This window comes from Astatotilapia calliptera, chromosome 14, assembly GCF_964374335.1.
Source record: "Astatotilapia calliptera chromosome 14, fAstCal68.1, whole genome shotgun sequence".
Lineage (NCBI taxonomy): Eukaryota > Metazoa > Chordata > Actinopteri > Cichliformes > Cichlidae > Astatotilapia > Astatotilapia calliptera.
The window spans coordinates 40181319-40253407 of NC_137435.1; the positions used below are offsets into that span (position 1 = coordinate 40181319).

General features: G+C 42.2%; 2 protein-coding genes across 4 annotated transcripts in view; both read right to left on the reverse strand.

Annotated features, from left to right (window-relative positions):
* LOC113036004 (carotenoid-cleaving dioxygenase, mitochondrial-like) overlaps nucleotides 1-15156 on the reverse strand; it is a 19976-nt gene extending 4820 nt beyond the window's left edge. Inside the window, exons 1-7 of one of the 2 annotated variants that reach the window (XM_080288395.1) lie at nucleotides 15015-15156; nucleotides 14726-14924; nucleotides 14427-14638; nucleotides 14236-14348; nucleotides 14008-14110; nucleotides 13804-13932; nucleotides 13437-13597 (exon numbers count right to left, since the gene is read on the reverse strand). In XM_080288395.1, coding sequence (XP_080144521.1) covers nucleotides 13437-13597; nucleotides 13804-13932; nucleotides 14008-14110; nucleotides 14236-14348; nucleotides 14427-14638; nucleotides 14726-14924; nucleotides 15015-15051 — 954 coding nt within the window. In that variant the 5' untranslated portion in view covers nucleotides 15052-15156. The remainder of the gene's footprint in view (nucleotides 1-13436; nucleotides 13598-13803; nucleotides 13933-14007; nucleotides 14111-14235; nucleotides 14349-14426; nucleotides 14639-14725; nucleotides 14925-15014) is intronic. The other variant, XM_026191975.2, reaches the window with a different exon arrangement.
* Nucleotides 15157-31111: 15955 nt separating this feature from the next.
* LOC113036003 (carotenoid-cleaving dioxygenase, mitochondrial-like) lies at nucleotides 31112-37226 on the reverse strand. Of its 2 annotated transcripts, XM_026191973.2 has the most exons (12): nucleotides 37086-37226; nucleotides 36797-36995; nucleotides 36498-36709; nucleotides 36307-36419; nucleotides 36079-36181; nucleotides 35875-36003; nucleotides 35506-35666; nucleotides 34694-34861; nucleotides 34432-34569; nucleotides 32181-32363; nucleotides 31564-31674; nucleotides 31112-31399 (listed from the first exon to the last, which is right to left on the reverse strand). In XM_026191973.2, the coding sequence occupies exons 1-12, from the start codon at nucleotides 37120-37122 to the stop codon at nucleotides 31283-31285; spliced, it is 1671 nt and encodes a 556-aa protein (XP_026047758.2). In that variant the 5' UTR covers nucleotides 37123-37226; the 3' UTR covers nucleotides 31112-31282. The 2 variants fall into 2 exon arrangements, with proteins under 2 accessions (XP_026047758.2, XP_080144525.1); XM_080288399.1 differs by lacking the exon at nucleotides 34432-34569.
* Nucleotides 37227-72089: the final 34863 nt, after the last annotated feature.

Below are 72089 nucleotides of genomic sequence, written 5' to 3' on the forward strand. Positions count from 1 at the left end.
ACTAAATGTTCAAATGGAAATCGTCACTTGAAACTTTAGCATTTGCAACATTTATGGAAAGCAGATATCATCTCTAATAGTCATAACGAGAGGTTTCACATCACAGGTCTTCACACAAGTTTCCAACCCACTACACCCATGGTGTCACAGCTCTCACAACCAAAGAAAGCAACGGATACACTTAACCAAAGCTGAACTACTTAACTCTAAACACAGTGAAACACAGGAAAAAACAACATAGCTAACATTTTATCTAACATTCACAAGCGTAGCTACTGTAAAGGTCAATCAGGAACTAATATTACAGGCTAGAGCAGAGCACCAGGTGTCAGGTGGAAATTGGCATTCCTTTTGCAAGTTTCACTCATACTACAATGTAGGGCTGGACAACTATGGCCAAAACTAGTATCACAATTATTATGATCAGTATTCAGATCTCAGTCATTAGTTACGATTATTCATTGATTTTTAATGACAAAAACAATAAAGTTGTGTTTTTACGTCTTCACATTTCTACGAATCTTTGTGTCCAAAGATATCTTTATTTTTAGTATATCTCTTGAAGAAAAATTATGACACTAATCACCTTTACATTGTGCTACATTACTGCAAATTATTCTTTATGAATGAACCTTTATGGAAAAATGTGTTTATTCACTTGGCCTTAGTGCGTCTCCTAAAAGCTAAGTATAAAGTCTTTCACTAAATTCCTCAGCTGTGACATTTTCCCTGCGATATGTTGCAGTTTTTTCACTTCAGAAAAATATATGTAGTAGGTAGGGGGTGACATTTTTTTGTCCAGTGTGTTGTTTGGTGTTTTCAGTACGTCTTTGTGAGCTGGATGAATCTGCTTGCATGATTTCGGAAGATTGACACTAGCAACCACTGCATTGTCTTTCTTGGGGTTAATGCATTAATTGCACCATCCCATTGCACTCACACCCATCGCGAAGAAGTGCTTCGAGAGGCTCGTCATGAGGCACATTAAGAGCCGGCTGCTACCCACACTGGACCCACAGCAGTTCCCCTATCGCCCCAACTGGTCAACAGATGACGCCATCGCCACCACCCTACGTCTTGCCCTCACCCACCTGGACAATAAAGACATGTATGTACGAATGCTGTTCATAGATTTCAGTTTAGCATTTAACACACTCATTCCTTAGCAACTGATTGTTAAACTGAGCCTGCTGGGCCAGAACACCTTCCTCCGTGGCTGGATCCTGGACTTTCTGACGGAGAGACCTCAGACAGTCCGGATCGGTAACAGCACTTCTAACACAACCACACTGAGCACTGGAGTCCCTCAGGGCTGTGAGCTCAGCCCACTGCTGTTCACTCTGCTGACTTATGACTGTGCAGCGATGCACAGTTTGAACCACATCATCAAGTTCACTGATGACATGACTATGGTGGGTTTCATGCGCAAGAACGACGAGTCAATGTACAGAGAGGTGGTACAAGAACTAACAGACTGGTGTAGAGTCAACAACTTGTCTCTGAACGTAGACAAAACAAAGGATATGATTGTTGACTTCAGGAGATCACTGTCCACTTAACATCAATGGATCCTCTGTGGAGGTCATCAAGAGCACCAAATTCCTTGGTGTCCACCTGGCAGAGAGCCTCTCTTGGTCCCTCAACACCAGCTCCATAACTAAGAAGGCCCAACAGCCTCTCTACTTCCTGCGGAAGTTGAGAAAAGCCCATCTCCCACCAGCCATTCTCACCACCACCTACAGGAGGACTATTGGGAGCATCCTGAGGAGCTGCATCACTGTCTGGTATGGTAACTGCACCCTATGGATCACAGTACCTTACAACGGATAGTGAGAACAGCTAAGAAGATCATCGAAGCCTCCTCTTCCCTCCATCACAGACACTTGTTGCACCCACCAGCATTGTGGATGACCCCACACAACCCTCTCACACACTCTTCACCTCTGGCAAGAGGTACCGGAGCATTTTGGTAACAGAGCATAACAGAGCATAAAACACAGGAAAAACACAAAGGAGATTTTCCTGGCCTGTGTTTTTATAGCAGATAACCACCTTAAAAAATTTCTGCAGTAGAACGAAAACAGAAGAAAACCATGAATCAACATATAAACATTAGCTGATGCTGCTGAAGTGAAGCAGAGCAAAGTTAGAGGTTTTATTAGAGACACAGCCAAGTGTTTTGCAGTTTTGCATAATTTAAAAAAGTTAAAATTTCTTCAGTATTGAACAGCAGAAATTAGACTTTGTTCTCGGAAGTCAGTTAAATTAAAAACAAAAACAAAGACACAGCGGCCAACAGCGCTGTACATAACGGTAGATTGGTGTGTGGTAAAGCAAGCGAATAATGCAGAAAAGAGGGTTTTTATTCTCGAAGTACAGAGAGAGACAGAGAGCTCTGCAGGAAGTGATTTTACTGTGGTGGAAGCAAAACAGCAAAAGTCAGAGAGAATTCATGACGATGTTTATGTGAAGCGAAATGTGAGGCTTAGTTTGGATCTTCTTTTGCTACTGGTTCAGTCAAATTTGTTTGGAGAGAGACAAAGCCTACAGCTTCAAGCAGAATCGAGCGCAAAAAAAGATGTAAACACAAAGCGTGGACCTGCCAATGAATCAGAATCTGTGAGCTGTTGGCTTTTTCACCCGAGTGCTCGTACACGGACACGCCGTCAGGGCTGAAAGCCGACAGCTCACTGATTCTGATCCGCGGGTCCACGCTTTGTGTTTACGTCTTTGTGCAGAATCAGTGTACCTGCTCTCATTTACTGTTTAAGCTGTTTGGTGGTTGTCGAAATTTTGTAAGGTTCAACCTGAGATTCTGGCATTTCGGGTAAAATAAATTTATATTTAAAAATCGATTTATGATTTTAATGAATCGATATCACATTATTAACCTCCTAGGACCTGGTGTCCACATATGTGGACATCGCATTTTGGGTTGTCTAGACCAAAATACTGAATTTTGCTCTACAAGGGCCTGATATCCACTTACAAGGACATTATACTGCCACTGTTCCATCAAAATTTAAAACGAATATCCTCATACGTGGCTCTCATTTTTCTTAGGAACAAAAATCTGGTAAAAAAAAAATCTGGTGATTCTTTGTTTTTACATTCATCGGGCTCCAATATGCCCAATTATCAAAGAGAAATTAAAAATGCATGCCGTGGAAGAGTTTGGGTCTTAGGAGGTTAAAGCTAGAATCAATTAAAATCGGAAAATCGATAATCAAAACCTACCCCTAGTTCCAACATTGGTTTTATGCAGACAGATGGGGCTGTAAGTAATCCAGAAAAGTTGGAACACCTGTGGGAATTATTAGCACCAGCTTTCAAGGCTTGATCAACCTCCATTGCTGCAGATCAGCTTTAAATCAAATGCAGGACCACTCAGACCGCTGCTTTTGAGTCCAGCCAGTCCTCACAGACCCTGCTTTTCCGGCTTCACCACATCCCAGAAGATGCTGTGAAGCAGCCCCAGGTCACTGTCATAAGGTTTCCACCCGCAGACCGGCCAAACTGAGCTAGCAAATCAAGAACTGCACTCAGATGTGTCACTTCCGCCAACCACTCAGCTATCCTAGACAGTTCTCAGCTATACTAGATAGCGTATCCTCACAATATGACTTCATCTGCCACCAGGCTGTCATCATTCGAGGCCTCCCCTGGCTATTAACCACCAGTCTTAAACACAACTGGAAGTGAGCTCTCTGTTCCTTCTGACCTCCACCATATTTGCCATTGCCGCCACCTTTGAAAGTCCGCCCAAGCTTCTCTGGCCAATTGTAAACATACATCCTGCCAACTAGGTCAAAAGATGTGGTTGTCCGCTAACAGCATTCCATTATGTACTGAATCAAAAAAGGTTCTCTCCAAATTTCATTTGTCCCATGATCACTCTTGTTTCTGTTTACCTAAATTTTCCCAGAAATATGAAGATTCATAATGTCTGAGGTCCACGAACCAGCTGCTCCTGGAGATTCTGTTATCCAGGTTTATAACCAGAGGCAATAGAGCCTGTGGTGGCTCCTAATCTTTCAATAACTTACCTTTTCACACTGGAGCTGTCCAGTCTCTCAATCATTTTAAAACACTTTGAAAACCCATTTGTTCTTGCTTGCTTTTAGGTTTAGTTGAACAGAATACTGTGATTTTCATGCAATTAATTCTCTTTTCGTTTGGCTCTCAGCGAAGGCGGTCGCACTTTTTCTCCTCTCCTCTCCCTTATCTTCCCTGTTTATCTCCTCATGTCCTTGTCTTGTCTCGTGTTTTTTATTACTTTTCCCTGGAACATTCTCTCTCTCAGTCTGTTCTCTAAAACCTAAAAGAATTATGGATTGGATCAACTGGTCCCTAAATGCAATTGACACCCCTTTCTCAACGAGAAGTCTGGGCTTGGGTGAGCCTGAGTGCTGAAGCTATCTACCTATTCGGAACCATGGTAACAGGGTTCTGGCGGATCGGAGCTGGCTTGGCCCTGACTTATCGAAGAATTAAGAAAGCAGAACCGGCTGTTCAAACCCCCACGAGGCTGCCCGCTGGGATTGGAACGATGGGAGAGGCGTGAGTTTCTCAAAATGGGCTCATTGAGTCAGCACGGATAAGATCTTGGAGAGGCTACGGCTGCTGTGAATACTCAGAATAAGATCTCTGACTGCAGACTGGATACATCTCGGAAGGGCTCGCTCGGAATAAGATCTCTGGGCACAAATTGGATGACATCTTGGGGAGGCACACTGCCGTGAGTTCTCAGAAATCGGCTCCTTGAGCACAAGAAATGACAACATCACAGAACGCAATATGGCGAAGCTCACAGCTCTCCAACGGGAGATTGAGAGACCAGTGTTGGACTGTAGAACTGCTTTGAAATTCATGAGCTGTTCGCACTGAAGTAAAAAGCACCATCACTTCATGCATTTTAACGTTTTCTGTTAAACCAGTAGCTACAAAATCCTTCATTTCTCTTTCTAATGAATCCCACCAAAAGTGAGAACTGAGTAAGGAAATTGTTCTACTCAAGCCGGGATAACATGAGAACTTGGACATGTGACTCCAATGGAGCACCGTGGTGCAGGGGGAGGCAGGGACGAACTGCCTCCTGGGAGGTCTTGCCCCGTGTCGGATGGTGTCTTTGATTCCCCAGGCCACCAACCTTACAGGAACCAAGCTGGATACTGGCACGCTCTGGGGAATTGATGCTGGTGGCAAACTGGTGAGGGAGAGAGCATTAGGCTTGATGTTCCTTGGCCCTGGGTGGTAGGAGATGGAGAAGGTAAAGCATGCAAAGAATAAATCTCAGCAGGCCTGCTGGATGTTTAACCTTTTTATCTGTTCTGAGATATCTTAAATTCTTATGATAAGCCCAGTTCATGAATAGTGCTCTGCCCCCTCTAGCAAGTGTCGCTATTCCTCCAAGGCTAACTTAACAGCCAGAGATTCCCGGTCATCAACATCAGTTTCTCTCAGCAGGACAGAGTCTGTGAGAAAAGAATGCACAAGGCTGGAGCTTGCCCTGGGGACCTGAACGCTGCTAAAGCACGACTGTCACACCACTCCCTGATAACAACTGTGTTGAGTCTGTTCCTTCCCATTCCATGCAAGGCCACCTGGGTTGGCTGGTAGACTGTTTACTTAGCCTAGCAGGGCGAAGGACACTGTCTCAGCTGAACTATGAACACGCACACACATACACTTACACTGATAAGCACACACTCATCCCCCTCTCTTTCCAAACGCCTTCGATGTTTGTTTCCTGCGGGGGAACACGGTGGGTCTATGTGCCGCGCTGGAATGGTAGCGCTGTACAGGGCGACTGCTGTGTTCGCTTCGGATTACTCCTCACCCCCCACCCAATCCTATGGCTTGTCATGTCTTTCACAAAGTTGTGCTGTGGACATATATGTGCTTTTTTTGTGCAGAGGAGTTTTTTTTGTTTCCTGTTCTCATGCTGTCCTACCATGGAAGCACAGCATGAGTAGAGGTCTCTTTTTTTCCTCTTGTAGTTTCCCACTGTAGTGTACATTTCAGTGTTTTTCTGTAACGCTACCGATCTCTGACCTGTATCCCCATGTAATGTCTGTGTTGTGTGTGTGCGTAAGCTCGGGGGGGTGTCCCATTTCACTGGAGGGCAACCTGCATGTGGCGAATAAAGCTTTGATTGATTAATAAAACAAGTAAATAAAACTTTAGATTTTTTGTTTATATTTATTGTTAATTTAGCAAGTGTTTTTATACAGTGTATATTTTATATAACTTGCACAGCACTTTGGTCAATAGAGGTTGTTTCAAAATGTGGTATATAAATAAACTTTGACTTGAATTGATGTTCATGTTTCCCATATCAAACCTGTCCACACCCGTCCATTGGGAACCAGTATCATCGCCGTAAATTTGTAAAACTTTAGTTGTAATATTTTCACTGTAAATTAATTCACTGTTATATTTTAAGAGTTTCGGTCTTTTAGGTTTTAGTTTCCACTTAAATTCTGCTGTTGGGGCTCTGTGACACCATATGGGCACTGGAGTTAGAGATTTGTTTGCACTGACTAACAAGTGCCCGAATACATATGGAGCATTTCTTAAATAAATAATATAGCCTAGAATAACGTATTCAGAAAAACTTTAGGCTTCTGTTTGGTGGGGGAAATTATATTTCTTTGGTGTTACTCACCACTTAAAAGCACTTGAGTGTCTTTATGAATTACACCCATGCAATTTATAGGTGCAGCTTAATGTTGTTTGAAAATTTTTTTTATTTTTTATTTTTATTTTTTTGACATTTTTTAAACTTTTATTTAACTTTTTTCCCCCAACAAATATAAGACTGGTTCACATCCAAAATAATAACACTACACAGCACTAGAATATTACAACATTATGTCCATAACTGTTGTCCTCTAGGATCCAGTTTATAGGTTACTCCCAGTGCTTCCAGTGGTCTCTTCCATTTGTCCACAAAAATTCGGGAGCTCCCATCAATATAATGTCCCATCCTGATCAGAGTCATAACTTCAATGATGAGCGACTTCCATAGAGAAATTGAGGGAGGCTCAGCCCCCACCCATCTCAACATAATGCTTTTCCTGGCCAACATTAACAGTGACTGAATTACATGCTCATGTTGTACCAGTGAGACAGGAATATATCCCAATATACACATTAATGGGTTTTCTGTCACCTGATGACCAATGGCTGTACTAATATTGGCGCAGACCTCTTTCCAAAATGACTGAATAATAGCACATTCCCACAAGCAGTGGAATCTAGTGCCCACTCTGACCTTACACTTGAGACAGTTTGGAGATATTCCCATATTATACTTACTATAAATATATGGAGAAATATACACATTGTGCAAAATTTTGTACTGCAGTTCTTTAAATCGGTTACAAACAGAGATTTTGGATGGAAGGAGCAAGATTTTGTCCCATGCCTGTATATCTATTTGACATTTAAGCAGCGTCCCCCAAGATTTTCTCAACCATGCCAGTTTATCCACGATTAGGGCATAAATCTCGGAATAAAACTTTGATACAAAATGTTTATGCTCCCTATTATCCAGAAAAAATTTCTCCAACCGAAAAGAGGCAGTTGAGATTCGTAATGTTTTAGCATTTTTTTAACACATAATTTCTCAATTGCAAATACTTATAAAACTCAGTCTTTGACATAGAATACTGGGACTTCAAGGATTCAAATGATTTAAACTCACCATGTTTAAAGAGGTCATAAAACCTCTTTACACCTACTTTATGCCATCCCACAAAGCTTGACCCTATGTTTTGTGGCAGAAGGTCTGGATTATTTATAAACGTTGACAAGATATTAAACGGAAGACTACTGTTAAAATTTTTTCTCCGTTTTCCCCACGTCCACATAGCATTATATATCAGTGGGTTATGCTTTATTACGTGAGGTAAGTCATTTAGACGTTTCCCTAAGAAGTTAACAGGTGAGGATGGTTTACATAATACTTCCTCAATATTTAGCCATGGCAGATCAGAATGTTCATGTATCCAGGAAGAAAGAATCCTCGCTTGTATTGAGAGGACATAATTTTCTATGTTTGGCACTCCCCACCCGCCCAGATCTTTCAGTAACTGTAGTGTCTCCAATTTAATTTTGGGTTTTCTTCCTGCCCAAATGAAATCCACCATAGCCTTGTTAATTACTTTAATATCTTCTGATTTCAAGATTGCAAACAACATGCCTGTGGGATATAATATTTTCGGTAGGATTACCATTTTAATGAGATTTATTCTTCCCAAAAATGATATCGGAAGTGATCTCCATCTTGTCAGCATCTCCCGAAGATCTTGAACCATTCCATTAATATTTTCTCTATATAAGTGTCCAACATTTGGTGTAACTTTAACTCCCAAATATACAAAACCTGATGGTGCCCAATGAAAGGGTTTAACATATAAAGGTTCATTATCCCCTCCACTACACAAAGTCATTATAACAGATTTATCAAAATTTACTTTGTATCCAGATATAAGACCAAAATCCTAATAAGAACGGGTAAAGAGTTAACCGGGTCAGTCAGTGTCAGAAGAATATCGTCTGCATAAAGCAGAATTTTATGTTGTCTATCCCCAATTTTAACTCCAAGAACAGCTATCAATGTTATATTAGCCTGGTACATAGATTCTGGGAGTTTCGATTCTTCAAATGCTTTATTAAAAACCCTTAATAATAAACTATTTAACTTCATTTTCATTACCTTAAAAAATTCTACTGGGAAACCATCTGCCCCAGGACATTTCCCTGACTGGAGTGCAGATATAGCTTTATCCACCTCTATCATTGTTATGGGTGACTCCAGCAGGCTTACCTGATCTTCAGAAAGCTGAGGGAATACTAAGTCGTTTAGGAAGAAGCCTGAGTTAAGCCTTGTTATGTCCATCTCAGATTGATATAGGTTTGTATAGAATTCTCTGAAGCACTCATTAATCTGACGGTTTCCTACTTGTCTTTCACCATTCACATCCACAATAGCTGTGATAAAGGAACTTGATGGAGTATTCCTTGCAAGACGAGCCAGAAAGCGGTTAGGCTTACTAGCTGATTCAAAAAGCCGTTGTCTGGCAAGAAGGACATCTCTTTCAGCCTTTCGCATTATCAAATTACGCAAAGATGTCCTGGCAATATTAAGCTCACTTAATGTTTCAGCTGATTTTGTTACATAGTATTGTTTCTCCAGCTTTTTGATATTATTCTCGATCTCTAACTGCCTTATTAATCGTTGCTTCCTTTTATGACTTGTGTATGAAATAATCATCCCTCTCATGTAAGCCTTATAGCTATCCCATAAAGTTCTCGTGTCTATCTCCTCTTTATCATTTATTTCTAAGAATACTGTTGTTTGCTCTGTTATGAAATGTATAAATTTCTCATCCAAAAGAGACAGTGTGCTCATCTTCCAAGACCTAGAGCGCTCAATATGTCTCATGGGTTGAATGGTTAAGACAACAGGAGCATGGTCAGAGAGACCTATATGACCAATATTTACCTGCTGAACTAACTGACTGATACACTTGGACATAAAAATATAATCTATACGAGATGCTGACAAGTGAGGGTTAGAATGGAAAGTGTACTCCTTAGATAGTGGATTATAGTGTCGCCAGACATCTATAAGGTCAAGCTCATTTATAATTTGCCAAAGGGCTTTGGAGTTTTTGGTCAAGATAGATTGTGGGGGAAATTTATCCATTTTAGGGCATAAAACACAGTTAAAGTCACCCGCTAATATTATATTAGCACAGTCCATGTCCACTAATTGACTAAATAATACCGTATAAAATTCGCCATCCTGTGCATTCGGCGCATATATATTACCTAGGAGAACAGTTTCCCCATGCAACATCCCTTTAACCAATATATATCTTCCTTCATTGTCCTTGTGAGTGGCTATAACGTTGAAGGGAAGATTTTTGTGTATAAGGGTAATAACCCCCCTTTGATTTGTGGAGTAGGATGAGAAAAAAATTTGACCAACCCATTCTCTACAGTATTTTCTGTGTTCATCATCTGTCAAATGGGTTTCTTGCAAAAAAGCAATGTGAGTCAAATCTTTCTTCAGAGAATTTAAAATGGACTTTTTTTTCACCACATTGTTGGACCCTTTAACATTCCAAGTACTTATCTTAACTGACATATAGGAAAAGTAATGTATATATTGTGCTGTTTACATATTTAACCAAATCTACATTTAACAAGTCTGAGCCTATTAACCAAAATAATTGAGCATAAAACAAGAACACTGGTTCCCAGCAAAACCTGAACACAAAGCCTGGAAGCCTCAACCCTCCCCAACACAAATAACACAAAATAACAAAAAATAAATTACACATCTAGATGTACCCTACTCTAAAGTACAGCTGTGGGGGGCCACAAACGCGTAACATCCCTGCACTGGAGTCTATGTCAAAAATCAAAGTCTCTATACCTTAGCTCATTATCAATACTATAATGCTGTAAGCCTCGAGTTTGTAACTTACGTTACAATGACGCTGTCGTGCACCAACAGTTTATTTAGGTCTTGGCAATTTGCTCACATAGTCCTTGACGTCCTGGGTGGTCGCGAGGGAGATGCTGGTGCCATCGGGGTTAAATATTTTAATGATGGCTGGATAAAGGAAGGAATATTTGATCCCCGCCTCTCGGAGAGCTTTACGCGCATTCGCCGACTCCTTTCTCTTTCGAGCCACCTCGGCGGAGAAATCCTGATAGAAGGATACTTTTCCTGCCTCTGTGTTTACGGTACCTTTAGCCCTGGCAGCCTGGAGAATCCTCTGTGTATCGGTGTAGTAATGAAGCCGGACCAGTACTGCACGCGGTCCCTCCGTGCCGGTAAGCCTCATAGGTGGTCCAGTGCGATGGGCTCTGTCGACTGTAATGGCACCCTGTTGAAGGCCCAGGACTTCTGGTATCCATTTTTAAAAAAACTCCACTGGTGCTCTACCCTCCGCGCCTTCCTTTAACCCGACAATCCTCATGTTCTGCCGCCAGCTCTGATTCTCAAAGCTTTCCAGACGCTCCATGGCCTTCTTAAGCTGGGTCTCGAGAGCGGCAATACGTGGCTCATTTGTAGCCGTGACATCTTCCAAGTCCGAGACCCGCTGCTCCACTGTTTCCATTCTTTCTATCAGATTGTCAAATTTCTCAGTGAGCTCGTTTATTGGCTTTATGACTTCGGATATCTTGATATCCATATACTTAGATATGTTAGAAGTCACCTTGTCCACAATCACGTCATCCCGCAGTGTACTTAGTGCATCCTCAGCGTCGCACATGGTCTTCTTTTTGGGGCAATTGCTAGCTACCAGGTCACTGCTAGCTTTTGCTTTGACTCCACGTTTGCTCATTTCTCTCTTTTTGCTTGATCCAGGGTGTGCGAAAAACTCGTCTAGAGACATTATATAGATATTTGAGGCAACTTGTTGGCAAAAATGAGCTAAAATACCAATATTTTACAGCTGTCCAGTGCAGAGCTCATAAACTCACGTCTGCTCAGCTCGACGCATCACGTGACCCCCGCCTTGTTTGAAAATTTTATACTCCATCTTCTTGCTAAATATGGAATCTATATTGGTATTTATTCAATTTGAGCACTCAAAATACTTTTTATGTACAGTGGGGCAAAAAAGTATTTAGTCAGCTACCAATTGTGCAAGTTCCCCCACTTAAAATGATGACAGAGGTCAGTAATTTGCACCAGAGGTACACTTCAACTGTGAGAGACAGAATGTGAAAAAAAAATCCATCAATCCACATGGTAGGATTTGTAAAGAATTTATTCGTAAATTAGGGTGGAAAATAAGTATTTGGTCACCTCAAACAAGGAAAATCTCTGGCTCTCACAGACCTGTAACGTCTTCTGTAAGAAGCTTTTCTGTCCTCCACTCGTTACCTGTATGAATGGCACCTGTTTGAACTCATCATCTGTATAAAAGACACCTGTCCACAGCCTCAAACAGTCAGACTCCAAACTCCGCCATGGCCAAGACCAAAGAGCTTTCGAAGGACACCAGGAAAAGTATTGTAGACCTGCACCAGACTGGGAAGAGTGAATCTACAATAGGCAAGCAGCTTGGTGTGAAAAAATCAACTGTGGGAGCAATCATCAGAAAATGGAAGACATACAAGACCACTGATAATCTCCCTCGATCTGGGGCTCCACGCAAGATCTCATCCCGTGGGGTCAAAATGATCATGAGAACGGTGAGCAAAGATCCCAGAACCACATGGGGGGACCTGGTGAATGACCTGCAGAGAGCTGGGACCAAAGTAACAAAGGTCACCATCAGTAACACACTACAATGGCAGGGAATCAAATCCCGCAGTGCCAGACGTGTTCCGCTGCTGAAGCCAGTGCATGTCCAGGCCCGTCTGAAGTTTGCCAGAGAGCACATGGATGATACAGCAGAGGATTGGGAGAATGTCATGTGGTCAGATGAAACCAAAGTAGAACTTTTTGGTATAAACTCAACTCGTTGTGTTTGGAGGAAGAAGAATACTGAGTTGCATCCCAAGAACACCATACCTACTGTGAAGCATGGGGGTGGAAACATCATGCTATGGGGCTGTTTTTCTGCCAAGGGGACAGGACGACCGATCCGTGTTAAGGACAGAATGAATGGGGCCATGTATCGTGAGATTTTGAGCCAAAACCTCCTTCCATCAGTGAGAACTTTGAAGATGAAACGAGGCTGGGTCTTCCAACATGACAATGATCCAAAACACACCGCCCGGGCAACAAAGGAGTGGCTCCGTAAGAAGCATTTGAAAGTCCTGGAGTGGCCTAGCCAGTCTCCAGACCTCAACCCCATAGAAAATCTGTGGCGGGAGTTGAAAGTCCGTGTTGCTCGGCGACAGCCCCAAAACATCACTGCTCTCGAGAAGATCTGCATGGAGGAATGGGCCAAAATACCAGCTACTGTGTGTGCAAACCTGGTAAAGACCTATAGTAAACGTTTGACCTCTGTTATTGCCAACAAAGGTTATGTTACAAAGTATTGAGTTGTATTTTTGTTATTGACCAAATACTTATTTTCCACCCTGATTTACGAATAAATTCTTTACGAATCCTACCATGTGGATTCATGGATTTTTTTTTTTTTCACATTCTGTCTCTCACAGTTGAAGTGTACCTCTGGTGCAAATTACTGACCTCTGTCATCATTTTAGGTGGGGGAACTTGCACAATCGGTGGCTGACTAAATACTTTTTTGCCCCACTGTATGTTCACACAGAGCTGTAGTCTATTGACCAAGTGCTTTGTGGAACATTTAAGCCATACTCTGAGTGGGGCAAATTCAAGGGCAACTTCTGATCAGTGCATGGGATTATGATGTATGTGAATACATGGGTTTACAGAGTTGGTTACAGAATGGCAAAAAGCAGTAAAGAAACTCTGTTAGAGTTAGTCCTACCTTCCCAGTGTGTTTGTGGATCAGATGGAAGATTGTGTTGAGTTTGGGGTCCCAGAATAAGCCATCACTGATACTTTTTCTTCGTAGCTTGCCTGTCATAATCTTCAGCAGGTCCAGCTTGATGGGCTGTTCAATGAACACCACGTAGTTCTCAGACATTGCTATAACAAAATGAGAAGTTTCTATTTATGATTCTTTGCAGCGGGACTCAGCTCCAGTAAGACTATAGGACTATAAGAAAACCAATGATTTAAATCATTTTCATTCCATGCATCAACTCAGAGTACCACTCCATTGTGATACCTGTGCTTTTTTTATTCCCAAATTCAAGATGTGCATGCTTTACTGCATGAGACTTTTTGCTCACCAAAGCTGTGATAGTATGAAGGTTTGGTCTTGTCCACTGAAGGAATCGAGCACAGCACTGTGGCTCCCTCCAGGGTTTCATCTTCTGTTTTCTTGGTTGGTGGCACTTGGATAATGTTGTAGTATGATCCTGTCATGCCAGATACTGTTAGATCTTTGATCCGTAACCTGTAGTGTGGAAATGGATCTGATGTTTCTTAAATACCTTTCGAGGTGTAGGAATTTCCCATGTTGTATGTCGTACCATCAGGCTCAGTATGAGGGTGTGCTGTGGCTCCATTCACAGCAATGAATTTGCTCCAGTCCACCTAATAGAAACAAATGCAATGGCACAAAAGGTTTGCAGTTTTTATTGCTTCTATACCTACTTTTACAGTTTGATACATGTGCCACTAAAACTTAAGCTGCACGTATATCATTACACTCATGGTACCTTTTCAGTCTCCAGTGTGTCAGGGTCCACCTTGTGCATGATGTTGGTTTCTGTACTGACATAATAGTCACCTTTGTAGGTCACAAAACTCATGTTGGCATTGTCTGTGGGCTCTAGAGGGAAAGAAAGCTTTGAATTACTTATTCTATAGCAAGTGCATCAACAGGCTGCTTTGTCTTCAAGATACTCACTGTGTGATTCAAATCTTGACAGGAAGCGCTGGAAGACATTTTTACAGGGGTCCGGCATGGTTACAGTCCCAAACTCAGATATAGCAATGCGATTGTGCTCCTTGTTGGTCTGGTAGCTGTCGCTGGATAGGAAGCGGCTTTTGTAAGTCACTTGCCCATTTGATATTTTGAACTGGTGCATGAGAGCCATGCCATCAACCCAGTGGTTAAATCTGGAGAGAAATAGATGCAATGCAGAGGGGAGTGAGCTTCATGATGTCTGAAGCGAATGGATAAACACACAAAGACGCAGCACTCACTTGTGGTTTCCGATCTCAAACTTTCCGGGCCCATTTCTCAGGAAGTTTCCTTTGATCCATTCTGGGATTGTACCAACGATCTGGGTGCTGATGGGCCTGGGGGTGTCCTCCACTGAGCTCACAATCTTCTCGATAGAAGGCAGACCGCGTACATTTGTGTAATGATTGATGTTCTTCACAGACTTAGATTTTTTGAGTGCTGTTGGAAAAAAACATAATCAGAAAGGACATTGTTATAATTTAAGTAAAATAATGTTAGTGTGTGCAGCTAGTAGCATTTAATGTTTACCTGAAGTATTCTTTTTCTGATGTTTGACAGTATCCATGGCTGTGGTTAAGCCTTCTGTAGCTTAGTCTCTCTTCTGAGATGCTGCTGGTTCGTACGCTGACTCCTGATTTTATACTGTCCTTCTGACACGTACCATAGAAACAGCAAAAGAGGATGCAGTCAGACATTTCATGCTTGTTTAACTCTGTGCAAAACAGAAGCAAATGGCAACCAAAAATGTAAGCAGTAACAGATGATCACTTTATCTGACTGGAAAAAACAGCAAATAACCATGTCCAGTCTTTCAAATCATTCCTTTGACTCTTTTAGTTAAGCTTAATATGCATGGTTTTATATATAGCATGGTGAAACCAGATGAACTTGGATGAGTGGCTTAGAGGGATGATTTTTTTTAAACTGATGCACATAATCAATCTGCATATAAAAATATTTTCTTTCTAAAAGGGGTCTTTTACATTTGGGTTTTTCTTAAGCACAAAAACAAAGAGCATCTGTTGTGTTCTTGTCACGTATCATGTTTCACTAATGTACTCAAAAGAATCAGCCATGAACAGGATGACTCTGCTTTTTCTGGTTTCAGTAAGGACACTGTGAGTGTCACTGATGGAAGTTCATTTAGTTCCTCACAAAGCTAGCAGACTTGTAGGTTTCCTGTATTCTGACACCTGATATTAAATGCATTCTCTTTTCTTAAATTTGCTGTTAATCAGCTTTAAGTTTTACATTTGAAGATGATGTTTTTAAAGTTTCAATGTAGAAAACCTACTGTACTGCAGTAGGTACTGCACCTGTAGCTCCTTACTAGGAGGAAAACATATTAACCAACATCAATCCACATTTTCCTTTCAGTTCAGTGAACTTCACTTATAGGTCATCAAAACCTTATCTGAAGATGTCTGTACCCCTTGTAGAGGTTTAATACCTGTACATGAACCGTTAATCCCACAAATCACAGTAAAAAGCCATGGAAAAATTATCATGGAAAAATCATGGTTTAACGTGAAACCAGGGATTCCAGGTTTCATGTTAAACCTGGAATCCCTCCTTTTGACACATGGTCTCTCCCATGAGTCAACTCATCAGAACTAGGAGAATAACAAAAAGGAAAAGGTTAGTTAGATCATTTCTCAGATAACATCAGGGCTTCTCCTCCGGAGTAACTTCACTCCAGCCCAGTAAACCCTGTGTTAGAGAATAAAATTAGTATTAATGTCATGTTTAGTGGGTCTAACTCTTCGCTCCGCCTGGAGCCTGCATCCACACCACAATTACCTAGAAACCAAAATCAGTGAGTAAATACAAACTTCACACTTGCAAACAACTGTAGGGTCATAGGAGTAATAAGGCATCCAACACCACATGCACACGTGTGCCATGTGCAGTTTATTTCCCAAAATCATTAGAAACACTACTGTTGCCATAATTTGCCCAAATCATGGATCATCCCATGTTTTTATTTAAAACTACTGTAACCAGTGACTTTTCATAGGTAATGTCACTCACTTGTTTTTCACACTGTGAGTTCAACTGTGATATGATAATGGGCCCAACACTAAGATGTTCTGTGTTCACTGCACATCCTGCTTCATCTTCGCTCATGTCTGTGCCGAATCCTCCACAAAGACCCTCAGAGAAAAAAACATTAGCAGTGGAGCTGCAGATAAAAACAATTCTTATCGCTTTTGAAATGGATTGAATTGCTACAATCCTTTTAAACACAGGACTTACCATCTAATATGGTCAGTGTCCTAGGTAGGTGAATTTCCTCAGAAGCCCGTTGTAATCTAAAGAAGCTCACCTTGTATTTGCTCTCATTAAAGTATTTTATAGCACTTTTACTTCCAATCTTGCAGGCCTGCTTTTAAATCATCAACACACAAAATATCACCCCAGAGGGATGATACCTGGCAGGTTTTTTCCTAAGTGCACTGTTACAAAAACAAACATATTAGGCCTTGTTCAGGACATGTCTAAATATATATAAACCTGTATTTCTCTTACAAAAAGAAAACAACCCAAACCTAACTGGCAGAATCAGCCTGGTACTAAAACAAAACCCCAAAATCTGCCTGAAAAATCACAGGAAATGTCTTACTTTGAGGTGAAACAACATGCTGTAGGGGTTAGAACCTGCCATGAAGTGCCGCAGTCACTGCTTCTGGCTTTAATTAATAACTGATGCTTACATGGTCTGAAATCAGACTTAAGAGTCACTACCTCTGTTCATTAACATGTCGTCATGTATTTCACAAAACAAGTTTGTTCTTGTGTATTCAGAGGTGTGTATCTGGGTGCAAGCTTCACCCATACATCAGAAACACAGAACTCATTTCAACCCTCTGCTACATCTTATTCACTTGTTTCATAATCGAGTCATCTTTCCCTGTAACAATCAACTAATTTGCATATCAGCTTATAACCCACTAAGTTGACAGGACAACAGGAATGCAAGTTCAAAATATTATCACAAAAGAGAATTTACTTCATACAGTAAATTACTTGTGTTGCTCCAATCAATCAGAAAGCATATCACAATTTACCATATTAAAAACGAAATGTATTGTCTTGTATTGTCTTTTTTTTTTTCCTTTCACAAAAGTTAAACGGTTGTCCTGCAACCTGAAGAGCAGTGGATACACTCAGCATTTGATAACAAGTGTCTGTTAAATTTACACTATTTTAACACTGATGAGAGACAACAAGCTGATCTTCATTGCATGTGTGTGTGTTAGTAGGCAGGTTTAATGGATGTGTGTGCAGTGGAGCTGCAGATTCAGCAGAGCATGTACTTAAAGCTGCCTTTCCTTCACATTTCTCTGTTTATGTGTGTTTGTGTGCATTTTATTTTTACCTTTGTTGCGATCCTTTTAATCTGCCTCGACAAGACAGTTTTCCAACCCAATTACCATGTGTTCTCACATTAACAACAACAGACTTCATTTTTTCTCTATGCTCTCTTCCCACTTCTCACAGCTTCTGTCTCTCTCCTGCATCTGCAGCAGTTCACGGTTGTGGCGTGTCAGAGGCCCAGTGGGCCGTTCTTCTTCAGCTTTGCCTTTTGTCTTTCACTCTTTTCAGTCTCTTCCTTTGCCATTTCAACTCCCAGTATGGCAAATGTGAAACTCAGACAGTCTTCTCAATTCCATTCACACACAGTGATGTGGCTGGTGAACCTCCCAGCTTGTGATTGGGAGTGCATGCTTCCATCCACGATGGTATTTGTACATGCTGCTGAACCCTTTAAGGTTTAGGGCAGTGTTGCTGTCTGTTCACCTTGTTGACTCTTGAAGTCAACGCAGTTCCTCTCGTACTGCCTTTTGTCTTCAGGGAGATTGATTGTCCTCAAAGCTTGTTCTTCAGGTTAAGATGTACAGTGGGGCAAAAAAGTATTTAGTCAGCTACCGATTGTGCAAGTTCCCCCACCTAAAATGATGACAGAGGTCAGTAATTTGCACCAGAGGTACACTTCAACTGTGAGAGACAGAATGTGAAAAAAAAAAATCCATGAATCCACATGGTAGGATTTGTAAAGAATTTATTCGTAAATTAGGGTGGAAAATAAGTATTTGGTCAATAACAAAAATACAACTCAATACTTTGTAACATAACCTTTGTTGGCAATAACAGAGGTCAAACGTTTACTATAGGTCTTTACCAGGTTTGCACACACAGTAGCTGGTATTTTGGCCCATTCCTCCATGCAGATCTTCTCGAGAGCAGTGATGTTTTGGGGCTGTCGCCGAGCAACACGGACTTTCAACTCCCGCCACAGATTTTCTATGGGGTTGAGGTCTGGAGACTGGCTAGGCCACTCCAGGACTTTCAAATGCTTCTTATGGAGCCACTCCTTTGTTACCCGGGCGGTGTGTTTTGGATCATTGTCATGTTGGAAGACCCAGCCTCGTTTCATCTTCAAAGTTCTCACTGATGGAAGGAGGTTTTGGCTCAAAATCTCACGATACATGGCCCCATTCATTCTGTCCTTAACACGGATCAGTCGTCCTGTCCCCTTGGCAGAAAAACAGCCCCATAGCATGATGTTTCCACCCCCATGCTTCACAGTAGGTATGGTGTTCTTGGGATGCAACTCAGTATTCTTCTTCCTCCAAACACGACGAGTTGAGTTTATACCAAAAAGTTCTACTTTGGTTTCATCTGACCACATGACATTCTCCCAATCCTCTGCTGTATCATCCATGTGCTCTCTGGCAAACTTCAGACGGGCCTGGACATGCACTGGCTTCAGCAGCGGAACACGTCTGGCACTGCGGGATTTGATTCCCTGCCGTTGTAGTGTGTTACTGATGGTGACCTTTGTTACTTTGGTCCCAGCTCTCTGCAGGTCATTCACCAGGTCCCCCCGTGTGGTTCTGGGATCTTTGCTCACCGTTCTCATGATCATTTTGACCCCACGGGATGAGATCTTGCGTGGAGCCCCAGATCGAGGGAGATTATCAGTGGTCTTGTATGTCTTCCATTTTCTGATGATTGCTCCCACAGTTGATTTTTTCACACCAAGCTGCTTGCCTATTGTAGATTCACTCTTCCCAGTCTGGTGCAGGTCTACAATACTTTTCCTGGTGTCCTTCGAAAGCTCTTTGGTCTTGGCCATGGCGGAGTTTGGAGTCTGACTGTTTGAGGCTGTGGACAGGTGTCTTTTATACAGATGATGAGTTCAAACAGGTGCCATTCATACAGGTAACGAGTGGGGGACAGAAAAGCTTCTTACAGAAGACGTTACAGGTCTGTGAGAGCCAGAGATTTTCCATGTTTGAGGTGACCAAATACTTATTTTCCACCCTGATTTACGAATAAATTCTTTACAAATCCTACCATGTGAATTCATGGATTTTTTTTCCACATTCTGTCTCTCACAGTTGAAGTGTACCTCTGGTGCAAATTACTGACCTCTGTCATCATTTTAGGTGGGGGAACTTGCACAATCGGTGGCTGACTAAATACTTTTTTGCCCCACTGTACATGGAGTTGGTTCCAATTATGTTAATCTATCATTTTGCTCCAGCCGCTGTGCTTGTGGAGGACGTTGATCCAGTTCCGTAGCCACCTGTACTAACACACTAAAACATTTATTATGTATTATGTATGTATATAACCTTATCCCATAGTCCAGCCAATCACGCGATTCACATTCACGTACATGCGCAGCTAATCAACGTCGTTGACAGGCTATGACAGCGTCCTTATGTGCCAACACCGGTGTTTTAGCTAGCAAAGCGGCGTGGCTGATGTGGAGTGAAGCCACGTTAATGACAACGTGTATAACTAGGGCTGCTCAATTAATCGAATTTTAATCACGATTACGATCTGGAATTTCAACGATCATTAAAAATGACTGAGTCGATTATTAGCCCCTCCCTCATTTATCCGCGACACCTTAAAGGCCGGTCCGTGAAAATATTGTCGGGCATAAACCGTCCGTGGCGCAAAAAAGGTTGGAGACCGCTGATTAAGAGGACCCGGGGGAAGCTCGGAAAGCTAAGCAGAAGTTATTTGGAGAGGAGAGTGACTGCTGTTGGTTGAAAAGAGAGGTAAAAAAAACTTCAGTGGTGTTGCACACTATTTTATATTATTTTTTAAAGTCATTATTCAATACATTGTTATTGTTAACCCTTTAAAGCCGGTCAGAGCAGCACGCTCCGTTTTGTGTAACTATTTTTAAATCCCTGTAGAACCTGAACCGTGTAAGCTAGCGCAATAATTTGTTTTGCATATGAAACCGGAGGAGTTGTACTTACAACTTATGCCATCAGCTTGTCCTCGGTAACGGTTTCCTTCCACATAAAGCTTTGCAAAAACTGCATTAAAAGCTCTTGCAGGAACAAAAACATAATACTCCAGAAACACGCTTTGCCGATCCGATCAGCTGTTCGTAACACTTCCCACAGTGAAACAGACGTCAGCGCGAACTATCGCATGTCCGTCATTTCCTGCCCGAAACCGGAAGTGATGTCATTTTCGCGGAAAATTTTTTTTTTTTACTTGTACGCCTTAAAAGCCTATACTGGTCATGTTTGACCTTTCTGAATAGTTTCTGGGATGCTTAGAACTCGAATTGCACTGCTAGAAATATTTTATTTTGATGCACATGCTGTTTTCTTTGCAAATTTGCATCATAGGATTGTTTTTTCGTTTTTCCTGCAGTATATAAAAATTGGTGTATCTCCAAAATAAAACTATGAAGACACTCAAAATAAATTTCCTGTTGTTGTAAACTATTTTTTTGCAACTTTTTTGTATTTAAAGTTTTGAGGGATAAACCTCTTAAATTTCTCCAAGTAGAAATATATGTAAAAAAAACAAAAACGATTTTCTATTTTTTTTGTAGTTTATTGCACTTTTTTGCAATTAATGTAGTTACTATGGACTTAATGCATACATATTATTAAAATATGGGCTATAACAGTTTTATAGCAACTTGAAATGCTCCCAAAAATGGCACTACAACATGTAAAAAAAATAATATAAGCTCTGGCGGACTTGGTTCTATAGTAGGTCTTAAAGGGTTAAATAAATATCGTCAAATAATCGAGATCTCAATTTCAGTGAAAATAATCGTGATTATCATTTTTGCCATAATCGAGCAGCCCTATGTATAACCATTGGAAATGTGAGCAGGACAGACGGAACAACCGACGGAAAAGGTGTGGACTTTATACCCGTTTTTAAATTGTGTTGATCGGCCATGTAAAACCAGAGTTGTGATTTAAAAAAAAAAAAAAATGCAGTGTTTGTTTTTCTTCCTGAATACTATCGTTGTTTATATTTACTGCGGGAAGAAACGGTAAAAACTGTGTTTTATAAGGAAAACACTCGAAAGCCTGTGAACAAAGATGAAACCAAAACACCCCCCACCCTTTCCCATTGTTTGAAAAATGTACCATGTCGACCAATCAAAACATGGCATTTAGTTGTTAAGAAACGGAAGGAAGTATTAGGAGTGACGGCGGTTTTGAGATGTGAGAGATTTGCGACGTTTAGCGCAAATCTTGTGTAGTTAGTGTTTAGTGTAGTCAATAGTTTTGTTGTGTGTGTCAGAACAATGAGGCGACTGCTGAATGTTACAGGTGTTACAGCAGTGATACATCTGCTGTTGTCAGGCCTGCAGGTATCAGGCTGTTGTTCTCCTTCATCTCATAGTGGACAGAAATTATTTTTTGGAGTGGCACAAATAATTTGTGTGGCATCAGATTTGATGCAAAACAGCTGATTGTTCTATAAATATTTTGAAATGTTTGTTTAAAAAACGCCTCGGCTGCATTTTTAGGTAAACAGCTGCAAAAAACTTTGTTTGCAAACCTCAGTAACTTTTTTGAAGAATTAACTATGTAATTCTCGCAACAGAAAAGCCGATCAGCTGATCATTGATCAGTTTCATGATTGAAGTAGCAGCAGGAGAGGGAGGGAGAGAGAAGAGGCAGTCGCTCCATATATCGGTTAACGTGGGAACGCTTTACAAACATTCAGAGATGAACTTACACACTTGCTTTCTCTGGGATAACTTTCTCGGAGATGAAATGCAGGGTTGGTAGCGAGGCTCCAAATATTCAACCAGACCGCCAACAGGTCTGGCACGCCACAACCGCTCTATCACGTGACGCTTACTGCTCTGACTTGGTATCGATACGATCGATTTTTGGATCGATCTGCCCACTACTTTGGTTGTAGGAGGATGTAGGAGGAGGTTGTGAGTTCAGATGTGGGATGCCGAGATTAAAGCTGGAGAAAAATGTGATGAGCTCTTGTGTCGTTCTTACGTACTTCCACAACGTAACATTATATAATAAAAACTGTTCAACAACACAATACAGCAGAAAGTAAAAATATTCAGATTGACCATAGATCACTGAGGGTTTACAAAATGCATGTGAAAAGAAAAATACATTGTATAAGGAATTCATAAAACAAAGAACAAAAGAAGTAGAAAATAATGACAAAAAACAAATAAATTGATCTATATTATACGGGTATGAAGAAAGTACTAGTATAGTATATTAAAGTAGTATAGTAAAATAATAAACACTAAACACTAATATATTAAGGGATGTTATATGGGATACATTAAAGGTTGGTGGTTCAATCCCTTAGGCAAGACACTAACTCAAAGTTGGTCTCCAATCCATAAATTTGGGGATAGGCACCACTTCACATATTACAAGCCTGTTTCTCTACTTCCACAATTCTCCAATTGTTACTGAAGGTTACTCTTCATACCAATACCAACTAGATTTTTAAATCTTAATATAAATGAGTAACAGTAGGTGGACATTAGGTAAGGCTGCACTTTTTGCAGTGATCTCGTATAGAAAACTATTCCTCGCGTATATAAAACAGATCTGCGGCTCTGAACCGTAGTAAAGGGACCTCTGGCTGATACGTCGGGTTCGTGTCGGGCTCGTAGTGGAAAACTAGCTTTACTTTGTTGTCTGGGTCAACTTTGCTAGTGAGAGACAGAGAGAGGCGTTGAAAGGCTGCTCCAACAGAACTTGTTGTTTCAGAGGAAAACACGAACACAGCGTACAGTCGAGTCTTAATAGCTTACTTACAATTGGGCTCATCAGGCTCTCTTTTTGGCTGCAGTGGTTATTATTATCATCATGGTCCTGGAGCGGTGACCCATTGTTTTGAGTTTATTGTTATTATTCTTTAGTTTCTTCTGATTTTGTATTAGTTCTTAGGGTTTGATTCTGGTGTTCAGTGTTTTATCATTCCTACCTGTGTCTTCCCCTTGTGCTCTGTTCGTGTCCCCAAGTTTGTGTTGTAAAACAGTCTGAGTTTCATGTTTTACTTTGAAGGTTTGTGTCTGGTCGTGTCTAATTAGGTTCAGCTGTGTACCCCAATTATTTTTACATGCTTCCATCTCCCGTTGCTGCTCGGTGACAGCTCGTAATTTTCCACTCTCCTTTTTCACACATAATGGGTTTGGCAGGTTTGGCAGTCCATTCTCCCTGCAGCACGGACTACACTGCCCATGAAGCTACATTCTTTAGGGCTATGCCTGTAACACCTATTGCCTTCATATTAAATCATTTTTGAATAATAATTAAAAAAAATAATTTCTTCACGCCATTAAGCGGGCCACAAGTAGAGGTGACATGGGCTGCGAGATTGAGACACAGGCATTAGAGCCTCGCGTTTTTTGTTTGGGTTTCCACCGGCGTGGAATAACCAAAAATAGAGAGGTCATAGCCTAACATATGGAACAGGAAAAGACCGCCGTGTAATCCATTTATTTCAACAAAGTAACTGTATTCTGAATATCACCTTTTTAAACAGTAACTGTAATGGAATACAGTTACTCATATTTTGTATTTTAAATACGTAACGTCGGTACATGTATCCCATTACTCCCCAACACTGGCCAGAGTATTCCTAGGTCTTTGAAAAGCACCTGATACAATCAATGATTTGGGAATTCTCAAATAAACTCACATGTCAAGTCAAGTCAAGTTTATTTATAGAGCACATTTAAAAACAACCAAGGCTGACCAAAGTGCTGTACAGTAAATACAGATAAAAATACAATAGAACACAATTTCGTAAAACACCTCGCTGATCAAATAAAAAAATAAATAAACAAATAAATTAAACCTTTCTAAAAGCCAATGAAAAGAGGTGAGTTTTAAGAGCAGTTTTAAAAGTTTCTAGGCTTTTGGAGAATCTGACGTGAGGAGGTAAACTGTTCCATGTGCAGACAGATGTTGTGAAAATTGAAAGAGTTCATGAAGATAAGTTTTTTGGTGTTATAACAGATGATAAAATAGGCTGGAAAAAATATAATAAATAAGCATTTCAGTATTGAGCAAAGAAAATAACATTCTGGACCACGAATCCCTCCATCGGAGAGCAACTCTGATCGAACCACCAACCTTCCAATCAGCAGATGACCTGCTCTACCTCCTGAGCCACACCATATGTGTTTGTGTACACGCACATGTATGTGGTGTATCTATTTGTTTATGTATATGTATCTGGAGTAACACAGCCAAACACATGTGACAGATTAAAAGGAAGGATTTATGATAGGATATGGTATAAACATGAAGAAACAGTGATGATTATTAGTACAAATAATAAGATAAGATAAAACTTTAATCCCTCAGGTGGGTTCCTCTGGGAAATTCGGTAATAGGAAAGGGTTTGATTAAATAAGCTTATTCTATTACTTTAACATGTTCAAAAAAGCCACACAATAAAATAAAAAACAAAAAAACACAATACAATAATTTTATGTAGTCTCTAATCACTCTAATAATTTTTTATGCTGCAAATTATTGTGCCTTGAAATAGTATTCATAACGCTTAAGGTTTTCCAGACTTCACACTTTGAGGGAATTTCATGGTACATCAACACAAAGTAAAGCATACTTCACCATGTGAAGTGGAAGGAAAACAATATGGTTTTCAACATTTTTCACAAATAAAAATTTGAAAAGTGTGGTGTGAGTATTTATTCAGCCCCCTTTACATTGTTCTGTAAAGGCCTCCGATGTTTGTGAGAGTGACCAAAATCCATCATGATGATCAAGGAACACAACTGAGAGGTAAGGGATAAAATTGTGGAGAGGTTTAAAGTAGGGTTAGGTTATAAAAACATATCCCAAGCTCTCAGTCCAACCGCACTGAAGATGGAGAGCGATTCTCTTTTGGACTTTCATACGCACTGTTTTTCAACTACCCAAAGTCTCTGAAGAACACATTGCAGTTCATCTAGCGGGCACTATGCACAATGTGCCACATTGGACTAAAACGCAAGTTAGAAACCGTATATCGCCTCTACAATGAGAAACCATGGCTGGTGGGGATTCCTCCTCCCCTGTATGTTGCTGTAAAATATCCTTCTAAAATGAGAATAAATATTGTTGCCAGTTTAAATGCAGCTTCATAGACATAGCATCTGATCTTGCACTCTTGGTGTCGCTATCACTTGGTGTTCGCTCGCTCTGTGGTAGAGTATCACTTCCTGTTCCTGCTCAAACACAGTGGTGTTTCTGAGTAGCTTATCTGCGTAGCAATTTAATTTAATTAAAAACTTTAAAATACATTCTATTTTCATAGTATAATCTTCTCGTGCTTCATCCGAAGCACACTTTCTGTGTACTCACTACCTAATTTATAACCAAAGTATTCACTCAATGTCTCTGTACTGTTTCGCTAGCTTAGCTTAGCTCATAGCCGACTCGTTAGCACCATGGCTACTTCACCTGTCCCTCCTGCACTTTCTTGCTCATTGTGTCAGATGTTTAGTTACTCCTCGGCCTCCTTTAGCAGTAATGATATCTGTAACAAATGTAGCATATTTACAGCGCTGGAGGCCAGGATTACTGAATTGGAGACTCGGCTTCGCACCCTTCATTCACCCATAGCTAGCCAGGCCCCTGTAGCTGGTGCAGCCGAAAATAGCGTAGGCCCCGCTAGCTGTTACCCGGCAGACCCCAAGCAGCTGGGGAAAGAGGGCGGCTGGGTGACGGTGAGGAGGAAGCATAGTCCTAAACAGAAGCCCCAGGTACACCACCAACCCGTTCATGTGTCTAACCGTTTTTCCCCACTGGGCGACACACCCGCTGGGGGTCAAACTCTGGTAATTGGTGATTGTGTTCTCAGACATGTGAAGCTAGAGACACCGGCAACCATAGTCAATTGTCTTCCAGAGGCCAGAGCAGGCGACATTGAAGGAAATTTAAAACTGCTGGCTAAGGGCAAACGTAAATTCAGTAAAATCATAATTCACGTCGGCAGTAATGACACCCGGTTACGCCAATCGGAGGTCACTAAAATCAATATTGAATCGGTGTGCAACTTTGCCAAAACAATGTGGGACTCTGTAGTTTTCTCTGGTCCCCTCCCCAATCAGACCAGGAGTGACATGTTTAGCCGCATGTTCTCCTTAAATTGCTGGCTGTCTGAGTGGTGTCCCAGAAACGATGTGGGCTTCATAGATAATTGGCAAACCTTCTGGAGGAAACCTGGTCTTGTTAGGAGAGACGGCATCCATCCCACTTTCGATGGAGCAGCTCTCATTTCTAGAAATATGGACACATTTATTAAACCCCCCAAAGTATGACTATCCAGAGTTGGGACCAGGAAGCAGAGTTGCAGTCTTACACACCTCTCTGCAGCTTCTCTCCTCCTGCTACCCCCCCAAAAACCCATCTCCATAGAGACTGTGTCAGCTCCCAAACAGACAAAAAACAAACTAAAAACCAGCAACAAACAACTTAAACATAAACAATTACAAAGAAAGACCAATGCAGTATCCACATCTGAACCAAAGAGTAAAACAGTGAAATGTGGATTATTAAATATTAGGTCTCTCTCCTCCAAGTCTCTGTTAGACTTAATAATTGATCAACAAATTGATTTACTCTGCCTTACAGAAACCTGGTTGCAGCAGGATGATTATGTTAGTTTAAATGAATCAACACCACCGAGTCATTCTAACTACCAGAAATCTTGAAGCACAGGCCGAGGGGGCGGTGTGGCAGCAATTTTTCACACCAGCCTATTAATCAAACAAAGACCCAGACAGACTTTTAATTCATTTGAAAGCCTGGTGCTTAACATTGTCCACCCCAGCTGTGAAACTCAGAAACCAGTCTTACTTGTTATCATCTATCGTCCACCTGGGCCTTACACAGAGTTTCTGTCTGATTTCTCAGACTTTTTATCTGATTTAGTTCTGAGCTCAGATAAAATAATTATTGTGGGTGATTTTAACATCCATGTAGATGCTAAAAATGACAGCCTCAACATGGCATTTAATCTGTTATCTGTTATCTGTCTTTATAAGAAAGCCCTCCGCAAAGCCAGAACATCTTACTATTCATCACTGATTGAAGAAAAGAAGAACAACCCCAGGTTTCTCTTCAGCACTGTAGCCAGGCTGACAAACAGTCAGAGCTCTTTTGAGCCAACAATCCCTTTAACGTTAACTAGTAATGACTTCATGAACTTCTTCACAAATAAAATTTTTATCATTAGAGAAAAAATTACCAATAATCATCCCACAGATGTAATATTATCTACAGCTACTCTTAGTACCATTAATGTTAAGTTAGACTCTTTTTCTCCAATTGATCTTTCTGAGTTAACTTCAATAATTACTTCCTCCAAGCCATCAACGTGTCTTTTAGACCCCATTCCTACAAAACTGCTCAAAGAAGTCCTGCCATTAATTAATTCTTCGATCTTAAATATGATCAACCTATCTCTAATAATGGGCTATGTACCACAGGCCTTCAAGCTAGCTGTAGTTAAACCTTTACTCAAAAAGCATCTCTAGACCCAGCAGTCTTAGCTAATTATAGGCCAATCTCCAACCTTCCTTTATATCAAACATCCTTGAAAGAGTAGTTGTCAAACAGCTAACAGATCATCTGCAGAGGAATGGCTTATTTGAAGAATTTCAGTCAGGTTTCAGAGTTCATCACAGCACAGAAACAGCTTTAGTGAAGGTTACAAATGATCTTCTTATGGCCTCTGACAGTGGACTCATCTCTGTGCTTGTCCTGCTAGACCTCAGTGCAGCATTCGATACTGTCGACCATAATATCCTATTAGAGCGATTAGAACATGCTGTAGGTATTACAGGTACTGCACTGCAGTGGTTTGTATCATATCTATCTAATAGACTCCAGTTTGTGCATGTAAATGGAGAGTCCTCTTCACACACTGAGGTTAATTATGGAGTTCCACAGGGTTCAGTGCTAGGACCAATTCTGTTTACATTATACATGCTTCCCTTAGGCAGCATCATTAGAAGACATAGCATACATTTACACTGCTATGCAGATGACACCCAGCTCTATCTGTCCATGAAGCCAGATAACACACACCAATGAGTTAAACTGCAGGAATGTCTTAAAGACATAAAGAGCTGGATGGCCGCTAACTTTCTGCTTCTTAATTCAGATCAAACTGAGGTTATTGTACTCGGCCCTGAAAATCTTAGAAATATGGTATCTAAGCAGATTCTTACTCTGGATGGCATTACCTCGGCCTCCAGTAACGCTGTGAGGAACCTTGGAGTCATTTTTGACCAGGATATGTCCTTCAATGCACATATTAAACAAATATGTAAGACTGCTTTCTTCCATTTGTGCAACATCTCTAAATTTAGAAATATCCTGTCTCAGAGTGACGCTGAAAAACTAGTTCATGCATTTATTACTTCCAGGCTGGACGACTGTAATTCATTATTATCAGGAAGTCCTAAAAACTCACTGAAAAGCCTTCAGCTGATCCAAAATGCTGCAGCAAGAGTCCTGACAGGGACTAGAAAGAGAGAGCATATTTCTCCTGTTTTGGCTTCCTGTTAAATCCAGAATTCAAAATCCTGCTCCTCACATACAAGGTCTTAAATAATCAGGCCCCATCTTATCTTAATGACCTTGTAGTACCATATCACCCTATTAGAGCACTTCGCTCTCGCTCTGCAGGCCTACTTGTTGTTCCTAGAGTACCGTATTTCCCGGACTACAAAGCGCACCTGAATATTAGCCGCACAAGCTAAAATCAGGGGAAAATCCTGTTTTGTACATACATTAGCCGCACCTGACTAAAAGCCGTAGGTGTTTCAATGTTGACTTATCATATGTAAGAGAATATGCACAAAGGGAATTGTCAGGAAAGAGATGGCTGTTTGGAGACACACCCCTTTTATTAATATTTTTGAAAAACCACCAAAGTCCTCTTCTCCAGTGTCGGAACGAACAGGCTCAGGATGGCTTCGTCATCCACTCTCAGCTTCTCTCCTTCGTTGTCACTTTCAAAACCAAAGAAATCCTCGTTGTCAGTGTCAGAGTCGAACACCCTAAGAAGGGCCGTGGCAGTGTCCTCTCCATCATGCAGCAGTCCAGCCCTTCAAAATCCGTTGGTGATCGTGGATGTTTTCACACTTTTCCACGCTGTCAGAATCCACCGGTGGAGTTGGGCATAACTTGCTTTTTGCAAGTTTATCGCCGCTCATCATCCACGACTCCCGCTGAACGCGTAGTGCTACTTTGAAGTTTGTTTTTCGCGCTACTTCGTACGGCACTACGTTGCCTGGCGGACGGACATGTGACTAACATACCACTCTTGAACCCCGATCCTTCCGCCAGGCAACGTTGTGCCGTACAACAGCGGAACAAACAAAACAAATCGTCTTACGATATGACAAAAATCATGGACAATCCATAGAAAAGCCGCACCTGACTAAAAGCCGCAGGGTTCAAAGCTTGTGCAAAAAGTAGCGGCTTATAGCCCGACAATTACGGTATTTAAAAGTAGAATGGGAGGCAGAGCCTTCAGTTTTCAGGCCCCTCTTCTGTGGAACCAGCTTCCAGTTTGGATTCAGGAGACAGACACTATCTCTACTTTCAAGATTAGGCTTCAAACTTTCCTTTTTGCTAAAGCATATAGTTAGGGCTGGACCAGGTGACCCTGAATCCTCCCTTAGTTATGCTGCTATAGAGGTAGGCTGCCGGGGATACCCATGATGCATTGAGTTTTTCCTTTCCAGTCACCTTTCTCACTCACTATGTGTTAACAGACCTCTCTGCATTGAATCATATCTGTTATTAACCTCTGTCTCTCTTCCACAGCATGTCTTTATCCTGTCTTCCTTCTCTCACCCCAACCAATCACAGCAGATGGCCCCGCCCCTCCCTGAGTCTGGTTCTGCCGGAGGTTTCTTCCTGTTAAAAAGGAGTTTTTCCTTCCCACTGTCGCCAAAGTGCTTGCTCATAGGGGGTCATATGATTGTTGGGTTTTTCTCTGTATCTATGAAGTGCCTTGAGGCGAATTTTGTTGTGATTTGGCGCTATATAAATAAAATTGAATTGAATTGAATTCATTTATTGACAGAAGGCTCAGTGACTCTTGGATTTTTCTGAAATTGTACATTTTAAAGTCACAGAGGTTTCTCCAAAATGTGTTCTGTGTTAATTTGTGCATTACCTTAACAGTATCATAAAATCAGTTTTACTTTTTTTATAGCAGTGCATGAAATAGCAGATATTAAAAAAAAACCTCACGACCTTCATTTACAGATAGCTGTGGAAAAACAATAGAAACAAAGGATTTTATTTCAACACAGATTATATCGACACTTAAGGTTTTATTAAGTCTGAAAAAAGGCATGCATGCTTTAACATATCACTATGACATGAAAATAAAGGAATTCTTTAAATGAGGGTCTTTGCTTTTAAGTCAACATGTACACAGTGTAGGTGTGTCCCTGTGAAGTCACATGTACATCCATCAGACGTCTAAGCCGTGGCATTGAATGTCCCGTGGAAGCCATAGGGGATGTTGACAGGTACCACCGCCCTGCCCAGCTCCTCGAATGTCTTGGCATCTAACACCAGAAGGAATGTACTCTTGTCCTGGAGAGAACAGAGACATGGGTAAAGAAATACTTGGTGTACAAGACAGTGTAGAAAACACAACGGCACGATATCCAAGCTCGTGCTCAGCCATGTTTTACATTTGTATGAGGAAACTGTATCTATAAAGAGTACCCTGTCCAAAATGGCTGAGCCTGACTAACCTCGTCTGGAGTGATGACCACAGACATGATGACACCATCATCCTCCTCTGTAGCATTAGGAGAGGGAACAAAGACCGGCTCAGATGGATACTGACCAGGATGTTCCCACACCTGTGAGGGAACATTTACACACAATATCACATTCATGATGATAAAAGAAAAATCACAATAACAATGCTATCTCAATACCTGTGGGACAGTCCTCTCTAACTTTGTTTACTGTTTGTTAACTCCATATTACCCACAATTTTTATGGATTGTCTTCAGTCTTATACTAGTTATATACCAGGGGTCCCCTGAGGCCTGGTATATAACTAAGGCCTGTTGTTTTTCAATACAACATTATATAATTTCACAATGACACAAAAAGTTACTACATATACATACAGTAATATACTACACTAGATTTCTATATTACCAAGGCTGACATCAGCATAAAACACTTTAATATAACCCTTTCCCCTTTGGGGTGAGTTGCGCTCTCTGTGAATGAACTAAAATAGAAACAATTATATCTGTTTCTATCTGGAAACTGTTGATTTCAGTTGTGGGGGTTAATTTGTTCCACAGATTGGAAATGCCAGCTCTCTTTTCTTTGCTCCAATAAAACAACGTACCTTCATGCGTTTTCCATGGAGATCCATCTTAATCAGCGTGTCCCCTACAAGGTGTCTAAAGCCACAGCCATAGAAGTAGCGGTAGGGATGGGTGTTGAATTTGTGATAGTTGATCTGAGGAAACTCCAGACCTCCGTATTCATGGAGATCCTCCCCATGCAGGTCCTCATGAGTACAGAACACCTGCACAGGTTTAAAAAAACAAAAAAAGCAACACAGGTAATCACTGAGATTCAGGTAGTGAAAGTGCTATTAAAATGTCAACATGTAGCAAAGTCCAATTAAGCGTTTATATAGAAGTCAGAATGTAAATAAGTTCCAAAGAAAGAAGAAATAGGTTTGTTAAAGCATGTAAATTTTAACTACCATAAGATTGATAAAATCTTAATGTCTGTGTGAAAAAGTAAAATGAAACGGAGAAATTCAACATACCGTATTTTCACGACCATAAGGCGCACTTAAAAGTCTTAGATTTTCTTCAAAAAGTACGGCGCGCCCTATAGCGCAGTGCGCCCTGTGTGTTGTAAGGAGGACGTAGTAGAGAACACCATGAGAACGCTAAAGGGTGAAGTGTGGGCGTTGATCGTATATACCGGACAATCGCACATACCTGTCTAAAAGACCGGGTATGTGCATTATGTGGAACATCGTTGTTTTAACAACCCTGAAAATGGCAAAGAGACACGCTTATGAAGCACAGTTTAAACTGAAGGCCATCAGCTATGCGGAGGAACATGGAAATCGAGCAGCGGCGAGAGAATTTAAGATTAACGAATCGATGGTTCGCAAATGGAGGAAGCCAGAAAACAAGCTCCGGCAGGTCAAGAAAACGCAGCTGAGTTTCCGCGGACATAAGGCGAGGTGGCCCGAGTTGGAGGAAAGACTCGAGTGGTGGATCATCGAGCAAAGAACGAGCGGGAGAAGCGTTTCGACGGTCACCATTCGGCTAAAAGCAGTTTCACTAGCTGAAGAGATGAACATTGAACATTTCCAAGGAGGTCCGTCTTGGTGCTTTCGTTTTGTGAAACGGTGCCATTTTTCCATCCGGACCAGGACTACGGTAGCGCAGCAACTTCCAGCGGATTATAAGGAAAAGCTGGCCATCTTCCGCTCCTACTGCAGCAAACACATCGGTGACAAAAACATCCAGCCCAGCCACATCACTAACATGGACGAGGTCCCGCTCACTTTTGACATCCCGGTGAGTCACACTGTGGAGAAGAAGGGGACCAGCATGGTAGCGATACGCACAACGGGGTATGAAAAGTCGTCTTTTACTGTTGTGCTTGGCTGCCATGCTAATGGACAGAAACTGCCGCCTATGGTGATTTTTAAGCGAAAGACTTTGCCTAAAGAGAAGTTTCCAGCAGAAATCATCATTAAGGCAAATGAAAAGGGCTGGATGGATGAGGAAATGATGAAAGAGTGGCTGAGGGAGGTGTATGTAAGGAGACCAGGTGGTTTTTTCCACGCATCACCATCGCTGTTGATCTGTGACTCTATGCGTGTCCATCTCACAGCCGATGTGAAAAAACTAGTGAAACAAATGAACTGTGAGCTTGCTGTCATTCAGGAGGCCTGACAAAGGAACTCCAACCGCTGGACATCGGTGTGAACCGCCCATTCAAAGTAAGGCTGCGAGCGGCCTGGGAGCGATGGATGACCGATGGAGACCAGTTTCACCAAGAGTGGAAGGCAGCGCCGGGCGAGTTACGCCACAATTTGCCAATGGATTGTAGATGCTTGGGCTAACATGTCTGCTGACACTGTTGTTCGAGCTTTCGCAAAAGCCGGCATCATTTCCGAGGAGCCGCATGGCACGGAAAGTGACTCTGACAGTGAAGAAAGTGAACTTGGCATGTTTGATGGAGATTTAGCGCAGCTGTTCAATTCAGACACAGAGGATGAGGACTTCGATGGGTTTGATTGATGATAACAATGTGAGTACCAAACTTTGTTTTGCTCCTGCTTTATTTTTAAATACGCACACTTGTATGCTTGTGTGTTGTTGATGATGACGATTACCGGTAATAGAAATGTGAGTAAGGTACCGAACTCAGGTTTGCTCCCGCTTTATTTTTAAATACGCATACGGTACTTGTATGCGCCCTATAATCCAGTGCGCCTTATGTGTGTGTTAAATACAGTAATGGCACACATAACTGAGACTGCGCCTTTTAGTACAGTGCGTCTTATGGTCGTGAAAATACGGTATGCATTCTGTAAAGTGCTGATGGCTGTACATTAATACCTTGTTCTTGGCAATTCTTACAGAAGTAGCTATGCTGTTTGGCCGGGTAATCAAGTTCTGGTTGTAGGGTGTGTCGCGGTCAACATTGAGAGGCAGCACAAATCGCCGGGGGAAGGCTCTACTCAAGGTGTTGTACACCTGACGAGGAAGATCTTGTTAACTTCAACAAACCATCTTTTCTTCAGATAAACCAAAAGCAGCCGAAGGATTTTCCATAAACTGCACAGGAAAGTCAGTAATGAGCTTTACTTAACTGACTTACCTCATCAAGAGCTTCTCCAGACTTGCGCATGTTCTGGATGTTGTAGTTTGTGATTGCCTGGCCATCATCTGATGCACACAAATCTATGATCAAGAATCCATCCTCCTCAAATGCATTGATCTGATGGAAGGTTGATAGTGGCTTTGCAAGATACTTGATGGAGCTTACCTGAAACACAAAAACAACAATGGAAATGCACTGTGGCACTAGTTCAGTTCTGCGTTCTAGCTCAAGTCAAATAATTGTACTTAATATTTTATTAATGTGACTTAAATATTATTTCACATTTCTGCAAATGCAAATGCAAAAAAAAAAATTATTAACTAAACTGAACATTTATTTGTTTCTTCTGAAATCTTTGTAACATAAATCATCACTCTACCTATTGATACAGAGCATCAGGTGTCAGACGGAAACTTGCTTTTAGCCCCTTCCTCTTTATTTTTCAGTTATGCTAACATAATCCGTATTCAGATTACTATTATTTGACATGATTATTTGCTGATTTGACAAAAATGTTTTTATTGCACTTTTATTGTTGCTTTTATCTTGCATTTGCAACAAAACACTGCTTTCATATCTTCACATTTGTACCCTAACCCTATCTTTGCATTCAAATATTCACCTAAATTCAGTATCTCTCTTAGAAGAAAAATAAAATGCATTCATTAAAAATAGATGACCAAAACTTAACTCAAAATTCAATCAAGTCACAGGAACAATACTTATGAGACTTGGAAGAATACTTTTTATTGTGAATTAAGTTTACCTTACTTAATCACTTAGTTCATTTTTGCATGTTAGAGTCCTACCTTCCCAGAGTGTTTGTGGATCAGATGGAAGATTATGTTGAGTTTGGGGTCCCAGAATATGCTATCACTGATACTTTTTCCTCTTAGCTTGCCTGTCACAATCTTCAGCAGGTCCAGCTTGATGGGCTGTTCAATGAACACCACGTAGTTCTCAGACATTGCTATAACGAAATGAGAAGAAGTTTCTATTTATGATTCTTTGCAGCGGGACTCAGCTCCAGTAAGACTATAGGACTATAAGAAAACCAATGATTTAAATCATTTTCATTCCATGCATCAACTCAGAGTACCACTCCATTGTGATACCTGTGCTTTTTTATTCCCAAATTCAAGATGTGCATGCTTTACTGCATGAGACTTTTTGCTCACCAAAGCTGTGATAGTATGAAGGTTTGGTCTTGTCCACTGAAGGAATCGAGCACAGCACTGTGGCTCCCTCCAGGGTTTCATCTTCTGTTTTCTTGGTTGGTGGCACTTGGATAATGTTGTAGTATGATCCTGTCATGCCAGATACTGTTAGATCTTTGATCCGTAACCTGTAGTGTGGAAATGGATCTGATGTTTCTTAAATACCTTTCGAGGTGTAGGAATTTCCCATGTTGTATGTCGTACCATCAGGCTCAGTATGAGGGTGTGCTGTGGCTCCATTCACAGCAATGAATTTGCTCCAGTCCACCTAATAGAAACAAATGCAATGGCACAAAAGGTTTGCAGTTTTTATTGCTTCTATACCTACTTTTACAGTTTGATACATGTGCCACTAAAACTTCAGCTGCACGTATATCATTACACTCATGGTACCTTTTCAGTCTCCAGTGTGTCAGGGTCCACCTTGTGCATGATGTTGGTTTCTGTACTGACATAATAGTCACCTTTGTAGGTCACAAAACTCACATTGGCATTGTCTGTGGGCTCTAGAGGGAAAGAAAGCTTTGAATTACTTATTCTATAGCAAGTGCATCAACAGGCTGCTTTGTCTTCAAGATACTCACTGTGTGATTCAAATCTTGACAGGAAGCGCTGGAAGACATTTTTACAGGGGTCCGGCATGGTTACAGTCCCAAACTCAGATATAGCAATGCGATTGTGCTCCTTGTTGGTCTGGTAGCTGTCGCTGGATAGGAAGCGGCTTTTGTAAGTCACTTGCCCATTTGATATTTTGAACTGGTGCATGAGAGCCATGCCATCAAACCAGTGGTTAAATCTGGAGAGAAATAGATGCAATGCAGAGGGGAGTGAGCTTCATGATGTCTGAAGCGAATGGATAAACACACAAAGACGCAGCACTCACTTGTGGTTTCCGATCTCAAACTTTCCGGGCCCATTTCTCAGGAAGTTTCCTTTGATCCATTCTGGGATTGTACCAACGATCTGGGTGCTGATGGGCCTGGGGGTGTCCTCCACTGAGCTCACAATCTTCTCGATAGAAGGCAGACCGCGTACATTTGTGTAATGATTGATGTTCTTCACAGACTTAGATTTTTTGAGTGCTGTTGGAAAAAAACATAATCAGAAAGGACATTGTTATAATTTAAGTAAAATAATGTTAGTGTGTGCAGCTAGTAGCATTTAATGTTTACCTGAAGTATTCTTTTTCTGATGTTTGACAGTATCCATGGCTGTGGTTAAGCCTTCTGTAGCTTAGTCTCTCTTCTGAGATGCTGCTGGTTCGTACGCTGACTCCTGATTTTATACTGTCCTTCTGACACGTACCATAGAAACAGCAAAAAAGGATGCAGTCAGACATTTCATGCTTGTTTAACTCTGTGCAAAACAGAAGCAAATGGCAATCAAAAATGTAAGCAGTAACAGATGATCACTTTATCTGACTGGAAAAAACAGCAAATAACCGTGTCCAGTCTTTCAAATCATTCCTTTGACTCTTTTAGTTAAGCTTAATATGCATGGTTATATATAGCATGGTGAAACCAGATGAACTTGGCTTAGAGGGATGATTTTCTTTTGTTTTTGTATTTTTGCAGATGTACAGCAATCTTTTAAAGAAATATTTCAAATGGGAATATTCTATTTCTGAAATAATTAAAGCATTATAAAATGTTTTCTTGCTCTTTTACATTTGAGTTATCTGAATTAAAAAATAAAATGAGTTCCTGTTGTGTACTTGTCACATATCATATTTCACCAATATGCTCAAAAGAATGACCCATGAACAGGATGACTCTGCATTTTCTGGTGTCAGTAAGGACACTGTGAGTGCCACTGATGGAAGTTCATTTGGGTCCTCACAAAGCTAGCATCTCAAATTAAATTGAAAAAGAAAATCTCTTGTTTCTCTTAACCTTACATTTGTTTAAATTAGCTTTAGGTATGAAATTTGAAAGTTATGAATTAAAGATATTGCATATCATTTTTAATAAGATACATTTCTTGTATCTTGTGATTTCATGTGACTTTCTCAACATCATTTTCTCTTCATCATATACATTCATTTTCTTTAAGAAGTACAACATTGTACATCCAGGCTTTATCCTTTTTAGGTGGGCCACAGAAGTAAGCCCACCGGGGGAGTGTTTTGTGACTTATCTTGGGTGCAGGTGGTACAGGCTTCCACATATTCTCGGGCATTCTGGGCTAAAGACGGCCACCAGAAAGAGCTTTCCAGAAAGGAGACAGTGCGTTGGATTCCAGGGTGACATGAAAATCTTGCTGTGTCTTGTTGGAGCACCTGGGCTCGTACCGACGAATGGACGTAGAGCCGCCCTGGGGGGTCCTGTCCCCGGATCAGGTTCGGTACGCTGGGCCTGCCGCACCATCGACTCAATCTCCCAAGGGAGGCCTCCTATGACACAGCCAGGAGGCAAGATCGACGCCTCCTCCCGATCCCCCTCAGAGGATGGAAACTGACGTGATAAAGCATCTGCTTTGACATTTCGGGACCCGGGCCTGTAAGTAATGGAGAATTTGAAACGGGTGAAGAAAAGCACCCACCTGGCCTGACATGCGTTGAGGTGTTTTGCTGCCTGAAGGTAGGCGAGGTTCTTGTGGTCGGTCCACACAATGAAAGGCTGTGCCGTCCCCTCCAGCCAGTGCCGCCACTCCTCCAGTGCCAGTTTGATGGCGAGTAGCTCCCTGTCGCCAACATCGTAGTTTCACTCTGCTGGTGAAAGACAACAAGAGAAGTAAGCACATGGATGGAGTTTACCTTCAGTCTTCTGAGAGAGGACGGATCCCACGCCTGTATCTGAGGCATCCACCTCCATGATGAAGGGTTGGTTGATATCCAGCAGGGAGAGGATGGGGGCGGAGGCAAAACGTTGTTTCAGATGATCGAATGCCTCAGTGGCTACCTGCCCCCACTGGAACAGAACCTTAGGGGAAGTGAGGTAAGTAAGAGTTGAGACAATTTTGCTGAAGTCACAAATGAAGCGACGATAGAAATTTGCAAACCCCAAAAAACATTGAAGCTGCTTGTGGTTTGGGGGTGTAGTCCACTCCAAATCCGCTTTGACCTTTCCAGGAACCGGTCTCAAGTTCCCCTGCTCCGTTATGAAACCAAGGAAGGAAACGGTGTTTACATGAAACTCACACTTCTCTGCTTTGACAAAAAGGCGGTTTTCCAACAATCTTTGTAATACCAGTTTGACATGTCTTTTATGTTCTGCCACTGACCTGGAGAAGATGAGTATATTGTCTAGGTAGACGAAAACAAAGTGGTTGATGAAGTCTCTGAGGATGTCATTCACGAGAGCTTGGAAGACTGCTGGGGCATTTGTTAATCCATAGGCATGACGAGATATTCAAAATGTCCCAGGTGGGTGTTGAATGCCGTCTTCCACTCGTCCCCCTCCCTAATGCGAACCAAATGATTAGCACTCCGGTGGTCAAGTTTACTGAATATCTTCATCCCGTGGAGTAGCTCAAACACTGAGGTCAGCAGGGGCAGCGGGTATTTATTCTTGACAGTGATTGCATTCAAGCCCTGATAGTCAATGCATGGCCAGAGGGACTTATCTTGTCAATAAAGAAAAATCCTGCTGCCAAGGGAGTAGATGGCCGAATGATTCCCACAGCCAGTGAGTCGGTAATGTACTCCTCCATGGCTTCTCTTTCTGGCTGCGATAGGCTATAGAGTTGGCTGGTAGGCAGTGGGGCTCCTGGTAACAAATCAATGGCACAATCATAAGGCCGGTGTGGGGGAAGAGAACGAGTGCGATTCTTACTAAACACCTCCGCTAGTTCATGGTACACTGAAGGAACTGCTGTTAGATCCGGAGGAATCTGTGGGGGTGACGCAGGGGAGCCGACGGATGGAATGGCGGATTTTAAGCACGTCATGTGGCATCCTTCCCCCCATCTAGACACACAGCCAGCCTGCCAATCAATTAGTGGATTATGTTGCAACAGCCAAGGATAGCCAAGAACTATAGACAAGATAAGCGGCGTCAGCGGGGCTTTGAAAACAAACAAACTGATTAATTCAGAGTGATTTCCAGACAAACACAGAGTGACAGGTTCAGTAACGTGGGTGACATCAGGCAAACGCTGTCCATTCAGAGATGAGGCTCGAAGAGCATGAGGCAGAGGTTCAATAGTTAAGCCCAGTTTTTTTAGCAAGTGATGCATCAATAAAACTCTGTTCTGCACCTGAGTCTCTCAAAGCCTTGAGTGAGTGAGTGGTGGTGTGAACAGTGAGCCTAGCTTGCAACAAAAGATGAGGAGGGGAATGTGCAATGTTTATTTCGCCCACCAGTACCCCCCCCCCCCTTTTTTTACTGGCGTGCATGCCCTTTTGCCTATGTGGCGCAAACGGCGATGAAATGTCCGTGACGGCCACAGTATAAACACTCACCGGCCATGAAATGGCACTGCCTCTCTGCTGGCGTAAGCCGGGCGTGTCCGATTTGCATCGGCTCCGCCTCGCTGGGACTCACATCCATCGAGGCCGGCTGTTGTGGTGAAGCAGCACTTCCAGCAACAATCCCAACACTGAGCGGAGCATGCTGGGAAACTGAGTGTCACGTCCCGCGGTGCACTCGCAGACGCTCGTCAACGTGAATGCACAGGGTCATTATTTCAATCTGGCTTTCGTAAAGTTCATTCCACTGAAACAGCCCTTCTTAGAGTTTCTAATGACATTTTGTTACAAAGCGATGCAGGTAAATATTCTGTTCTCTTAATGTTGGATCTTACGTCGGCCTTTGATACTGTTGACCATTATATTTTACTTAACAGGCTGAAACACTGGGTCGGTGTCTCTGGGACTGCATTGAAATGGTTCTCCTCGTATCTCTCTGAACGATATTCTTCTGTGGCAGTTTCTAAGTATAGATCATCTTCTGCGTCCCTGTCTTTTGGTGTGCCACAAGGCTCTGTGCTAGGGCCATTACTGTTTTTAGTTTATTTACTCCCTCTTCAGCACATTTTGAGCCCTTTTGAGGATATTTGTTACCATTGTTATGCAGACGATATCCAACTCTATATATCTTTTAAACCGGAAGAGGCTTCTAAGCTGCGGCTTTTAAATGTGTGCTTGGAAACCATTAAAGGCTGGATGGCTGAAAACTTCCTCCAACTAAATGAAAGTAAAACCGAAGTCCTCTTATGTGCCCCAGATAGACATATACCCAGTATAATAAATGCTCTTGGTCCTCTTTCAACGTTTGTAAAACCATCTGTCAGGAACTTAGGGATTATCCTTGATCCTGCTCTTACGTTAGATAGTCATGTTAAATCTCTTGTTCGGTCTTGCTTTTATCATTTAAGAAATATTTCTAAATTGAGCTCTATTATATCCTATACCGAACTGGAGATTGTTATTCATGCTTTTATCTCTTCACGACTGGACTATTGCAATTCCCTGTTTACTTGTTTAAATAAAGGTTCTTTGGAGCATCTGCAGATCGTTCAGAATGCTGCAGCAAGACTTTTGACGAAAGCTTCTAAATTTTCACATATAACACCGTTGCTTATGCAGTTACATTGGCTTCCTGTTGAATTTAGAGTCCAGTTTAAGATTTTGGTTTTAACTTTTAAGGCTCTTCAACAACAAGCACCACCATATATTATTGAACTTTTACAGCCCTATGCCCCTAGTAGGTCTCTGAGGTCGAGTAGTCAGGGCCTACTTGTCATTCAGCATACGAGACTGAAAACTAGGGGTGATAGAGCTTTTGCTACTGTGGCCGCCAGACTGTGGAATTCCCTTCCTCAGGACTTACGATCCGCTGATTCATTGATTACTTTTAAAAAACAGCTAAAAACACATCTTTTTAAAACTGCCTTTTGCTAACTTTGTTTGTATTTTGTCTTTTTAATCTGTTATATCTTGTAAAGCACTTTGTGATCTCTATCTAGAAATGTGCTATATAAAAAAAATTTTACTTACTTACTTACTTACTTAAAAAGCTGAGAGATGATGGCAGTTCTCTCGTTATGAGCTCATCCTTCAAATCCTCCTAAATATTGTTGAGCAGAACCTTCTTTACTGCCTCTTCACTCCACCCGGTCTCTACAGCGAGAATGCGGAAGTCAATTGAGAAGTCAGCTATAGTGCGTTTACCTTGTTTTAGATTTAGTAGACGCTGTGCAGCAGCAGAGGGCCCGCCGTCCTTTTCAAACATGCCTTTGAATTCAGACAGGAACTCGGGATAGCAGATATTCGGCTGAGTTTTCAATAATTCCTGAGCCCACTGAAGCACGCGGTCTCATAGCAGCGGAACAAAGAAAGCAATCCGGGCATCGTCCCTGGCATATGTTTTGTTCTGCTGCCGAAAAAACAAGGAGACTTGGGCAAGAAAACCGGAACATTACTCTAGCTCACCTGTAAACAGCTCAGGGCTTGGCATCGTCCTCCCCGGGGCTTCTAGCCAGGCAGCGGGAGGGTTGGGGGGTGTAGCAGCGGCCTGGGGACTCGGAGATGGAGAGGGACTTACACACGGAGATTGATTTACGCTCGGAGAGAGTCGGCTTACCAGGGGTGTGCGCTGAGCGAGACCCTATATGAGGGCGGAGAGCTCTTTATTAATGTGGTGGAGCATCTTCTTGTGCTGCTCCAGCAGGGCTTCCTGAGTGAGGAGAGCCCGTTGAACAGGGTCAGAATCCGCTGAGTCCATAGTGGCTGGATCGTTCTGTCACAGATTATTAGGCAGAGGGCTCACTCGCGGGACTCTGAAGTTTAGAGAGAAGGTGAGGGTTTATTTACAATGTGGCACCAAGTGAGGATTTATACATATATACAGTGAGACAGATAACACGGGGCTCCAGGGAGTGGAGGGGGGTCAAAAGGGGAGGGAAGGTCCAAGGCAGGTGCACACACGCTCCTCTTCAACTCAATCCACTCCAAAATGCTCATGCTCACTCGCACACAATCACAGGAATCCAGACGGCAGGGAAGACGGGCAGAGAATCTAGAAGGCCTGTACACAGAGGAAAATAATGTTAGGAGGATGCTCTATTTCAAAAGGCTAGGCTACACTGACGGTAGGTAGTGTGACGATCCAGCGAGGAAGCAGCCTCTCTTGCCATCTTAAGTAGTCTGCCAGCATTAGTGTAAATGAGCCACAGGTGTGTGTTCAGGGCGGGTTCATAGGCGGGGAATCAAGGTCCAGTTCTGCCCTGTTGGGAGAGGCGAAGACAAAAAACACACACCACGACCTCTCCAGATCTTGAGAACCATGACATCAGGGGCTTGTTGTTGGGGGACTTTTGCCCCCTGGTAGGGTCTCCGATGGGAACTTGGTCCTAGGTGAGGGACCAGACAAAGAGTGATTCAAAAGACCCCTATATGAGTATACAATCAAGGGAACAGTTCACTCTGTCACCCAGGATAGGGTTACTGAGGCCCCGTTCTGGACCCAGGCATGGGAAGGGTGTCTGAGGGCGAGAGTCTGGGAGGAAGAAGTTTATATTCATATACTGAATATAAACTTCAGTATATGAATATAAACTCATATACTGAATATAAACTTCTTCCTGGGGCCAGGCCCCATGGACTATATTTACTCTGCGGTGGTTGGATGCATCAGCAGGGATGATGAGACAGAGTACCGGGCTGTGGTCGACTCCTTTGTCACGTGGTGTGAGCAGAATCATCTGCAGCTCAACGTGGCAAAGACCAAGGAACTGATCGTGGACTTCAGGAAGACCAGGAAACACTTGACCCCTGTTTCAATCCAGGGGGTCAGTGTTGACATTGTGGAGGACTATAAATACCTTGGAGTACACATTGACAATAAACTGGACTGGGCTAAAAACACCACAGCACTTTACAGGAAGGGCCAGAGTCGTCTCTATTTTTTGAGGCGACTGAGGTCCTTCAACATCTGCCAGAAAATGCTGAGGATTTTCTATGAGTCTGTTGTGGCCAGTGCGATCCTCTATGCTGTTGCATGCTGGGGGAGCAGGCTGAGGGTCGCAGATGCCAACAGACTTAATAAACTGATCCGTAAGGCCAGCAATGTTGTGGGGATGGAGCTGGACTCCCTCAAGGTGGTGTCGGAGAGGCGGATGCTGTCCAAGATAAAGACAATGTTGGATAACACCTCCCACCCACTCCATGACATGTTGGTCAGCCACAGGAGCTCGTTCAGTGAGAGACTGAGATTACCGAAAAGCACCACTGAACGACACAGGAAATCATTCCTGCCTGTGGCCATCTCCCTGTACAACGCATCCACTTAACACACTGTTTGCTGCTACAGCTACACATGTTTCTTTTCCAAATATTTATTTATAAGTGACTTATGTATGTATGTATGTATGTATATATATGTATATATTGTACTATTCTTAGTTAGCGTATTGTCTGTCTTGTCTTAATGTTGGTTTAAAATGGAGCACTGTAACAAAAAATAATTTCCCCCAGGGATCAATAAAGTATTCTGATTCTGATTTATGTTGGTTTAAAATGGAGCACTGTAACAAAAAATAATTTCCCCCAGGGATCAATAAAGTATTCTGATTCTGATTCTGATTAGTCCATGAGGCCTGGCTGGGCCCACCCTAGATTGCAGGTTGATGATCGATTTTGTAATCGTATCACCAGACCTGCGGCCATATGTTCTGGACACTAGCGTAAAGAGAGGGGCCGAACTGTCAACGTATCACCACTTGGCGGTGAGTTGGATCAGGTGGCGGGGGGAGGATTCAGGACAGCACCTAAATGTATAGTGTGGGTGCGCTGGGAACGCCTGGCAGATCTTGAATGCACACCACCGGCAAAGCTTCAATAGCATTCCAAGGGAGACTGGGGACATTGAGTCTGAATGGACCATGTTCGGCACCTCCATTGCCGAAGCTGCAGCATTGAGCTGCCGCCGCAAGGTGGTTTGTGCGTGTGGTGACTTCTGAACTAAATAGTGGACGCCAGAAGTAAAGGGAGCCACCAGGCTGAAGAAGGAGTCCTATCAAGCTTGGTTAGCCTGTGGGACTTCGGAGGCAGCTGATAGCTACCGACAGCCCAAGCGGAATGGGGGTTGGGGAGTGGCTGAAGCAAAAACATGAAAAAAGACTATCGGACTGCCTCAAAGAAATTCATGCAAACCATCAGGCGATTTGAAGACTGGTTTCTGCGGAGGGTGTCTTCCAACTACAGGAGGATCACACTCCTCAGCCCTCCTGGGAAAGTTTATACCAGGGTGCTGGAAAGGACAGCCCATCCATTAGTCAAACCTCGGATAAAGGAGGAACAATGCAGTTTTTGATCTGGTCATTGAACACTGGACAAGCTCTTTACCCTCTCGAAGATACTTGAGGGTGCATGGGAGTTTGCCTAACCAGTCTACACATGTTTTGTGGACCTGGAGAAGCCATTCAACTGTGTCGGAGGTGCTTCGGCAGCGAAGCTCTCAAATGACCGATCGATGTATGTCTCTGCCCTCACCTATGGTCAAAAGCTGTGGGTAGTGACAGAAGGAACAAGATATCGGATACAAGCGGCAGAAATGAGCTTCCTCCAAATGGTGGCTGGTCTCTCCCTTACAGATACAGGGAGTGCAGAATTATTAGGCAAGTTGTATTTTTGAGGAATAATTTTATTATTGAACAACAACCATGTTCTCAATGAACCCAAAAAACTCATTAATATCAAAGCTGAATGTTTCTGGAAGTAGTTTTTAGTTTGTTTTTAGTTTTAGCTATTTTAGGGGGATATCTGTGTGTGCAGGTGACTATTACTGTGCATAATTATTAGGCAACTTAACAAAAAACAAATATATACCCATTTCAATTATTTATTTTTACCAGTGAAACCAATATAACATCTCCACATTCACAAATATACATTTCTGACATTCAAAAACAAAACAAAAACAAATCAGCGACCAATATAGCCACCTTTCTTTGCAAGGACACTCAAAAGCCTGCCATCCATGGATTCTGTCAGTGTTTTGATCTGTTCACCATCAACATTGCGTGCAGCAGCAACCACAGCCTCCCAGACACTGTTCAGAGAGGTGTACTGTTTTCCCTCCTTGTAAATCTCACATTTGATGATGGACCACAGGTTCTCAATGGGGTTCAGATCAGGTGAACAAGGTGGCCATGTCATTAGTTTTTCTTCTTTTATACCCTTTCTTGCCAGCCACGCTGTGGAGTACTTGGACGCGTGTGATGGAGCATTGTCCTGCATGAAAATCATGTTTGTCTTGAAGGATGCAGACTTCTTCCTGTACCACTGCTTGAAGAAGGTGTCTTCCAGAAACTGGCAGTAGGACTGGGAGTTGAGCTTGACTCCATCCTCAACCCGAAAAGGCCCCACAAACTCATCTTTGATGATACCAGCCCAAACCAGTACTCCACCTCCACCTTGCTGGCGTCTGAGTCGGACTGGAGCTCTCTGCCCTTTACCAATCCAGCCACGGGCCCATCCATCTGGCCCATCAAGACTCACTCTCATTTCATCAGTCCATAAAACCTTAGAAAAACCAGTCTTGAGATATTTCTTGGCCCAGTCTTGACGTTTCAGCTTGTGTGTCTTGTTCAGTGGTGGTCGTCTTTCAGCCTTTCTTACCTTGGCCATGTCTCTGAGTATTGCACACCTTGTGCTTTTGGGCACTCCAGTGATGTTGCAGCTCTGAAATATGGCCAAACTGGTGGCAAGTGGCATCTTGGCAGCTGCACGCTTGACTTTTCTCAGTTCATGGGCAGTTATTTTGCGCCTTGGTTTTTCCACACGCTTCTTGCGACCCTGTTGACTATTTTGAATGAAACGCTTGATTGTTCGATGATCACGCTTCAGAAGCTTTGCAATTTTGAGACTGCTGCATCCCTCTGCAAGATATCTCACTATTTTTGACTTTTCTGAGCCCGTCAAGTCCTTCTTTTGACCCATTTTGCCAAAGGAAAGGAAGTTGCCTAATAATTATGCACACCTGATATAGGGTGTTGATGTCATTAGACCACACCCCTTCTCATTACAGGGATGCACATCACCTAATATGCTTAATTGGTAGTAGGCTTTCGAGCCTATACAGCTTGGAGTAAGACAACATGCATGAAGAGGATGATGTGGACAAAATACTCATTTGCCTAATAATTCTGCACTCCCTGTAGGGTGAGAGATATGGCCATCCGGGAGATACCTCAGCTGGCCTAGGAACCCCTTGTTGTTTCCTGGAGGGGAGCTGGAGGAGGTGCCCAGGAGAGAGAAGTCTGGGCTTCTCTGTTTAGGTTGCTGCCCCCATGAACTGGCCCTAGATAAGCAGAAGAAGATGGATGGAGGATCTTAAATTGTATCTTGTAACTGTATCTAGCCTGTTGCAAAAAATAATTTCAAGAGGAAAGTACAACAGCAGGTTTCTACAATGATCTGCAAAATTTCCTGTAGTCTTTTTCATGTTTTGGGGCTGCATTTAAGCCAGTGATATTGCCAAGAGTCCCACCTCAACATTTCCTTTAAAAAAAATAAAATAAAAAATAAAAAATTGTCTGCTGCCACTCACGCAAAACTGAGTCTGCTGGGTCCATGTTGTTGGGACGATTAAGAATTCAGGGCTGTGCAGGTTCCACTGGATTCTCATACTGAACATTGCTCACAACCTGCTCAAGTTGCTCCGGCTGTGGTTGTGCAGGGCTTGCTGACTGCTCTGGTGACTGGGGCTGAGGACTTTCTCTCATTCTGGGGACAGGAACGGGAGCAGAAATTGCCTAGACCTCAGCCACCTTCACCCTGGGAAGTTGAATAAGTGCAGGAACTGGTTGGGTCCTGGTGACACTGCACTCTTAGAACTGGGTTGGATGCAAAAATAGGCTGGACCTCAGCCACACTCACTCTGCGGATTGGCACAGGTGAAGAACCAGCCTCAGACTCTTAGGGGGAACACCAATCTCTAGGGGAGCAGCCTGTGGAACATTACCAACAGTCTTATTTATCTTATATATTTCTCATTTTACAGGCTGAGAAAAAAAGACTGTAAATTAGCTAGCTGAGAAATATAAATAGTCACCTAGTTCAGTTCTTCAGTTTAGTGGCTCAAAACCTCAACAAGAAACTTTATTATTCTCTGTCCCAGAAACAAAACAAAAGAAAAAAATAATGCCTCTAACAGGCCCAGACACAGAACCTCAGATGAGCTAGACAGTAAGCCCTCCAGTGAGCAGCAGGGAAGTGCTGGGCACCATCGAGGTGGAAGTGCTGGACACTGCAGCGTTGGAAAGTCACAAAACTGGAAAAAAGATTGTTTGAGGCTGCAGCACACGGCTTCGTAATTATTCCTCTGCTTCTGAGAATCCTTTTTCCTCAAGCAGGATGTGAGGGATGGAGGTGAGCTGGAAATTTTTTGTGGAATCGCCCCTCAACTCGGATACTGCCATTGTTGTTTTTGACTCACTACATTAGCCATATACAGAGCACTGATCAGGCTCTGTCCATCAATGTGTTTGCTAAGCACATAAAAATAATTATTATGCTGCATTGCTTGAAATCAAAATAAAACGATCTCTCACTTGTCATCTCAGTCAACAATGTCATAAAGTTTCTCACCAGGTGGATTACTCTCCTCGCTCCACACACACACACACACACACACACACACATATAAAAACAAAACCCAGCATTCCCCTGTGGGCAGTTTATCCTTCAAGCTCGGGTCCTCTACCAGAGGCCTGGGAGCTTGAGGGTCCTGCGCAGTATCTTAGCTGTTCCCAGGACTGCGCTCTTCTGGACAGAGATCTCCGATGTTGTTCCCGGGATCTGCTGGAGCCACTCACCAAATTGACCATGGTGGAGAATGACCGAGCTAAGATCCTGTGGGACTTCCAGATACAGACGGACAAAATGGTGGTGGCTAACCAACCGGACATAGTGGTGGTAGACAAACAGAAGAAGACGGCCGTAGTGATCGATGTAGCGGTTCCGAATGACAGCAATATCAGGAAGAAGGAACACGAGAAGCTGGAGAAATACCAAGGGCTCAGAGAAGAGCTCGAGAGGATGTGGAGGGTGAAGGTAATGGTGGTCCCCGTGGTAATCGGAGCACTAGGTGCGGTGACTCCCAAGCTAGGCGAGTGGCTCCAGCAGATCCCGGGAACAACATCGGAGATCTCTATCCAGAAGAGCGCAGTCCTGGGAACAGCTAAGATACTGCGCAGGACCCTCAAGCTCCCAGGCCTCTGGTAGAGAACCCGAGCTTGAAGGATAAACCGCCCGCAGGGGCGTGCTGGGTGTTTATTAGGGGTGCAACGATACACAAAATTCACGGTTCGGTTCGGTTCGATACTTTGGTGTCACGGTTCGATATTTTTTCGATACAAAAAAAATGTTCATGCCTTTTTAATTTGTCATTTATTAAAATTATAAATATAGATTTTAACTCAAAAGTACAGTTTTTAAATTTAACCCTAACCCTTGTGCGTGTTTTTTATTTTGACAGCGAATGCGCACCTGCGGACCACTTATGTGCAGCCCTGGTTATTTAGCTCATCATATTGCAGCCACAGAAATTCTTTTGTCCATGAAACCATAAAGCTGCACTTTCTTTTTGCCTTATAGTCTGATTTGTCATAACTTCTCCGTTTTGTGGTAAGCTTTTCTTTGGCTGTCACTTCTTCACCCTGACCTGTCTTATTTGGCTCAGCAGAACTAAAATATATATCCTGCTGCTTTTACACACGCACTCACATAAGCTCAGCGATTCTCTGCGCGATCAACCTCTCACATGTTTAAGTTTGCTGCGGGAGATTTCACTTGTCATGTTTGCATAGTAAGCTAACGATTAATAAGACGATGTCAGAGGAATTGGTGCACAAATTATCATCACTCACAGATCAGTGCTGTCGCTCTCTATACACAGTTCGCACGATTGCAAAGTGAAAGCAAAAAAACAAGCGCAAATTCAAACGCGATTTCAATATGTCACATATTGACAGTGGCTCACCGATGCCAATGACATAATTACCCAGCTACATTTCTGAAAAAATGCAAAAGCATTGACATATATTTTTCCTTCCTACAATAGCCCGACGGGCAGGGAAGAGAAAGATTTTGGTAGCCCGACTGAAAAAAATCGCTAGCTCCAGGACGTCGGGCTAGCGATATTGCAAGCCCTGTATCTGATTGAGGAATCACTCATCTTTGGAAAAGAGAGTTTATTACAGAGAAATGTCTCTTTCCAAAATAAAAGCTATACTATCCGCTTCTTCTGGGCTATATTCAGAATCAGAATCAGAATCAGAATACTTTATTGATCCCTGGGGGAAATTATTTTTTGTTACAGTGCTCCATTTTAAACCAACATTAAGACAAGACAGACAATACGCTAACTAAGAATAGTACAATATATACATATATATACATACATACATACATAAGTCACTTATAAATAAATATTTGGAAAAGAAACATGTGTAGTTGTAGCAGCAAACAGTGTGTTAAGTGGATGCGTTGTACAGGGAGATGGCCACAGGCAGGAATGATTTCCTGTGTCGTTCAGTGGTGCTTTTCGGTAATCTCAGTCTCTCACTGAACGAGCTCCTGTGACTGACCAACATGTCATGGAGTGGGTGGGAGGTGTTATCCAACATTGTCTTTATCTTGGACAGCATCCGCCTCTCCGACACCACCTTGAGGGAGTCCAGCTCCATCCCCACAACATTGCTGGCCTTACGGATCAGTTTATTAAGTCTGTTGGCATCTGCGACCCTCAGCCTGCTCCCCCAGCATGCAACAGCATAAGGAGAATTATGTGCTAACAGCTGTCTAAATGACTCGGCTAAAGTTAGTAGCATGCTTGTTGTTTTGGTCTTTGCACTAGGATGATGTCGGCGTAAATGTGCAGTCATATTCGTTGTGTTCCCACTAGTGCTTTCAGGTTAATCTCGTTGAAATGACCTTAACGCCACAACACGGCAAATCTCCGTTAACGAGCTACCGCCGATCGCCCCGTGCGTGGGGCTAGACGGCCAACACGTTAACGAGCTAACTGCGCTAACACACTAGTTCCCACCCATGTAATTGAGCATTGCATGGCACATCCAACATACTGTTTTACTTTAGTCCATGACTCGCTTACCTTCAGGGTCATACAAAATAATTCCAAACGCCAGATCTGAATGAGGGTGGGGGAGGTCCATGTTGCAAGGAGAGCCTAACTTCTGTCTTGCTAGCTTGCCCTGCGCTCTTCCTTCTGACTATGCTGTCTGTGTTGAGCGCTCAGTGGATCTGCGCTCGACAGTGCAGCCTAGGCGGAGTAGTCGAACGCAGATTCACTGAGCGCTCAACACAGACAGCATCGTCAGAAGGAAAGTTGATAAAATAAATTACAAATGTTGTATTGTTCGATACATATGCGTACCGAACCGAAAGCACTGTATCGAACGGTTCAATATCCATACGAATATCGTTGCACCCCTAATATATATAAAATAAAATAAAAAACACCCAGCACGCCCCTGCGGGCGGTTTATCCTTCAAGCTCGGGTCCTCTACCAGAGGCCTGGGAGCTTGAGGGTCCTGCGCAGTATCTTAGCTGTTCCCAGGACTGCGCTCTTCTGGACAGAGATCTCCGATGTTATTCCCGGGATCTGCTGGAGCCACTCGCCTAGCTTGGGAGTCACCGCACCTAGTGCTCCGATTACCACGGGGACCACCATTACCTTCACCCTCCACATCCTCTCGAGCTCTTCTCTGAGCCCTTGGTATTTCTCCAGCTTCTCGTGTTCCTTCTTCCTGATATTGCTGTCATTCGGAACCGCTACATCGATCACTACGGCCATCTTCTTCTGTTTGTCTACCACCACTATGTCCGGTTGGTTAGCCACCACCATTTTGGGTAACACCACCTGGGTCTGGGTGCAGTTTCCCCCTCCAGGGGCAAGGGTACCTAGACCCGGGGCTTAGAATAGGCTTGGGGAGTGTGATTGTGTGTACAGTGTCTCTTTATGTCTGTCTCCACGTTGGGTGAGTGTTGAGTAAGTGCATATGAGAGCATGAGGGTGGGAATGGATGTTTGTATCTGTGTGTGCCTGTATGTCTGTGTCCATATGTCAGGTCGGGTATCAGACGGCACCTCTCTGGGGACATCTCAGGCCCTCCACGGTATAGAGGCCTATCTTCCCCCACCATTTCCCCCTGCAAGTGGCAGATGCCCTGAGACATCGGTGCATTGGTGGGTCTTTGTGTCCGGGGATGGGCATCCAGGTACATCCAGGTCACTCCTTGGTGGCTGCTTATCGGGGCCTGGAGCCTGGGGCTCGCTCGGGCCACTTCAGGAGTGGGGTACCCTTGGCACTCTGGCACAGCTGGCTGCCGGCGGAGCTCCCGGGCACGTTACTGCAACCCCCCCTGGCTTATGCCCCGCCGCTGCTGAGTGAGCCCTCATCTGGGACTCTCCTCAGCTCTTTCTGGGATAGTGGCGCGGCTGCCCCTCTGTTGGTCTTCCTTGGTCTCTTGTGTTCTGAGGGCCTCCTCCATACCTGCTTCATGCCCTGGTGAATGGGGCTGTGGTCCCCCACAACCTCTAACAGATCATTACATGTAGGAACCTTTTAAAAACAAGCACGCTCATGCTCACAGGTGTACACACGGGTGCTCACACACACAAACTACACCCTTTTTGGCTCCTACCTTAAAGCACACTGTGTGCTGTCGATCTTACGTGCTGCACAATAATGTTTAACATTTAGTATTTACTGTTATATTCCCATAGATCATCATGATGTTCTTTATTGCATTGCTCTCGTTTTCTTCTGCTTGTTTTCTTTTTTCTTTCTCTTTTTTTTTTTTTTTTTTTTTTTACTTTGATTTTTATAGGTTATTTTGACATTGTGGACATACAGTAAAGAAAATAACAAACAGACATACATATAAACAAACAGAGTCTGGAGTTTACATATCTTTCTCCATTTATCACATTGCAGAAAAAAAAAAAAAGAAAACCTATTATGTTATTTCATTTGTGTCACTTCTGAATGTTTTCCACTTCCTCCATAGTCTGTCGTATTTACCTCCCATCAGTCTAATGTTGAGTGTTATTTTTTCCATCTCTGAGATATCCTCTACAATACTGATCCAATTGCTTTTTTTGTTGCGGCCAGAATTATTTTGACTAAATACACGTCCTCTTTTTGTATGTATTCTTTTATGTTTCCTAGATACATCACTTGGCAAGTATTTGGGAATGTATAACTCAAAATATTATCCATATTCATTTTTAAGTCTTCCCAATACTTTTTAATTTTAATGCATTTCCAGAATACATGAGAATGATCCGCTTCCATTTCTCCACACAATCTCCAACAATTTTGTAAACTTGAGGTCAGTTTGCTTTTTATTTTGGGTGTAATGAAAAAACGTGTCAAATTTTTCCAACAAAATTCCCTCCACAACGGCGAATTAGTTGTACTGTGTTGCAATTCACACATATTGAGCCATTCTTTCTCTGTTATTTTTATGGTCAGTTCAACTTCCCATTTCTTTTTAATATAGAGTGTTGAATCTTGTCTATTTTCTTCTAATGACCTATAGAAGGTGGAAATAGTTTTAAATTGTTTATTTTCATAGCAATCTTTTACTTTTCCGACAACCCCCAGTGGTTTCCCAAGCCAGTCAGATTTTATTTGTTTTGCGTAGTAGTCCCTAACTTGCAAATATCTAAAGAAATCTCTATTTTCCAATTTGTATTTGTGTTTTAGTTGTTGGAAACTCATTAGTCCTCCGTTTTTCATAAGGGTACAAACTGCTGTAATCCCTTTTAGTTCCCACTGTTTGAATGTTTGGTCCAATTGTCCTGCCTTGAAATTTTTATCATGTCTAAACCATCTGAGTATAAATAATTGTTCTTTTAACTGACATTTTTCTATTACTGTGTGCCATATGTCTAATGTAAATTTCACAATTTGATTCATTCCACTTTTATTCTTTGTCATTAAATGTTTGTCAGAGATAAAAATCTGAATGTTGTTTCCCTCGATTTCTTTCTCAATTTCCTTCCATCTTGCCTCATATTCTGGTCTACACCAACCAGCAAGTGGTCTGAGTTGGGCTGCATAGAAGTATTCCCTTAGGTTCGGCAAGGCCATCCCTCCCTTGCGCTTCGGGAGTTGCAGTGTTGTTAGTCTTATTCTGGGCTTCTTCCCACCCCAAATAAACCTTGATATCATCTTGTCCCATATTTTGAATTTTTTTTGAGATATAGGAAGTGGGAGTGACTGAAACATGTATAACAGTCTTGGGAGAACATTCATCTTTATTATTTGGATTCTTGAGTAGAAGTTTGTAGGTGTTGCCGACCACCGTTCTAGATCTTTTCTAATGTTGCCCTCCACCTGATTATAGTTTATGTCTGCCATATCTGATAATGATTTTGTCAAGGTTACGCCCAAATATTTCATGTTGTTCGAGTGCCAATTTAATTTGTATTCGTCTCTGATCTTTTGGGAGGGTATATAATTGAATGATAGAATTTGTGTTTTGGATACATTAATTTTATAGCCTGATAAGTATTCAAAGGTATGGAATAGTTGCATCAAAATTGGGAAGCACTTGTCAGGGTTTCGTAGAAAAATAATAACGTCATCAGCAAACAATCCAATAAGGTGTTTTTGTCCAGCAAGGGATACCCCCTCCAACTTTGAATGTTGTCGCACTGCTTGTGCTAGTGGCTCAACATATAAAGCAAAAAGAATTGGTGACAAGACACAGCCCTGTTTTGTACCTCTATATAGCCGAATTCTATCTGTCAGACTACCATTCACCTTGATTCTAGCTGTAGGTTGATTATAGATTGTCCTTATACATTGTATTGAGCTGTCCTTAAACCCGAATTTTTCCAATACTCCAAATAGGAAGAGCCAGCTTACGCTATCAAATGCCTTTTCTTGATCTAAGCTAATTAACACAGTACTGATATTCGTTTTTTCTGCATTGTCAATAATGTGAAGGACTCTCCTTATATTGTCCTGTGCCTGACGTCCCTTGATGAATCCAGTTTGATCCACTTCTATCAGATCTGGTACAAATTTTTGGAGTCTTTTGCTAATGATCGAAGCGTACAATTTATAGTCGTTATTTAGGAGGGAAATGGGTCTATAATTCTTGCAGTATTCTTTGTTTTTTCCTTCTTTGGGTAAGATTGTTATAATAGCTTCTCCCCATGATGGTGGAGCTATTCCCTGATTCAGAGTCCAGTTGAAGCAAGATAGAAGAAGTGGCTTGAGTTCTTCTTTGAAAACTTTGTAAAATTCAGCCTGAAAGCCATCGCTTCCTGGGGCTTTATTTGTTTTTTGTTCGGCAATAACTGTATCTAGTTCCTTATCTGTAATCTGTGAAATCAGTAACTTGTTTTGGGTATCTCCTATGGAGGGCAGATCCAGCGGGTCAAGAAAATTTTTTATTGTCTCAAGGTCTGCGGCTGCCGGTTGTGAATACAGTCTCGTGTAATATTTTTTAAATTCATTTTCTATCTCATTAGGCATATAGTGTAATTTGTTACTATCCAAATTTCTTACTTTATCAATAATCCTTGATCTCTGCTTTTTACGCAGTCTACTGGCAAGTATTTTAGTTGCTTTGGGCCCTGATTCGTAATAGGTTTGTTGCATATACCTAGCCTTTTTTTCTACTTCTTCTTTTAGTAATTCATCAATTTGGTTTCTGATGTCTGATATTTCTTCTAGAATTTCAGGATTTTTAAGTAGTTTATGTTCCCTCTCCAGATGTTTAAGTTTTTCTATCAAATTTTTATATAGGGCCAGTCGCGCTTTTTTTTGTGCTGCTGTTAGGGCTATGAGTTTTCCCCTTAAGACTGCCTTTAATGCATCCCAAAGTATAGTTGGGCTCACATCTCCGGTATCATTGTCTTCTATATACATTTTTATATCTTCTTTAATTTTCTTAACATGTTCATCCCTATTTAAAATACCCAAATTAAGTCTTCATGCTGTATGTATTTTCCTATTATCGAGACTGATTTCTAGACTAATCAAACTATGGTCTGAGACATCTGCCACACCTATTTTACAATCTGTAACATTATGAAGTTCTTCAATATTAATTAGAAAATAATCAATTCTCGAATATGTGGCATGAGGTGCAGAGTAGTGGGTGTAGTCCCTGGTTTGAGGATTACGTGTTCTCCATACATCAATCAGTCCCACCTCTTGTAATATTGTATTCATAAAATTAGACAAACGATGTTTACATGTTGCAGCACTGGTAGTGTCAATATCCCGATTTAGCACAACATTGTAATCCTCTGCACATATCACCAGACCTTCAGATTCTTGTGTCACTAAATTGAATAAATCTTTGTAATCACTTTTCTTACTTCCTGGTGGGGCGTAGATATTAACCAGGGTAACTAGTTTATTTTCCAATTTCCCTTTAATTAGTAAGTATCTACCCTCTTTATCAGACACTTCTTTGTGGCATTCAAATTGTACAGAGTTTGCTATTAAAATAGCTACTCCTCTTTTCTGACTTTGTCTGTAGGAATTGTAATAGGTGTTTTTATAACCAAATCTTTTCAATTTTTCATGTTCCTGTTGGGGCAGGTGAGTCTCCTGCAAGAATATTACCTGTGCCTTTTCTTTTTTGAGTTTTGTTACCACTTTACTTCTTTTGATTGGGTTATTCAGACCATTCACATTTAGTGACACCAGTTTTATATTATTAAAAGGCATGTAATCCACGCGATTGTAGATCGTAATTCTCCAGACAACAAAAAATTGTGGCCTTGACATTTGGCCAACCACCATATACCATTACAACAGTGCAAAATAAAAAAAAAAACAAAAAACAAAAAAACAAACAACCCCTATAACACCCGACTTCCACGTTGGGGTGAACGCTTCCCACCCCGAATCCCCGTTGGCAGGCTGAGGAGAAAGTCTCTTCACAGAGGGCCCCTCCTTGGCGGTGATACATAATGTTTCACACATCCAAAAGTCCAACGATCTCTGGCAGCGATATTTAAAGTCACAGCGAAGTCTACTTTGTATTAAACTATTCAGTAGGTGCTCTTTTTTTGATCGTTGTTCTCACACTTAGGAATAGATTGTCACTCTCGGAAGAGGAAGGAGAAGAAGAAAAAAAAAAAAAAAAAAAAAAAAGGGAAAAAGGGGGAAAGGGGGAAACCCCGGGTAGAGAATAATTGAGGACTCACAGTTCTAAAGTTAAGTAATCCCGTGGGAAAAATAATCGATACCTTGAGTGACATAGATGAGATCTTCATGTCTTGAGAGCAGCTTGTATTATCCTCTTACTGCGCCGATTCACTGCCACACTGTTGCTCGTAAAAGATGCTCCATCTCCGGTCCCAAATCCGTTGAATCTGCTCCTGGCAGCTGCACAGTGTATCCTCTCTTTCTCAGCTCAAGCGCAGCCTCCCTTGCGCTGCCGTAGGTTCGTACACCCGTATCCCAATGGATACGAATTTTGTCCAGCGGTGTTTGGAATCTGACGCCTTTTTCTTTCAATGCCCTTTTGATGTTCCCATATTCCCGACGTTTCTGGGCCACCTCTGTGGCATAATCATGGTCAAATGATATATGCTGACCTTCATACTCCACTTTGCCAGCCCAGGCTCTTTTCAAGATGTCCTCCTTACATATGTATTCCTGAAAATTTATTATTATTGACCTGGGCGGCGCATTCTGACCCGGTTTTCCCGTCAACGCTCTATGGGCTCGTTGTATCCGTAGTCTCATATCCTGTGGCAATGAAAGAGCTTTTTTCAATAAATCTTCCACGAACTGTGGCATCGATTCACCTTCTACTCCTTCCGGGACTCCGTAAAGTCGAATATTATTCCTCCTGGATCGTCCTTCCAAATCCGTCATCTTTCTTTGTATAGATTTGTAGTTTTCCATAACTTTGATTAAAGCATCTTTCATGGCTGCGTTTAATTTCTCCGCTTCCGCTATTCGTGTCTCTGCTTCTGTCAATTTACGCTCAAGTGTGTTGGCTTTTTCAGTATTTGCAGAGATGCTTTGATAGACTTCTGTTTTCAATAATGCCAACTCAACTCTCATGTCTTGTTTCAACTCTTCTCTAATTTTTAGCATATCTTGTTTACTTTCAGCGCGAAATGATTGCAGCTCCATCTTGATGTCTTTTAACATTTCGCTAAAACTCTCGGAGTCCCGCCGTTGATCAGAGTTATCCATTTCTTTATATTCTTGGTATGCTGCTCGCTTTTTGTGACTTCTCGTCTTCTTACCCCCACTCATCCCAGTCAAGAATCACGAATAATTGTGTATCTTCTTGAATTTGGGGGGTTAATTAGAAAAGTTTGCTGCCAGACTCCCAACTACACGTCCATCTTGGTTTCTCCTTCCGGAAGTCGAAGTTCAAAAAAAAAAACAGGTGATCCTTTCTCAACAGGTGATCCAGGTGATTGATGTTTGTATTTTTTGTCTGCTTATTTTCTTGGTTTTTGTTTGTTGCCCTTTATCCCTGTCACTCTTCTCTGCTGTTTTTTTCCCCCTCTTCCTTTCTCCCTTTTCTTTTCCTCATTCAAGTCTGTCCCATATCTAGCAAGTGAACTAAAATAAACTCCAAAATAAACAATAAAAGGTGAATCAAATGGACCATTACGGCAAGGCTGGGATGGTCCATTTGGTAAAGTAAATCCGTTGGGCATCTTTCTTCGCCTTTAGACAATAATTCTGATGGCAAAAGAACCAAACGGGACAGGCAAAAAAACCAAACAAAACAAAACAAAATATGCCAACTTCCTCAATGCTACCCGAAATTGAACCTCCCCCACCCTCATTCAGATCTGGCGTTTGGAACTATTTTGGTTTTCATGTGAAGTATGACCCTGATGGTAAGCGCGTCATGGACAAAAGTAAAACAGTATGTCGTATGTGCCACGCATGCTCAACTAGTGTGTTAGCGCAGCTAGCTTGTTAACGTGTTGACGCCGTCCAGCCCCACGTACGGGGCGAGCCGCGGTAACTCGTTAACGGAGATTTGCCGTGTTGTGGCGTTAAGGTCATTTTAACGAGATTAACGCTGACAGCACTAGTGGGAACACAACAAATATGACTGCACATTTATGCCGACATCATCCTAGTGCAAAGACAAGTGGAAGCAGACAAAAACAACAAGCACGCATGCTACAAACTTCACTCGAGTCATTTAGACAGCCGTTAGCACATGATTCTCCTTATGGGATATGATATGTTTAATATGCTGCTGAGAATATACCCCAAAAGAAGGGTATAGTATAGCTTTTATTTTGGAAAGAGCCATTTCTCTGTAATAAACAGAGATGGACAGAGCATCTCCTTGGTAGATTCCGCACTTGATGGTGACTTGTGCTATGGGCTTGAAGTTGGGCTTGGAGTTGGCCCTTAGTGTTGTTCGCCACATCCCCACTGAGTTCCTCTTGAAGGCTCTTAGGGTCCCGTTGATCTTGTACAGTTCTAGGCATTCCAGGATCCAGGTGTGGGGTATCTAGTCATAGGCCTTTTTGTAATCAATCCAGGCGGTGGACAAGTTGGTCGCCCTATTCTTCTCATGCCATTGGGAGTACACCTTGGATGGTTTTGTAAAGAACAACTGGTTTATTCTCCTGCCTTCTCTCTCTTTGGTATGCCTCTTCAAGCCAAGGCTGTGAGTCATTGCTTGGCAGTTTCCAAAGCCTCAGGCACTGACTTCACCTTTCTGCAGCTCAATCAATCAATCAATCAATCAATCAATCAATCAATCAATCAATCAATCAATCAATCAATCAATCAATCAATCAATCAAGGCTTTATTCGCCACGTGCAGGTTGCCCTGCAGTGCAATAGGACCCCCCACCCCCCCCCTCCCGACCTTACACACACAACACAGACATCACATGGGGATACAGGTCGGAGATCGGTAGCGTTACAGAAAAAAACCACTGAAATATACACTACAATGGGAAAGTACAAGAGGAAAAAAAGAGACCTCTACTCATGCTGGGCTCCTGGGAGGACAGCATGAGAACAGGAAACAAAAAAAACTCCTCTGTACAAAAAAGCACATAAATGTCCACAGCACAACATTATGGTACATGTGACAAGCCACAGGGTCGGGTGGGGGGTGAGGAGTAATCCGAAGCAAACACAGCAGCCATCCTGCCCAGCGCTACCATTCCAGCGCGGGCTCAGACCCGCCGTGTTCCCAGGAGGGAACAAGCATTGAAGGCGTTTGGAAAGGGAGGGGGGATGAGTATGTGCATATCAGTGTATATGTATGTGTGTCCAGGGTTCAGCTGAGACAGTGTCCTTTGCCCTGCTAGGCTAAGTAAACAGTCTTCTAGCCAACCCAGGTGGCCTTGCATGGAACAGGAAGGAACAGACTAAACACAGTCATTATCAGGGTGTTTTTGTTCGGCTCCAGCCTTGCGACCGCAGCTGGCGCTGAAAGGGTATCCGCATGAAGTGATGGTTATTTTTTACTTCAGTGCGAACAGCTCATATGAATTTCAAAGCAGTTCTACAGTCCAACACTGGTCTCTCAATCTCCCGTTGGAGAGCCGTGAGCTTCTCCATGATGTTATCAAACTTGCGCTCTGTGATGTTGTCATTCTTGTGCTCAAAGAGCCGATACTGAGAACTCACCACCACAGGGAGCCTCCCCAAGATGTAATCCAATTTGCACTCAGAGATGTTATTCCGAACGAGCCCCTCCAAGATGTAATCCGGTCTGCACTCAGAGGTCTTATTCTGAGTATTCACGGCAGCCGTAAGCCTCTGCAAGATCTAATCCTTGCTGCACTCAATGAGCCCATTTTGAGAAACTCACGCCTCTTCCCATCGTTCCAATCCCAGCGGGCAGCCTTGTGGGGGTTTGAACAGCTGGTTCCGCTTCCTTAATTCTTCGATAAGTCAGGGCCAAGCCAGCTCCAATCAGCAAGAACCCTGTTACCATGGTTCCGAATAGGTAGATATCTTCAGCACTCAGGCTCACCTAAGCCAAAACTTCTCGTTGAGAAAGGGGTGTCAACTGCATTTAGGGACTAGTTGATCAAATCCATAATTCCTCTTTTAGGTTTTAGAGAACAGACTGTGAGAGAGTGTTCCAGAGAAAAGTAATACAAAAAACACGAGACTAGACAAGGACATAAGAGGCTAAGCAGGGAAGCTAAGGAAGAGGAGGAGAGGACAAAAGTGCGACTGCCTTCGTCAAGAGCAAGAAGAGAATAGTTGGCTAACTTCTCTTTGTGATACCTTGATTTTGGCCTCTAGTCTCCTTCTCCATGGAGGGTATTGCTCCTTGTAGCTGTTTATCTTGTAGCTAAGAATCTCTGCACTGCTGCCATAGTGCAGATCAGCTGGTTACTCTGGGTAATGGTCACAGTAGGTATTTTCTGTAGTCCTGCATTCACATTATCTAGCAGACCTTCAGAGGGTACTTCACGTAATGTTGGTAACTGGCTGCGGAGTTTCCAGGCTTCAAGCTTGCTATGATCCTATTTTTCCATGTATGTATGTATGTGTGAGAATGTTTTCTGTGTGTTTGTATGTATGTGAGTGTGTGTGTTTGTGTTTGGGGGTGCGTTTGTGTGACTTCCTGCTCACCAAAAGGGTCATAAAAGCAGGAAGCTTACTAACCAAGAAAACAGAACCCTCACATAGATGTCCCTACAATAAAACACTATAGCCTCCCCCACCAACAAACTGGTTGGAGAGGTGGTCAGAGACAAAGGAAGGTCTTTGATCCTGCTCTTTGAACTAAGACTTACAAATTTAAGTAACACAATGACAACATTTAACAATTTGACTCCAACACGTGGACATTGTTAATCCGGGTGAGGTTCGAGCCGGTATGGCTTCAGTTCTCTGTCTCTCGCACATATTCGATATAGGCTTGGTTAGCATGGGGGGTCTAGCCTAGGGACCCACTGGATACAGATGCCCTTGTTAGAAGTCCAGGGTTAGACTCCCGAACAGAGCGTCTGTTCCAAAGGCGTGTAGTCTTACCACTATGCTACCATCTACTGTATATGCTTTTTATGTGAAAGGACCTTTAAATTTTCCCTTCTGTTTCTTTACTTCGGGCAAGAGGAATGGGTCGCATGTTCCAAAATGCAGAAGCAGTGTGTGACAAATGAAGTACACCCTTACTGTTTACAGCCAGATGCTGATAATCAAATGTACTTAATTACCTGATTGCCAACAAGTGTGAGATAAAGAATCAATTGGGGACAGAGGATTAGAAAAATCATAGAATAGAAAATGTGCTGTTTCATGGGCAGTTGACTCAACTTTACACATAAACAAGTTTTTTTGCGGTGAAGACAAGGGAAGCATAAAATTGTGGGAAAGGCCCAGCACCATTCTTTAGTCACCCACAGCACATTAGATTAGGACATTAAATAGATATGGTGTTTCTGTTTTGGGCAACGCTTAGAGTAATGTGCTTCACAAAGACTCACTCATGCAGACATTAAGCGGAAATTAGGTTAACCAAGATACATCTATGTAACTCATGAATTAACTTTTTTTTTTTAATGAATCTTGATTAAATTATTACTGTAACAGTAAAGTTCACTTTAAGAAACATCAGTTTATTCTTTAGAAGGTTTTGTTGAGCTGTTGCAATATTGTGTGTGATAGAAGTGTTAGATCTCCTACAGTACTAAGAAATACCTCAGCAATTGTTAAATATCTTAAATGTGATAAATATGTTCTTACTAGAGCTGAGTAATGGGTGGGGGTAATTGGTGTGAAAGAGGATAGTTTAGTGTCAGAACAGTGGAAGCACTCTTCTGGCTTTGTCTTATGTCAAGAGTCCGTAATAATAACATTATCCAGTCTGAGAAAACCAGCACCAATTCCACTTGTTCCGCATTTGTTTCAGCAAGTTAATGTTGACATGAAATAACCTGACCAAACAAATCATTTTTGTTTTGAATCATAAAATAGAATCATACAAACTACTATACTACTTAATACCAAATAAATAAGCATATACGTGCTATATACTACAGTACTTTAGTGGTAGATAGGGCTACTAATTTTCTTTGGGCCATCCAACATCTATTAAGGGACTTAAACCTTGGAAAAATGCAGCTTTTGTTTAGTCAGTCAACAGAATAGTTCATCAAGATGTCTTTTGGCAAATATGAGACTAACCTTTGTATTCTTTTTTGTCAGTACTGGTTTTCTCTTTGGAGCTTTAGTGTGGATGCCATTTTTGTTTAGTCTCTTTCTTATTGTTGAATCATGAACTTTGATGTTTACTGAGGCAAGTGAGACCTCCAGTTCTTTAAATGTTGTTCTGGGTTCTTTTGTGGCCTCCTGGGAGAGTTGATGATGTGCTTTTGGAGTGATTTTGGTTAGCTGGCTATTCCTGGGATGATTTACTACTGTTCAAAGTTTTTTTCCCCCCATTGGTCGATACTGGCTGTAGGGTAATTTCCAATAAACCAAGTTCAAAAAAGAAGAGTCTATGGCTGACGCGTGTTCCTGGTTTCCAAAAGAAATGCTTCCAGTTGCATTATGATTTGAAGACTGTTTATTTATTACAAACTGAAGATGTAACAATGAACTCCTTCCTAAATAAGCATGAAAGTTCCAAAAAATAGCAGTTATCCAGAACTACCTGTGCACACGGTCAGAAAACCGTGAGACTCCTAACCCCTCTGTCCATGCTCCTCCCCTTCCCTCTCACACAGGGTTTCATGCTACTATTGCACTTACATACTTAAAGTGAGAGGTACCCCCTTTTAGGTTCCAATCCCAAAACAGTGACTTAAAATTACTTTATGTAAACACATATATTTTCACATTTATTAATCCTGAAAAGATGACTTATGTAATGAATCTATGAATTATAAAACAAACATGAACTCAATCGTAAATAAAAATATAAAGCAGACGTCTGGCGCTTACACTGGCTCTGTCATGATTCAATTGGCTGACACACAAGATACATCTACACCTGACACTAATCAGCAGACCCTCTGGACTGCCTGGATGACAGGATGACTGGGGCTGAGACTGTGGACAAGCTGCCCTCACAATACGAACAGGGACAGAAACTATTGTACTGCATATTGGTTCCACCGGTGCACCTGAAGAAGATGCACGCCCATGTTGATGTAGGAGTATGGCATTTGAAGCAGGAGACACCAATTTAATTCAGAGGAAGTTTTTTCTTTACAGTATCTGCAAAGTGCATATTTCTCCCTCAAAGCATGGGTCAGCCAGCGAGGTATGTTTTGTATGTTATATAGATAATTTTCTGTCTTTATTTCACCCGTCTTACTATTTCATTGAAATTTATGTTATGTTTTAGTTCGACGGTGGCGTAGTTTGTGATCAAGGTGAAGCTGTAACAACCCGAAGACCTCACAACTCACATTAAACAGAACTCCATGCCATCAGTATAAAGAACTCTTTATTGACTTTAAGAAGAGGTAGAAGTGATAGAGACCCTTACCAGCAATCATTCATTTATTTATTTGATATATCCTGTGGCTTTTTTTCATAGTTTGTTGACATGCAGTGTTAGTGTGTACTTGACTGTGCTAGCTAATTTCGACATAACAGGGGAAACATCTGGCTTTGACTAATGTTTACCTGTAAGTTTGAATGCCGAACACTTGCCCAGCAGCAAACCAGCCTATGAAATGGATGAAACACATCGTGACTGGGTTCCAGCGCTACACAAGGGACCTGCTTCAAACATACCACGATGCCAATCAGATTACTTCTTCCATGTGAGGGTGCAGAGGTGACCCTTCAGGATAAGATGGTGAAGGTTTGCTGCGTTTGGTGAACAGTGTGATAATAAAACCAGGGAAAAATGAAACCTGCTCCTGTTAAATATTCTTAAGTCTTGTGCTGTATAAATAGCTGTATTTTTTCAAAAGATACAGTAAATAAAGTAATGTTAGTAGTGGGTGATATCATGTAAACACTGTCATGATTTTATGTAAACATTTTGTCATTTGTAAACTATAAATGATGGATTCTACACTGTTACTGATGTGATGTTCTATAAAGTGGTTTTAATAAATAAAAAAAAAGAGGCAAAAATTAGTTTGTTTCTTTATTCAACTTTTGAACAGCGGGACTCAGTCAGTACATATTCAGTAAATGCAAATTATTTACACGGCAGTGCACTACAGGCATACATCTAGACCCCCAGATAAAACATCATGGCATTATAGCAGTGACGACTCCTCCACAGTAGCAGGTGGGATTTTTCTTTTCTGAGGACGGCTCCTTTTACCTGTCACTACAGATGGTCTGTTTATGTTTTAATCAAGAGCCTTTATTTGGGCAGCTGAAGAGGAGAAGTCTATCTTATAGCCAACCTCTGACTGTATCTTGGTCATATTACCCAGCAAAACCCAGTGTGCAGGTTCATCTGTAACAGTCCTTGTGCCACAATCAACACTGTTGCTTCTACATTAAACAGAAGAGCAGTGACGTGGGTGCAGGTCTCCGCGACTCGGCTTCAACCTTCCCTGTGATGCTCACAGTGACCCATGGCTGCAATGCTGGTTCATTCAGTCTTTGAGAGTGCAGGACCTGAAACACACACAGACAAAGTTCATTTAAAGACAAGAACTATGAGCCAAGGCCGACACAAATGTGTTTTATCTACTTTATCATAAATGTAACAAAGTGTTTAGAAAGTTAGCACATACATGTCATTTTTCATTTCTTTATGTGTCCATCTATAGAACGCTGCATATTATATTCTAAATCTGCCTGCTCTCTGTCAGAAACCTGCCTGCAGAAAATGAACCTAAAGTATGTAATGCAAGGATGTCATCACTTTAGAGATGGAGAAAGCATAAAGTGACAATTATGAATCACTTAATATGATAATGAGATTCTGCAGGTCATTAATCAATGTATAAAACTAAAATTAAATGTATTTTTAGTGACACAAGATACAAATATGGAAGCAAGATGTTTAATTAGGATTATTTACAATAAATATGAATAAATTAGTGCAATTTCTTTAACCATAAAGAATAACTAAATCCATCAGAACAATGTCACATCAATGCACTGAACTCAGTATGTTATCCTTCTAACAGCCTCCACATGTTCTCACTGTAATTTCCCCTCATGAATGAATTTATGCTGCACTAATCTGAATGTTTGCAGGGAAATAAAACGCATTTCACTCGCAGTACTCGAGCTGACTTACCTTTGATTGAATGACGACTTGTACGGCGCTGATTCCACAGATAAGGTACGAAATATATCAGGCTACGTCAATAGCGGTTGGTCTTCAGGGTTTCTACTCCACGGCCGTATTTCATACGGGTCCACATTTCCAATGCAGGCTATTTTCTGCAAGTACCGCTGCTTCGCCTCTGAATGAAATCGGTCTCTATACAGTTCATTCTCTTTTGAGCTGCTTTTAAGCATCTTGTAATTGTCGTTCCAACACAGTGTGTTTGTTTTGATTCGTAGACCCTGAAAATGGTGCCGCACTCCCACAATGCATTGCGGCGTGACATCAACTCCAAAGCCCTATGCGCAGTGTTGGGGAGTAACGGAATACATGTACCGTCGTTACGTATTTAAAATGCAAAATATGAGCAACTGTATTCCGTTACAGTTACCGTTTAAAAAGGTGGTATTCAGGATACAGTTACTTTGTTGAAATAAAGGGATTACACGGCGGTCGGGAACAGGAAAAGATCTTTTCCTGTTTCATATGTTAGGCTGTCCCCTCTCTATTTTTGGTAATTCCACCCGGTGGAAACCCAAACAAAACACGCATTAAGAGGCTCAAATGTCTGTGTCTCAATCTAGCGTCTCATAATGACGTGAGGAAATATTTTTATTTAAATATTTTTAATATGAAGGCAATAGACAGAGTGTTACAGGCATCACCCTAAAGAATGTAGCCTCATGGGCAGTGTAGTCCGTGCTGCAGGGAGAATGGACTGCCATACCCGTTATGTGTCTGTGAGCGAGGGAGGGAGAAAAAGGAGAGTGGAAAGGTACGAGTTGTCACCGAGCAGAAAACGGGAGCTGGAAGCATGTAAATATAATAATAACCACTGCAGCCAAGAAGAGAGCCTGACGAGCCCAGTTGTAAGTAAGCTATTAAGACTCGACTGTACGCTGTATTCGTGTTTTCCTCCCAAACAATAAGTTCTGTTGCAGCAGCCTTTCAACGCCTCTCTCTGTCTCTCGCTAGCAAAGTTGACCCAGACAACAAAGTAAAGCTATTTTTCAGCTACGAGCCCCACATGATCCGGACTCCGGTTTTCGTCGATTTCACTTCTTAGGGTCTCAAGTGATATCTTGATGGATAATGATGCAGGAAAATGCTCTGTTCTACTCATGTTGGACCTCACATCAGCTTTCGACACAGTTGACCATCACATCCTCATTGAAAGGCCGAAAAAATGGGTTGGTGTATCTGGAACTGCTTTAGAATGGTTCTCCTCTTATCTCCATCACTGATCCTTTTCTGTGGAAGTCTCCAATTTTAGGTCATCCTCTACCTCCCTTACTTATGGTGTCCCTCAGGGGTCAGTTTTGGGGCCTTTATTGTTTTTAATTTATCTTCTCATCCTCCAGCATATAATGGGCTCTTTTGAGCACATTTCTTATCACTGTTATTGCTGATGATATTCAGTTGTACGTTTCTTTTAAGCCCGAGGATTTATCTAAACTTCAGCGTCTGAATGATTGCTTAGATTCGATCAAACGTTGGATGGCTGCAAATTTCCTCCAATTCATCGAGGGGAAAACCGAAGTCCTCGTATGCGCCCCTGATAGGTTTCTATCGCAGATAGTCAGTGTTGGGAAGGTTACTTTTAAAATGTATTCCATTACAGATTACAGATTACATGCCCCAAAATGTATTCTGTAACGTATTCCGTTACGTTACTCAATGACAGTAACGTATTCTGAATACTTTGGATTACTTAATATATTATCATGCTTTTTACAACAACGTGAATGTACTATTGCTGTGATTTATTACTATTACTGAAGGTCCGCGACTCCGAACTGTAGTAAAGGGACCTCTGACTAACACGGCGGGGTCCCTGTTGGCTCGTAGCCGAAAAATAGCTTTACTTTGTTGTGTGGGTCAACTTTTCTTGCGAGAGACAGAGTGAGGCGTTGAAAGGCTGCTCCAACGGAACTTGTTGTTTTCGGAGGAAAACACGAACACGGTGTACAGTCGAGTCTTAATAGCTTACTTACAACTGGGCTCGTCAGGCTCTCTTCTTGGCTGCAGTGGTTATTATTATATTTACATGCTTCCAGCTCCCGTTTTTCCTCGATGATAACTCGTACCTTTCCACTCCCCTTTTTCTCCCTCCTCGCGCTCACAGACCCATAACGTGTATGGCAGTGCATTCTCCCTGCAGCACGGACTACACTGCCCATGATGCTACATTCTTTAGAGCTATGCTTGTAGCATTCTGCCTGTTAGCTTAGCACAACAACAACAACAACGAAAAGGCGCTCTCTCACCCAGGAAACACACAGTCGCAGAGAGAGAGAGAGAGCGTCGCCCTGTAACCATGGCAACCGTAACGCTGCCGCCTGGAACAACAGAACGTAGCTGTCAAACAAAACCCAAACAGTCCTGACCCGCGACAACATGAAACAGGAAAGTACCGCAGTGTAATCCATTTATTTCAACAAAGTAACTGTATTCTGAATACCACCTTTTTAAACGGTAACTGTAACGGAATACAGTTACTCATATTTTGTATTTTAAATACGTAACGGCGGTACATGTATTCCGTTACTCCCCAACACTGCAGATAGTGAAAGCCCTTGGTCCTCTCTCACTTTATGTTAAATCCTCTATCAGGAATTTAGGTGTCACCTTTGACCCGACTCTCACATTCTATGTGAAATCTCTGGTTCAGTCTTGTTTTTATCATTTAAGAAATGTGGCTAGGCTAAGCCCAGTTTTATCTCGCTCTGAACTCGAGATTGCTATACATGCTATTTATTTATTTATTTTTGTGTCCCGTTTGGATCTTTAGCCATCAGAATTGTTGTCTTAAGGCCAAGAAAGATGCCAAGCGGATTTATTTTACCAAGTGGATCATCATGGCCTTGCCATATTGGTCCATTCGATTGACCTTTATTATAATTATGAATTTATTTTATTTTCAGTTGCTACAAACGGGACAGACATGACTGGGGGATAGGACAGGGAGAAAGAATGAAAGAAAGAGAGGGAGAGAGAGAAAACCAAAGGGGAGAAGAGACGGTGAGAAGGGGGGGAAGAAAGAAAGAAAAAACAAACAAAACACCTGGGTCACCTGTATGGAGAAAAAAAACAGAAGAGAAAGCAAAGAACAAAGAAAAAACATAATAAAAAAAACAGCACCATCACAATAAACTAGCTAGCAGTAGATATCAGTAGATACTAAATAATAAACGATATTGTGCAGCACGCAAGATAGACAGCGCACAATGTGCTTTGAGGCAGCAGCCAAGAAAGCTGTAGTCCGCGTCTGTGAACACTCGTGTGTACACCTGTGTGCATACCTGTGTGGATCAGCATGCTTGTATTCCAAAGGTTTCTCCATGTAACGATCTGCTAGGGAGTGTGGGGGGGCCACAGCCCCGTCCTCCAGGGTATGAAGCAGGTATGGAGGAGATCCAGGCCCCAGATATCCAGAGGCCCCAGAGTACAAGGACCCGAGGAGGACCACCAAAGGGGGGGGACCGTGCCACCCTCCTGGGAAGAGCTGAGTAGAGCCCCAAAGGAGAGGTCACCCTGCAGCTAAGGAGCAGAGGCCAGAGGGGATTGCAGTGGCGTGCCCGCGGGCTCTGCCGGCAGCCAGCTGTGCCAGAGAGGACCGAGCTTCAGGCCCAGAGGCCAGAGGCCTAAGGGCATCCCACCCCCCGGAAGGAGCCCAGCCGGGCCACAGGCGCCCGGCCCCGCCAATCGGCCACCAGGAGTGAGCCGGTACATACATACATGCATTTATTTAGTCACGCTTGGATTATTGTAATTCGCTGTTTATGTGTCTAAGCAAAGGTTCTCTGGATCGTCTGCAGGTTGTGCAAAACGAGCAGCTAGGCTTTTGACAAAATCCTCCAAGTACTCACATGTGACACCGTTATTATCTCAGTTACACTGGCTTCCTGTTAAATTTAGAGTCGATTTTAAGATCCTGGTCTTGACCTACAGAGCTGTGCACGGACTGGCACCAGCCAGTCTGCTATATAAATTTACTTATTATTGTGAAATATTATTTCATGGTCATTATTTTTCACAATAACAGAGATTTTTCCTGAGGCATTTTATTTATTTCCAGCCGTTTATATTCCAAAATGTCCTTTTTTCAAAGTCAGTCTTTATTTCAAAATCCCGTTTTTCCCGATGGTCTATTTATTTCATAATGCGACTTTTCAGCAGAATGACTTTGTCTGTCAATCAAGAGAGACAGGGCGGAGCCAGTTGTGTGATTGGTTGCTCCTTTACTCAGACATAAGTAATAGCACATGAATTGTCGATTTAGGTTTAATGGTGCAATGCGTCTCCTATGCAGCTGGCGGCAGTATGCAGCTCAAAATAAACTTAAGGCACCGACAAATGCAAAACACTGGGCGCGAATAACGTTACAGGTGTATCAATTCTTGTGAAGGGCATGGCTGCAGGAAACAAGTCCGTTTCTGAGTTACTCAGAGAACTTGCTAACCGCTTAGATTGAACGTCTTCACCTCAGTCTGAGTATTGCAGCAGTGTACTGGAGATGAAGTGGTCCCTGGTCCAAGTTCTCATCACAACCGCACAGTGTTAACGTTAGCAAATGCTAACGCTATCACAGCTAGCTCCACTCCACGAAACGCTGTTTAGGGTAAGTAACGATGTTATTACTGCTTGGTTAGTCTGTCTGCCAAAAATGAGCTTTTTAATCAGTTTAGTTACAGATTTTTTTCAATACTGTTTTTCATCATAGCAAAGAATTCTATAAAATTATGGAGCGCCAGGACTGCCATAATGAATTAATTAAATACACCATTAAATAATTAATTAAATGTGTCAATAATTAATTAAAATTGGAATTAATTAATTAAATAAATAGTTATGACACATGTAATTAATTAATTATTGACACATTTAATTAATTATTGACACATTTAATTAATTATTTAATGATATATTAAATCATTAAATGGCAGCACGGTGGCACGGTGGTTAGCACTGTTGCCACACAGCAAGAAGGTCCAGAGTTCAATTCCACCATCAGGCCGGGGTCTTTCTGTGTGGAGTTTGCATGTTCTCCCCGTGTCTGCGTGGGTTCCCTCCGGGTACTCCGACTTCCTCCCACCGTCCAAAGACATGCAGCTTGTGGGGATAGGTTAATTGGATAATCCAAATTGTCACTAGGTGTGAATGTGCGAGTGAACGTGAGTGCGAATGATTGTCTGTCCCTGTGTGTTGGCCCTGCGACAGACTGGCGACCTGTCCAGGGTGGACCCTGCCTCTCGCCCTATGACAGCTGGGATAGGCTCCAGCGCCCCCCGCGACCCTGAAAAGGATAAGCGGAAGCGAATGGATGGATGGATATATTTATTTATTTCATTTTGGCAGTCCTGGCGCCTGGCTCTCATCTTGAAATAATTTTATCTGTCAGCCTCACCCATCAAACTCAGGGGGCGGGGTTAACGCTGCCCATGCAGCTTCTCTAACATTTGATTGGTTGCTGTGCAAAGTAAGTCAAAACAGGTCGATCCTAGATAATCGATTGCTTGTGTAGACTTGGGGCAGCCAGGTATCCCAGAATGCAGATCAAATCACAAGCAGCAATGGTGGTGGTGTAGTTTTAAAATACCCCGTTTTTCTGTCACCAGCTACACTTTTAACAGTGTTTTAGCCGCGAATGTCGCGACGTATGTCTGGTCAGGTTGTCAACATAGAACATGTTTGCAAAAGTGCTCAGATGTTTTCAGAGATTTCACTAGCTCTGCTAACAGTTAGCATGCAGAGTGCACCGAGGGGGTACGTTAACCGGTTTGTTTACATATTCCACTCTCCGTGTTCCACATGTTGCATTCGCAGATTCTCATTTTCACCGAACGATCGTCTCTTTCCGCCTGGTCTTGTGTCTCTGTGCTTCTGTAACATAAAGAACGAGCTGACATTTTTCTCACGAAACCAGCGATCAGCTCAACAGACCCTCAGTTTACCTGCATGCATCCTCCTCCTCATCTGTCAGCTGTTTAACACCTGCTGCTAATTCAAG

Excerpts from the sequence above, each read along its gene's own strand:
- LOC113036003 (XM_026191973.2), bottom strand. The coding sequence starts at position 37,122 with ATGGATACTGTCAAACATCAGAAAAAGAATACTTCAG. Across the intron at positions 36,182-36,306 it reads ACACACTGGAGACTGAAAAG|GTGGACTGGAGCAAATTCAT; the intron begins GTACCATGAGTG and ends TGTTTCTATTAG. Across the intron at positions 31,400-31,563 it reads TGGTCATCACTCCAGACGAG|GACAAGAGTACATTCCTTCT; the intron begins GTTAGTCAGGCT and ends TGTTCTCTCCAG.